At 51.4% G+C, this 68097-nt stretch overlaps 4 protein-coding genes and 1 long non-coding RNA gene across 7 annotated transcripts in view; 4 read left to right on the forward strand and 1 right to left on the reverse strand.

Annotated features, from left to right (window-relative positions):
- Positions 1–1297: 1297 nt before the first annotated feature.
- On the reverse strand, positions 1298–9289 carry EMC8 (ER membrane protein complex subunit 8). The gene is made up of 5 exons (XM_037409120.1): positions 8984–9289; positions 4303–4379; positions 2835–2904; positions 2248–2342; positions 1298–1961 (listed from the first exon to the last, which is right to left on the reverse strand). Exons 1-5 carry the CDS (start codon positions 9191–9193, stop codon positions 1802–1804), a joined length of 612 nt encoding a protein of 203 aa, XP_037265017.1. The 5' UTR covers positions 9194–9289; the 3' UTR covers positions 1298–1801.
- Positions 9290–9330: 41 nt separating this feature from the next.
- On the forward strand, positions 9331–13356 carry LOC119157817. The gene is made up of 5 exons (XM_037409121.1): positions 9331–9445; positions 10294–10373; positions 10937–11104; positions 12209–12340; positions 13090–13356. Exons 2-5 carry the CDS (start codon positions 10295–10297, stop codon positions 13224–13226), a joined length of 516 nt encoding a protein of 171 aa, XP_037265018.1. The 5' UTR covers positions 9331–9445; position 10294; the 3' UTR covers positions 13227–13356.
- Positions 13357–18157: 4801 nt separating this feature from the next.
- LOC119157885 (dual specificity protein phosphatase 22-A-like) lies at positions 18158–30626 on the forward strand. Its single transcript, XM_037409265.1, has 5 exons — positions 18158–18322; positions 20796–20845; positions 23944–24018; positions 24472–24643; positions 29234–30626. Exons 1-5 carry the CDS (start codon positions 18158–18160, stop codon positions 29438–29440), a joined length of 669 nt encoding a protein of 222 aa, XP_037265162.1. The 3' UTR covers positions 29441–30626.
- Positions 30627–34663: 4037 nt separating this feature from the next.
- On the forward strand, positions 34664–42547 carry IRF8 (interferon regulatory factor 8). Its single transcript, XM_037409268.1, has 8 exons — positions 34664–35450; positions 36601–36784; positions 37825–37913; positions 38402–38513; positions 38866–38913; positions 39438–39824; positions 40149–40264; positions 41362–42547. Exons 1-8 carry the CDS (start codon positions 35229–35231, stop codon positions 41536–41538), a joined length of 1335 nt encoding a protein of 444 aa, XP_037265165.1. The 5' UTR covers positions 34664–35228; the 3' UTR covers positions 41539–42547.
- A 15296-nt stretch (positions 42548–57843) lies between these two features.
- LOC119158035 overlaps positions 57844–68097 on the forward strand; it is a 12512-nt gene continuing 2258 nt past the window's right edge. The window contains exons 1-3 of one of the 3 annotated variants that reach the window (XR_005107739.1): positions 57844–58662; positions 59031–59130; positions 65416–68097. The exon at positions 65416–68097 is cut by the window's right edge and continues 114 nt beyond it. This is a non-coding gene — a long non-coding RNA (uncharacterized LOC119158035). The remainder of the gene's footprint in view (positions 58663–59030; positions 59131–65415) is intronic. The other 2 variants (XR_005107740.1, XR_005107738.1) reach the window with 2 other exon arrangements.

Raw genomic sequence — 68097 nt, forward strand, 5'->3', positions numbered from 1 at the left:
AACATCTGCCTCTAGAACAATAGGTGAGATTTCACGAGGTGTTTGTACCAAGCAAGACAACAGCCTTCTTCCTGCAGTGTGGGATTTGCAGGGTCTACTCTGAACACACATTGCCAGAGCACTGCCGTTTCCAGGATATCTTCTCATACAGCCATGGACGTGTAATAAAACAGCCACTGGAATGTGTTTATCTTGCTGTTTGTGAGCTAGACACATGTTTTCATTCAACAAGTGAAAACATTTTCCTTTCCCGGAAGCCTACCTGACTCATGCTTAGGAAAAGCTACCAAGTGCCAATCTCTTCTGTAATGCCTGTCACACCTTACTACTGCATAGCAGGGAGACAAACTCAACTGTCCAAACCTTCATCTCCTCCTCAGACAGGGAGCTGAACCTCAGACCTCACCTCGTGGCTTTGTGGAATCTGAACTGCAGGGAACTCCACAGCAGGACCCAAACAGAGGCATCCTGATTCTACTCACTGCTTCATAAAGGGATTTCAGCCTTACTCCATCTCTTGGCAAGACCAAGAGTAAAACTTGTGCTTATAGAAATAGAAGCAGAGGTAGGCCAAGACGATTTGACAGTCTCATCCTGTGTTTTAAAATTAGAAAACTGAGCAAAAAGCAGGAACTTGGAGAGAGGCAGATTGTTTGGTGGACAAGTGAATCTTCCTTGTAAAAACATTTCTGGGTAGGAAGAAAAGGAAATCTAGAAAAACTGTTGCAGGTTGAGGCTATGTTTAACTACAGTTTGACAAACAACCTGGAGGAGTAAGGCAACAAGACTTCCAAAGAACTGTACTACTCTGATATCAAGCTTCATTGTCCAGTAAACTTAAGTTAAGAATAACTTAAATTTTAATTAGAAAGCTAGAAAGGAGCTGAACTAGACTATATCTAGGCTCCTTCACTCAACATACTCAGATCGCTTGCCTTCAACTTGGAGAGATGCATTTCAGACCTACTTAAATGGACACCGTATGAACCAGCTGAAAATGAGATCGGTTTATAAAACCCCAAAAGGCTGCATAAAATTAATAAGGTATTTCCCTCTTCTTTTGTAGACCCAAACTGCTCTAGAACTGACATTCAGACTCATCACTATACTTCCAGTTCTTTTTACAAATCATTAGTATTTGTTTTTACCTTGGGTTTAACATATTCCATCAATAACTGTGGCTGTATGCCTATGGAGAGCAGGAATCACCGTAGCGTTTGGGAATACTGCTTTAACACATTCTCTGTAGCTGTGTCATGCCAAACCACTGCAAAACAGGTGACACGTGAGTACGGTACATTGTCCTCAGCAGTTTGCATTTTACTGTGCCGACAGATATACATTTCCAGGCCATAAGAAACTGTTAACCTTACATTTTATGTATTTGACCTTAAAATTTCTCATCTGAGGACACGACTGAGGTTTTTTTTAAAGTTATTTCCAGAAATCATTAAAAAGTAACCTCTCTAAAGATTAGAAAAGCTTAGTCAAAACTTTGTGATACCAGCAGTAGGGACAAGCAGAAGTAGTTCTGGTTTCGAAGGAAGAGCAACATTCACTACAACTGGGAGGGCGTCCATGTGGACAGCTGTAACTGACAGTTTGCAGTTCTTCCAATGAATCTCACAAAAAAGATTCAATGGCTTATGGACACATCACTCTGCAATGTGACATGCCACTCCTTTTTAATCAGTCAGATTTCCACACAAGGTACTGAATATTCTGTTTACATTCAAAAATAGCACTTTTCTCTCTTCAGTACATAGTGGGAATGCCCATAAATTAGTCAGTAGAAACCTCTCTAACACAGGTGGAGGACAGCTTTGTTGATCTCTGGGTTTGTCCAGTCATTCCGGATATCATCCAGGTGATTATCAAAATCTACAAGCGACTCGTATGACTTGCTGTCCAAGAGAGATGCAGCGATTCTCTGGGCTTCGGTCCAATCTTCACAAAAATCACTAGGACATAAAATAACCAGGAATAAATAGTAATCACAAAGAAAATATTCACCACCTCCTCCTCTCTGGAAATTAAGCCACACTCTGCAGTGTGGTCATACCACTGCCTGGCTGCAGAAGCCAGCTCTTCTCTCCCACTACAGCAAAAAACAGCTTTAAAAACACTGTCAGCTACACCCACTGCCCGTACAGTGTCACTCAGCTACAATCGAAGTTTTGCCCTTAACCCCGCAACCTGTTTTTCCTTACTACCCCAACACAAGTAAACTCTGTGAAGTTTACTCACATGTGTGGGTCCTTGCACCTCCACTTGTTCTCGTGAAGCTCATACACATGAATGGCAGGCTCTACACACTCCATCGTAAACTTGGTGTTATCAACCTGTGCAACAGAAAAACAGCAGCTTAGTCTCCTCAAGATCCAAAGTAAAGAGATGAAATAAAAAACAAAGTCAGTTTTTACCGACAGGGCACCTTACACTAACTTGTCCACTATTCTACCTTCAAGTGAGCCAAACTTTTCACATTTGAATTGCCAACACCTTTTGTCACTGCAGTAAGGAGGCAAAGCACCATTTGAGTCATAAAAGACAAGAGTTTAAGTCACAGAGGGGGTCTAAAGTCTCGAATAAGCTCAGGCCTCCACTTCCTTTGAGATGACAGAGAGCTAACTGCAGTCTCTCTGCAGACTTACTAAGAACTTCACTGGCTACACGTCATTGCATCTCTTCCCCTGAGCATTTGGAAGGAAAGAGCAAATTAGTTACTTCACTATTATAGGATCCAGAGAACAGCAGTTAAATGGCTAGTCCAACACCACGGTCATAACATTAACAGTTCAGAAAGAGAGGTGGGGGAAAATGAAGTAATTTACCATGATGAGCGCTGTATCGTTAAAGCCCTCTGCAATTCTGGAGGCCACCTTTTCCGCAACCTGGTTTGGACTGCAGCAGAAGGTAAAAGTAACTGTGTTATGCGAACCATGACATTTCAGCTGAAACCAGCAGGAAATATGTTTAAAGAGATGTGAGAATTACACTGCATGCTTACAAACAGGAAAAAGACATCAAGCTGATGCTACATTTGATTGAAGTCAGAAGGCCAAGAAAACCCCAGCTCCTCTCTTCAGCACACGATCTGGATCTCAGCTACGCTTAGGCAATGGGTTTTTGAACAGCAAAACGCTCACTGCAGATTTTATGTGGAATCAACCTTCTCCTACCTTCTTCCACCAGACCAAAGACCACAGCCACCTTTGCCCTGGCAGGCATTTAAAAAAGAAACTGAGTCTCCATTTGAACCCGCTCACTGCCCAGCTTCTCTACCAAAACCAGATAATCTTTTAGAGGAAAACCTTTACCGTGCTTCAAAGATTACAATCTCTATGTGGTGCCAGCTATATTCAGAAATGAAATTGGGAGTTTAAAAAAAAAAAAGACTGTGATATTCTTTCAAACCTCAAATAGAACAGACAAACTGTATCTTCTCCTTAAAAATGTCTCCAGCAGACTTATTTCCCTTAAAAGGAAAGGGCAAATAATGCCCTTATCCCTGCTAGATACCTTAGCAGTCACAGGTTTTACTTAAAAAACATACTTGAGACCAAAGGATATAGATTAACAAGGTAACTGGAACACAGCATAATACTTTAAACAAGCTGTTCATACTTGTTTTAGATGCAAGTAGGATGTACCCTCATTAGTCCTGATACTGGATTTGTCTAATAGATCCAGGGGAAAATATTTGATACACATATCTAAAATTGCCTTGTGGCTCCACAGGAAGGTCCCCTTATTGCTTATTGAGTAATCTGAGTTAGCTAGCAGGGGAAAAGAAAATGACTAATCTTGGGAAAAATAAGTGAAAAGAGATATTGCTGCTTGACTGACATCGTCTTCCATTTCAAGAGCATCCCTTTACCACGTAAGAAAACGCTTCGGTAAAACTCAGGAGACAATTAAGTAGTTTAGTAAGAATTAGGTCACTTCTGAAAGACTTTCCGAAAGATACTCAGAGTCATTTGAGTTTACAAGATATATGCTGCACAAGCAAAGCTGCCTGTGAATTTTTGGCCATTTCCCTGACAACTGTAATTAAACTGGCTGGCAGTCATTCAAAGACTGGCCTTTTATAGTATCCACTAAAGAAGAGTGATTCTGGAAAGACTGGGGTTTCTGCACCTGAACAAAGGCCACATCCACCAGCACCACAAAGACAATGTGAAACCAGATGACAGTTGTCAAAGTTAATCAACACGCATGATTTATGTTGATGATTTTTGTTGGCAGAGTACAAAGTACAACATAAAAGAGCAAACAGAAGGAAATATTGCACCAACACACCTGGCATCTTTCACGCGTTCATTTGCTTGGTAATATCCAGCTATCACGTAGCTATTCTCTTTGCACCAAGAGTCAATCTGAAAAAGCAATTGGAACAATTAAGCCCAGGGAAAAAAAGAAGAAACCCCACAGAACTAAGGAAATCTCATGCCTGCCCTGCAAGTAAAACTGCAATCGAAACATTACAAATTTTTGCCAAGTGCTTCTTTAAATATATATTTATATATATTTATGCCCGCACTCATACACAGCGTTTGGCTAATTTAACTAGAACAGAGAAACCAAATTGAACATTCAGAGAACGGTGGAAAACATTAACCAAATAGAGCAAAAGAGCAAGAAGTTACCTTAGACAAAACCTGGCCTAAACTCAAATGACAGGACTGGGAGAGAGCTTCAGCAGCACTGCCTGGGAGAGGAGCCTAGGCCTTACCTATTGCTGTTTGGCTGCTTTCTGTTAGTGTTCATCTGACAGACTTCAGAAAGTGTTCACCATGTGGATGTGTGACTGTACTGTCATTTCAAAAAGAGCTTGTTGATTTTACTTCTAATGTAACATTGCCAGGTTAAAATGTAAGCATTTTTAACCTTAATTAGAAAATAAAGCTTGAGGTAAAAGGTAAACGTGAGGCAGCAAAAAGCTGTCTCATTTACCGTTTTTTTCAACCCACTCTGTCACAAAAGGATTTTGCAATAAAATTGTTTTTCTTTGAGGGTTCCTCCTTATTTAATATGCTTAAAAGTATGGATTTCTTTGCATATAATCTACACAATGTTTGATTTACACAAGTATAAAACTTTATGTAGCTTTGTTGTTTTTTTGGATATTTTTTTAGTGCAGTTTCAGCATGTGCACACTGCTGTTCTTTCAGCTTTACGCTGGATCTGAATTCCTCCTGCTGAGTCTGTCTTGCTTTGAAAATACATATATATATATATGATGTTTCCCCTTATAATTGAGGATATCAAGTCAGCATAATACAGAGCCCTGTAAGACAGAAATGGAGAAAGCAGCTAGAATTTTCCTTTGCAGTCCCTAGAGAGCATGTATCAAAAAAACCTCAACAGCTATATTAAAATGGAGTCCAAAAATATATTTGATGCTGACCTGTCGCATCCTCTAAATCAAATCAATCTCTGTTTTTTAGCTGTAATTAAAGTATTAGACTGCATAAACGAACAATCAAGCCATGTGAATAATCCCTCTTCTACAAGGGATGACATGGATTTACGTGATATATATATATAACAAAAATAAAAAAAAAAGCTGGGTAGCCCTGCTATAGCTGAGGGTCAACTGCTGTTTCAATTACAAACCCATTTTGAGGGCTTAGGACTATGGTTTTAATTTTTAGTGGCTTGAAAGCTTAGCATTAAAGCCAGAAGCCCAGATACTAAAATTAATAATAATGAAAAAAAAGCCCACCAATTTAAAAATTAAAAACCTTAGATCTAAATCAATTTTTGTTGCGTATCGAAAAAGGTCTTAAAAAAAAGAGTATGATTTTTAAGTTCTCAGTTCCCTAAGTAGTAATTAAAAACTGCTTCCATTAAAAAAAATAAAAAGGGGGGGGGGGAATCTTTTTGGAATTAAAGCTGTATCCACCTGCAATTTCCAAACACTCTCTAGCTGTGGCACTATCACTACAGGTAGCCTTAGCATCAATTAGCCCCTGGTATTTTTAGTCATGCCCAGCCCTGACAAGGGCAAGCCAACAGGGGACAAATTGTATTTTGCTTCCACACAGCGTGTGTCATCCCTGAAAAATCAGAAGTGGCCTGCCCTCTGATGCACTGGAGCCACCAAAGGTGGGCGGCAAGGGGGTTTGGAAGAGTCCTGGGAGGGGCAAGGCTGTCCCCTACTGCCTCTGACCACGGTCCCAGGTGGTGGGGAGCCAGCCATGCGAACAAGGGGGAAGTGCTGCTTGGTTTGTTTTTTTGTTTTTGTTTTGTTTTTTTTTTTTTTTTTTTTAGAAGATGTGGTTGCAAAACCACATCAATTACCTGAGAAATTCAAAGGCACAAAAGAACCCTATGTGAAACTTAATTCACTTTTTCTTTAATGACTCTGTTTTGGAAATGGATTTCAAACTGACAAGCCAAAGTGCAAATTAAATGCACACACTTCTGCTCTGTCCTACAGAGCTACAAACCCTCAAGCACTGTTGCATGTTTAATAAAATCTAATTTTGTTGTTTTCTTGTACCTAGGCTGATGCTAAAGCACTGCTCACAATTTTTAGAAGTTAGCACATGAACAAGCCTGTTTGAAAGTATCCCCTCTATTTTCAAATTAAATCTGGAGCCTATTGCCCCCATTTGACTGGGATATCTGGGATAACTCAGGTCAGAGAACAAGAGGTGAAACTTGTGGGGGTGGTTCTAGAAAACCCTCACACGTACAACCAGGCCACTGCTTGACCAAGAATCAGCAGGAATTGAACTCGAAGTGAAACAGATCCCATCAAAACCTGCCAAAGCTTTGAAATCCTTTAGAAACAGAGGCGCTTCGCTACAAACACTGAGTTCCAACTGTGCTAATTCCACTGATTTATTCAGTAATCACACGTTATGTTGCATGGAATAGGCAAGAGCGCCCTCCTGTTAAACCATAAACCAATAAAATCCAATTTTCATAGCTGCAGTGCCACTATTTATTGACACCTTTGCCTTTGTTTAAACAATGAACAGGAGCAAAAGGCCTCGGGCTCTTGTCAAGTGCTGTGTTTTAAAGCTGCCAAGTATCACAGGAATCACCAAATGTGACCGCAAACCACAATATGTCTTAGCAGGTCCTAATTAATGTGGGAAATGCCAGGGGTTTCTGATCTTTAACTTAACTTTTTGTATCAAAAACCAAGAGCAAAGACGTAAGACTGCCATTTCTTTGGTTCCATAATGATTTGCTTACTGTAGATGTGGCAAGACTATTTCAGATGTTGCAAGAAACAGGATTAACTTCCTAATAATCTGATCCCCGTAGCAAGATCTACACTACAAAACTACACTGAAGGCCTGAAGTTCAGGAAAATTCACTGTCAACAACCCTGTAGAAAGACATCTAACCCTGATTTGAAGTCAAACCCTACGCCTACTTTCAATATACTATTATACATATTATTCTCCACTCCACTATCAACTTCCGGGTACTCATTCCCAGAGGAAAACCAAATTACCATCATTCAAAAAGGTACAGTCAAGCCTTGTCTACATTAAAGCAATTATAAACAGTATTATTAAATTTTCCCAAGCAGTTACATGAGAAAAATCCTAAGCAGAAACAGATTACACTAGCAGCATACATTTCTGTGTTACTCCTGGTGTTGTTACAGCAGCGTAAATATATTTAAGACTGACAAATTTTGTGTGCTCCGCAGCAGTATGGCAAACTTAAATGGCCAGGACTCAGGCTCAGCTGCCATTCCTATGCCTCTGGCTGTATTTCATCATATCCAGGCTTCAGAAAGATCCCAACATTCCCATCACATTATCTCAACTGGAGAAAACCGGAATTTATTTACAAATCAATATTCTTTGATAAAGTGATCTATTAAACTGAGAGGAACATTTAGGCCAAGTAGTCTAGAAGAATCAGAAATTAGTTATTTTTACGGATACCAATAAGAGATGGATTTTCATCTACTAATGACGACAAATCTTAAAATGGATAGTAAAGTCCAGAGCTCACATAACACCTGGATCCCACTTTAGTGGTGGCCACACCTACAGTGAAGGTGCCAAAGTACTACTTTGCCTCTAGATTTGCAGCAGCCCACCCCAACTCCCTGTAACGATAAAATCCAAGCACGTTTCACTCTGTCCACCTAATGATTTTGACAAAGGGACTCTCACCAAATGCCAGGTGGGACGGAGCCGTGGCCCAAAGAATTATGGCTCCCAGTCCTCATGACCAGGGGGACTGAGATTGGAAAGCACTGGCCCTACAGTCCAGAGATCGTCCTCATCCTGCCTATGTGACAACAGGGGGAAATGGATTATCCCACAATGACTTACTGCAAGGCTCTTCCACAGTGGTGGGCGAGGTATGGCGAGGTATAAGGTATCGTAACAAGGAGTGCCTGGCTTCCCCTGGTTATCCCATGGTTACCTAACCAACAGCAAGCGTGCAAGATCCCAACTGAGATTTCAAACCCAAGCCAGCCCTGCAGTATGAATACACTCCATTTTTCCTTCCTATGTAGGCTAACGGCTTCCATAAATGGGGATAGTACATGAAATACACACTTAATGCACACCTATACACTCTTGGAGACAAGCATGCCCTTTTCCAATTAGCTAATATTGCTTTGAAGTATCTTAAAGGTAGGCTGGGAAAAGCTCTTTCTGCTGTAGAATAAGGACATTCCTTCTGGGAGTGATCTGGGGATAATGATACCAATATAAATAGCAGTTTTGCTGCACTGGAAAAGAAATTAGACAAAACTACAAGGCTCTGTAGCAGAAAGTTGTACAGTGGACAAGTCTCGGGTTTTTTTTCCACTCTGGACACACTCCACTCACCCCACAGACCTGCCTGCCGCTAGCACAGGCTGGCAGCGCTACCCCAGCGTCCCCAGCTCCCTCTGCACCAGCCCCTCCTCGCCCCAGCCGCAACCCCCAAGCTCAGCCAGGACCCGGAGCCGACCCCCACCAGCCCACCGCTCCCAGGCCGAGAGCCTTACCAGGGTGAGAGCCACCTCCAGCATGGGCGCCAGGGCCAGGGTGCCGTGGAAAAGCGGGATGCAGTCGACGAAGAGTGAGGGGGGCCCGGCCTGGTCACGGCGCGGGGCACCCGACGGCCGCTCGGCCACCAGCAGCCCGTTCACGGCGCAGTGCGGGTACTTAGCACCGTGCAGCACCATTTTGCAGTAAGCTTGAGTGGTCAATTTCATCCTGCCACGGCAGACAGCCCCACGGCCACCGCGCCCCGGCCCCGCCGCCTCCCCTCAGGCCGCCAATTGCCGCCAAGCGCCGCCGGCGCGGTCGTAAAAGTCGAGGGGAAACGGTCCGCCCGCATCCCGTCAGCCTGTTGGGCGGGGGCCGCTCCTTTGCGGCTTCTCTCTCGCCCGCGCCTCCCGGCGTGCACCGCGCTTCCGCTCGGCAGCTCCTTCCGGTCGCAGCCCGGCGTAGAGGACGGTCGCCAGGTCGTAGGGCCGCGGCGGGCAGCGGGGCTGGGAGGGGGGTACGGGGGCTGCCCTCTCCCCGCCGCTTACAGGGCGAGCCCTCCCCGTCTCCTCCACCCGCCCCGGGGGGCGGCGGGCGGCCAGGGCAGCCCGGGCCGGGGGGGGTGATGAGGGGGGAGAGCTGCGGCCGTCCCCTCCCCTTGAAGGGGCCTCAGCGCTGTGCCGTGTCGCAGCGGCGTCATATCGGCGGTGTTACGTCGTGTCGGACGGGTGGGAGGCGTCACCGCCGTGGGTGACACCGTGGGGGAAGCGCCTCCCTGCGCCAAGGTCAGGCGTCGGCCGTGGGCTCCGCGCTCACCTCGCGTGGAGGTTCGTGGCTGAGATTAGGGGACCATGAGAAACCCGGATCCTGGAGCGGGGGCGCTGCTTCCGGCGAGCCTTGCATGGGCACCCGAGTCTGTGGGAGAAACCGTTAGGTGTCTGCCCTGCCCTCGGAGATGGCAGTGTTGTTTGCTGCTGAGATGTTTCCTTATTGGATGTGAGACGTGTTTGGACTCGGCTTGCTTGGGGCTCCCGGCTTGCACCTGACTTGGACTGACTTGAACAAGGGAATGCCTTTGAGCTCAAACGTAGGAGGCTGTGGGAGAAAGCAGGGAGAGAAAGGCTGATCCAGGTCACTGTAATGGGGGAATGTCCTAGAAAAGCCCAGAGCGGTTTGGTGTGATGTGCTGCCCTTCGAAGAAGGGACCGGAAACCTCTAGACTGGTTTTTCTTTTTTACTGATTAGTGGAAAATAGTATTATTTCACCTTTGTGTGTTTGATGTCTTCACCTGACACTGACTTACCTGCTGCTGTTTTGTGCCGACAGGATGTTGGCTGCCAGGGCATTCAGCCTCATTGGGAAGAGAGCCATTTCCACCTCCATCTGCGTGAGAGCGCATGGACATGGTAGGTGGCAACTGCTTTGGTGTTTTAGTAAGGGTGATAAAAATACCCACTTTAACAGAAGAACACAAAAAGCTGCTGCTGGGGCTTGGGTAAGGAAAGAAATGGGATAGATGGGGGCTGGTGAGGCTGGTGCTTTGCCTGGTGACAGGAGATCTGAGCAGGGCTGTGCCAGCAGATGGCATTGCAGAGATGCAGGCTGGGCTGACTGCTGCTGGGGAGGCAGCAGGAGCCGAGGGCCAGGCAGAAACTAGAGTGGAAAAACAGGGCTTTTCAATATTTGGTAGGGGAGGTGATCAGTGTGACAGCTAGAAATGGAGATGACTGAGACATTAATGAAGTAGTTTTGGATATTACCTTTTATGGCAATCCCCTTTCTGCTTTATTATGCTTTTAAAATAGCACCCATTTTAAATGCTTCATCTGCAAGCCTTTTCCCTCCTGTATTCCTTAACTGTCATCACCGTTTTGACTGAGCTGTTTTATTTTTTGTATTGTAACCAGTGAGACATGTTTGCGCAGGACTCAGAAGCTTGACTGGGTGTCTCTTCTGTTCCCATGTGCAGCTGGTGTTGTCAAAGCAGAGGATTTCAGTCTCCCAGCCTATGTCGACCGTCGTGACGTTCCCCTCCCTGAAGTGGCCTTTGTAAGGGATCTCTCTGCTCAGCAGAAGGCGCTGAAAGAGAAGGAAAAGGCATCTTGGACTGCTCTGTCCGTCGATGAGAAAGTTGAATGTAGGTACCCAGGGCTTTAAGTAACCTTACAGCTAGCAACAACGTGTTCTGATCTGTTGCATGTTCATTATTGACACCTTTTACTAGAGAGACCACCACAGACAGTGCCTGCTAGGGCAGCTGTTAAACCCTGCTCTTTCCAATGGCTCTGCAAGCAGAGCCATGAGCCATGAAGGAGCTTTGTTAATTACGATGGAGCTTCCTGTGCAGAGATCAGTGGTTTGTGTTCCTGGGATCCTTGGTGGGGTTTCAAAAAGTTTGAAGTGCCTGCTGTGGTGTCTGTTATGTACCTGAAGTCAAGTTTGGTAATTTTTCCCTCTTCCAGAAATCAGATAATTATATTTATTTCTTGATTCCCTTCTGCTTTCAACAAGCCAGAAAATAATCTTTATTACAACAATATGCAGTTGTTAGTCTAGCTGAGTAAAATGAACCTTGTGTATTTGAATGTTAATGACTGCTGACCTTATCATTACCAAATTTCAGCTAATTAAAGTGCCAAGCAGGCGTTCTGACTTGCAAATAAAACTGCATCATCTTTTCTAGCTGCCGTTATGGTATGTAAGTGAGAACCTGATATGTGAGCAGTGCTGTGTCCACCTGTGTCAAAGTGAGAAGGTTTAAAAATCTTCTGGGGACTGCTCAAACGTTCATAAGCACGAAATTCAAAAGCTTGTGGACCTTAGTGGCAAAGCTGAGAGAAACCCTTTGAGATGCAGGTGTTCCTGTTGAAATTACTTGTGGTAGGAAGCTTTGTGGTCAATAACTGTACTGGGAATTGGAGGGAGGGAAGTAGAGCTCAGTTTTCACCTTCTGTCAGGCCTCTAAGGCAACTCTTGCACAACTTCACAATAATCTATGAAATGGAGACTAACACTGACCTGGTGGGGGGTGAAATACATGTGGGGATGGTGAAACACAGCTCATTTACTTTGGCACAAGTGCCTTGGTCTTGGCATGGGAGAGGCCACCTAATTCAGAAGCTCTTCTAACACCCTTTCCCCTTTGATCAGCTTTAGGCTTCGGTCATGTCCCTCTGGAGAGAGGTGTGTTGCCTGCAAGTCGCAGGAAAAGTCAAAGAAATTATTTGATGCTTTTTTGCAGTGTATCGTATCAAATTTAACGAGAGCTACGCAGAAATGAACAGAGGAACAAACGAGTGGAAGACCGTCCTCGGTGGAGTACTGTTCTTTCTTGGTGTAACTGGGCTCATCCTCCTTTGGCAGAAACATTTTAGTAAGTAAATGCCGTACAATGCTAACTCTCAAATGGAGAGCAAGATAATTGATACCTGATTGGAAAGGAGAGAATTCTCTGTAAACTGCTCTGTGGGGTCAGTGGTGTATCAAACAGCCATTCCAGTGGCCTTCTGGCAGTTGCTGTTTGTTAGTCTCTGAAAACTCAGTTCTGGAGTTGTAACTTAACGGCAGTCAGCAGGTATATAATGTAAATATTCAGGAAGCTGAGTCATAGAGAGGTGAAGGTGGTGGAGAGAGCTTTGGTGGGAGGAGAGGAAAAGGAGGGGGAAGAGTGGTGATACTACTGATCCCAGAGCCTCCCATTTCTGTGAAACCTGCTGTCGTAAAAGCTTGGTAGTAAACAGTTGGGTTTCTGCCATGTTTGGCTTCCTTCCCAGCTAACGATCCTACCTCGAGGGAGCCCTCCAGCTGCTGTAAGGCAGAGCGTGCAGCTAAATGAGCTGCTCTCCGTCGGGAGGCTTCGTCTACTTGTGGCAAAAGCAGGCAAAGGCTGTTGTTTTGGTATGAGCCTTTGCCGATAAACGAAAGGGCTAGCGGGAACCTGGTGTGAGCTGAACGCTTCAGAAATTGGGTGTAGGGAGCGTAGGTTGGAGCAGATGATGGCATGCACATGATCGGCGCTGGTGGCTTTGGGAGGAAAAGCTTTTCATTGGTGAAACTTGCGCCTCAGTTCCCAAGTTGCTTGTTTTGTATCACGATGTAATTCCGCCTGCTTTTGAATTGCAGTGTATGGCCCTATTCCGCACACCTTTTCTGATGAGTGGCTGTCAGCGCAGACGAAGAGAATGTTGGACATGCGGGTCAATCCTGTGGAGGGCATCAGTTCCCAGTGGGATTTTGAGAAGAATGAATGGAAGAAATGAAGCAACTCAGTGGAACCTGCCCTGCTTGAATATGAAATGATTCCATCACCTGTGTGTGACCTCGTTGCTTATGTACTGGAACAACCTCTCCACCTACATAGATGCTAATAAATGTCTGGTTAACTTGAAAGTTTCCTTTTGTTGGTCTTGGAATGCATTTGTTGTGATGGTAAACTGTATTGCAGGTTGAGGAGCAGGGCTTTCCTTAGATAGTCTTGTCCTGGTTGGTCCATAAGCCATTGGAGGGAGTGTTTCTGGGGCACAGCCAGGAGTCCCACGGTGTAGAGGTCTGAGCTACATGTAACATAAGCAGATCCCAGCTCCTGCAGAGGCTCAGTGGCCTGTAACCACTCCAAAAATAGCATGTCGTGCTCCAAAAGGCAGCGGTGCGAGTCAAACTGAGCAGGTTGTGTGGTGGAAATCCACGCTGCTCGGTCTGTCTGCCCTCATAAAGAGAACATGTTCTCAACTGTGTGGGTGAGCTGCAGACCTCGCTCCAGCATCCTGTGCAGACTGGAGCGAGGAACAGAGAATTACTAGATCTAGTTCAGCCCACAATAGGTTTAGCTGAAACCCCAAAGCTCGTTTCATGCCTTGCCTCTTGGGTGAGGTGATGGTGTCCAGAGGAGATTACTGCAGCTGAGAGAGGGAAAGAAATGCTACATTTAGTGGGAGCATCTCAGAGCTTTTATTAAATGCAGTGGTCTGAGCAAGTTCTGGTTCATGGCTTCATGTTTTCAGGGCTTGAGCTGAGAAAGCTGGTGCCTTTGCTTTGCTTTGCCTGCAGCTGCTGAATTTCTCCCTTCGGCTAATCTGGTATGTGTCCCCTAGGCTTTCTGTAGGCAAACTTCTGTCTGAGGTTTAAAAATGCCCCTCTGAAGATGAAAGCAAGCTTCAACTTCCATTTGCTCTTTTTCCTGGTTACAGGACTGTCGTGGTTTTAAATCCATGCAAGTGTTTAGCAGTGATGGAAAGACTGGAGGCGGGGGGTGGAGTGGGTGCAGGGGTGCATCTTGGCCACTTGTGGCCTGCTGTGCTGGGGCTGGCCAGCCTTTGCCTTCCAGCCAGAGAAATTGGGGGAAGGTTTTTAAGGTGGGAGTTAAGCGATGTCTTGCTCTTCTGGCATCTGAAAGGTCCCTTGGGTAAAGTATTTGTCTCTGAGGTGCTGAGAGGGATCACAGAACAGTTCGGGTTGGAAGGGACCCTAAAGCCCCCCCAGTTCCACCCCCCCGCCAGGGGCAGGGACACCTGCCATAGCCCAGGTTGCCCCCAGCCCCGTCCAGCCTGGCCTGGGACACTGCCAGGGATGGGGCACCCACAGCTGCTCCGGGCAGCCTGGGCCAGCACCTCGCTGCCCTCACGGGGAAGAATTTCTTCCTCATCTCTAATCTAAATCCACCCTCTTCCAGCTCAAAGCCACCCCCCTTGTCCTGTCACCACAGGCCCTTGTACAAAGCCCCTCCCCAGGTTTCCTGGCGGCCCCTGTAGGTGCTGGAAGCTGCTCTAAGGTCTCCCCGGAGCCTCCTCTTCCCCGGGCTGAACCAGCCCAGCTCTCCCAGCCCGTCTCCAGGGGAGCGGTGCTCCAGCCCTCGGATCATCTTCGTGGCCTCCCCTGGGCTCGCTCCAGCAGCTCCATGTCCTTCTGATGTTGGGGGCCCCAGAGCTGGATGCAGCACTGTGTGTGTGTGGGGGTGTCAGCAGAGCAGAGGGGGACAATCCCCTCCCTCGACCCGCTGGCCCTGCTGCTTGGGATGCAGCCCAGGGCACAGCTGGTTTTCTGGGCTGCAAACACCCATTGCCAGGTCGTGTTGAGCTTCTCACCCCCCACCACCCCCCAGCCTTTCTCCTCAGGGCTGCTCTCAGTCCAAGGATGAGCAGAAGCCATTCTCAATCTCAAGGACGTTACAAGGCTGACAGAATTGCAGGCTGGTGATGGCTGCATGGTCTTCCCTGTGCTCAGAGTTTGCTTTTCTCTGCCCTTCGCATAGGTCGTGCCTCTGGCAGGCTGATGGTGCTGATCTGGGAGGGGGCTGGCGAGCCGCTAGGTGTATCTGCTCTGAAAAATGGTGTTTTGAAGTACGTGTTGGAGCTGCAGGACTGCTTTACAGCTCCTCTTATTTCCCTTCCTGGATGGGGGAAGAGATGGGCTTATCCTCAGTGCTCCTTTAGCTGCACAACACTCGTGCCACGCTCTGGTTTTTGAGGTAAAGTGCCTTATTCTGAATTCTGCTCTCATTCCCGTGACTGGGAGGAATTAGCATAAGCAGGAGAGAAATCCTGCTGAGTGCAGGGCTTGTACCAGCCTGTAGCATCCCAGAATGAAGCCCAGTGAATGTCGCTGGGATGAAGGAGTTATTCCTCCCAGGGAAGTGCTCCCTTTCACCCTCCCCAAAAGGCTGGGAAAGCCCCAGGGAGCCCAGGAGAGAAACCTGAGCCTTGCCACAGCCCTGGATCCTTATTTCATCCTCCCCTGCCCAGCACCAGCCACTCTCCTCTATCCCCTTCACCTGTCAGCACAGCAGCAGAGACCTGCTGGAGCAACCTGCAGCCGGTAAGTGAGCTGAGTTTGCCAGGGCTCTGCACGCTCCCCTCTTGGCATGTGTCCCCCTTCCTCCGGCTCTTGGCAGAGGGATGCACTGTTGGGAGGGGGGAAGATCTCACCATCCTGTCTGGGATTTTCGGGTGTTTTTTTGCAGATAGCCTTGGATACCAAGAAGCCACTGGAATCCTGATCCTGGGGAGAGAAAAACCATGGGGAGTGGAATGAGCAAGGTACTGGGGGGCCAGGGGACGCTGGCCAGCACGTCCCCCTTGGGCAGGACCTTTCTGCTGCAGCCCAGGGGATTGCTTGCTCCCAGGCCACCACAATGCCCCACATATTTGTATCTTCTCTTTCTCATTCCCCTTTGAAACTTCAAGCACTCAATAAAGGGAATCAAGAAAGCGAAGAGTGACCACCGGGTTTATATCTGAGGTGATGAGCCAAGTGCCTGCGGGTGTTAGAAAAGTGACAGCTGGCTTTAGATGCTCCCCCCTTGGGTGGTAAAGCTGTGGCAGCAGCAACCTCAGGGCTGCTGGGGGTCCCTGCAGGGAGGTGGCTGTGCCTGGAAGCCATGTGCTGCCAAGGGGGAAGTGGGGTTTTACTGCTGCTTCTTGCTCAGCTGAACTCCGGGGCTGGCAGGAGGGATTGATTTCTGTTGGTACCCTTAAATAACTGCTTGGTATGTGAGTTATCCAGTTTAAAATTAGACTCTGGGACAACAACAGAGAGACCAGATCAGGGCAAACTCTCTCTGCGTGGCTCTGTTGTGATTTAACACCGGGGTTTCATCCCCGCCAGACGCAGCCTGACCTGCAAAGAAGCTTTTACAGCCTTCCTGGTGCCTCCAAACCCCCGTGGGGGCCTGGGCTGCCTTTGCCAGGGGCTGGGCTGATGCAGACACATCTGTGGTGCAGGATCCAGCTTTGACTTGATGAGACACAGGGCACAGACATTTGCTGAATCCAGGTGTTTGCACCTCACTGCTGTGAGCTGGGGTTCAGCCAAATGGTAGAAGTGGGCTGGGTGAGACGCAGGGCTGTTGAAAACCCTTCCTACAGCCTCTCAAACCAGGTATCTTCTGCCAGATGGGTGCAAACACGTCCAGCTGGTAATCAGCTTTTCCTTTCTGTGCCCCTGGAAACCGCTCCAGTGGGCTCTTATGCCTCATAAATACACTGAGCTGTCCCTTTTCTCCTTCATAACCCCGCAGCAGCAAGCTGGAGACCAAATTTGCATACTTGATGGCACTTACTGCAACACCATGGCCAGAAAAGTACTATAAATAGCCTGTGCCTTTGCCTGTCTATCCCCAGCTGGCAGAGGCAACCTTTGAAACTATTTGCAAGAGGTGGTTGCTATAGAATAGCAAAACAAAACGGAGCTGCAGTGGGGCTGGCTTGCCTCCAGGAGATGGAGAGGTGGCAGGGGGTGTGTGGGGTGGGTGTCCATCTTGCTGGAGACCTGTCTTGAAGGAGGCGGCTGTGGTGGGCTGAGCTTTTTGGGGAATCCAGCCCCCAGCACTGCCTTTCCGATAGCAACAGGACCACATGCAAGCCCCCTTCCATTTATGTGCTAAGTTTTCCTGAGCTCTGCACTCCTGGAGGTGCTTGGGCTGGTTGTTTGAGTGGGCTCAGCCTTTGCTGTGCGTTAACGAAGATAGTTCACTGATTAAGAGCTTGGCATATCATTGCCTGGGGAGTTTGGTGCCAGACGCCCTGGTCCTGCTGGTACCGTGCATGCAGCTTGGTGCTCTGGCCATGTCAGATGCACACGGTGCCCGGCACTGTCTGAAATCTTTCTCCTTTTTGTCACCTCTCAGATTGTCAAAGGCCTCTATCTTGGGAACATCCACGGTGAGTGCCTTTCCCTGCTCCACCTCTGTGTTGCTGTGGGATCCCTGGGCAGCCGGCAGAGCTGGAGGAGTCCTTCTCCTTGGGGGCTCTCTGTGCCTGCTCCCAGCTGCGGACCTCAGCATCTTCCACAGATCCAAAGCCCCCCAAAAGCCACATCCCAGATGCAAGTGACCCTGCGCAGGATCACCAGCCATGCCAGATGGGAACCCCTGGCATGACTGAGAACCTCTCCTGTGTTTGCTGAGACAATATTTACAGTGGGCCAACGCCTGGCTTTCTGGCTGGGACCTCTGGCCCCGTGGGGAGCGAAGCTTGGTTCATCTCCCAACAACAAGGACACACCAGCCTTTTCCAAGCTGGCACTATCATTTCTGACCATGGGGATGGCTTTAGGAGCCTGGTGAATACCCAGCGCACCCGAGGGGGATTTTGCTTTGAGGCAGGTGCATCGCCATGCCCGGTCTCCTACCCTGTGTCATGCATGGGGAGAGGCAGTGGGAAGGGCTGGCATGGGGGTCAAGGCGCCGGGGGGGGGGATGGATGTGGGTTGCTGGTGGGTGCTTGGTCCAGCAGCTCTCCCAGGAGGGCAGGTGACTGATGTGCCGCTCCTGCTTCCAGACTCTGAGGACCGTGAAAGCCTCCTGAGGAACGGGGTGACGCACATCCTCTCTGTCCACAGCAGTGCCAGGCCAGTGCTGGAGGTGAGTGGCGCGGTGGGGGGCCTGGGGGACCACCCGGGGGGAGCAGGGGCTGCGAAGGTGCAGACGGGACACACGCAGTCTTCCCCTGGCATGGGGCAGAGAGGGGGGAAGCGATGCTGGGGTCGCACTGATCTGCTGGGTGCAATGCTGCGTTGCGCCCAAAGGGGCTGAGCGCTGGCTTGCGGGGAGGGGGGGAGCGGCGTGCTTCGGGGGGCACGGGCACCCACTGGGTGCTTTCCGGGGGGCAGCGCTGCAGCCGCAGCGCGGGGGGTGCCCGATGCTGCCGCGGGGAGAACCGCGAGAGGGCGGCGGCGGCCCGCGGATGGCAGCACTGGGGCTGCATCCAGCCCCGACCGGCACCGGGGGCACAGGGGGTCCGCAGCACCCCTCCCGCTCCCGGACGGGGGGCCCGGGACACCCTGGCTTTGCCCACCCGGTGCCCCCAGACCCCGGAGCGCTGCGGACCCCTCCCCTGTGGATGGGGAAACTGAGGCAGGAGGGAGCTGCCCAACGGGTTGATGTCAGAGGTACCAGCCAAGGCTTTCGTGCACTAATCCTGCCTGCACCGGGAGCAGGGCCAAAGCCTGCAGCAGGAGGAGCAGCTCCATGCAGGGTCCGTGTGCGGGGACGCTCGGGTCATGCTGCCCATCTCATGGCCACGTGCAACTTGTCATCCCCGTGTCAGACCTGCTGCCAGCTCTCCCATCCTGGGATGCTGCAGAAGGTGAAGGGGCCTGCTGGGACCCCTCATCCTCTGGGGCCACAGTGGGGAAGGAGCCCCAGCGACCCACCAGCTCAAGCCTTTTCCCCGCTAAGGGGTTGGGTAATGTGGAGGGGGGAGAGAGAGAAGGAAGGAGGCCGCATAAAATTGGTGCGGAGAAACGGCTGGTGGCTGGCAAAGGGGCAGCAGCTGAGGCTGGCGGGGCTCGGGGCACGGCCAGACGGGTAGCAAACCACACGGTGAGCTTACAACACGGAGCAAGCCACGGAGCTGGCGAAAAAGGGAACCGGAAAGGCATGGTGGGTTGAGCAATGTGTCAATCACGGCTCTGGGTCAGGAACCGCAAACCCCAGCACAGTTCCCATGCATGGCCCAGCTCCCTGAGGTGGGATGGGGGCATCCAGTCCCGTGGGGAGGGGGAAGCCACTGGGAGCCTGGCTGTTAATGCGGGACTGACATGCGACTCAGCATTTGGGGAGGACGGGGGTCACTTCAGCTGCTCCACTGGTTGGCACGGTGGCTTTGCCAGCACGGTGGCTCTCCTTGCTGCGGGGAGGTTGGGTTGGCACCAGGCATGGTGTGGTGCAGCCAGGTTTTAGGAAGCCGCAGCCCATCACAGCTCATCCCGCTGCCAGTGTTTGCTTGCTGGTCCCTGTGCCCCCGCCTGGTGCGTGGTCCCCTTCCACCCACTGAGCTCCCACCTGCACTCTCCATCCCCTGCGTGCCGGGGAGCTGTGGTTTGGCTGGTCATGTGGATGAGGAACCCGCTGGCTCCGTTTCCACCCGTGCACCCTGGCCTCTCTGGCAGCTTTTCTGGGCGGGGGGCAGCTGCCTGGGACATCATGGAGAGCCAGCAAGTGGCACATTGCTGCAACACCTTGTCCCCATCCTGCAAGAGGCTGTGGGTGGCAGGGGCGAGTGTGGGAGACAGGGCTGGGGAGGATGGATGGGATGAAGAGGTGATGCACGGGAAAGCCTGCCCGTGCTCATCCTTGCAACACAGGTCTTTCCAGTGCAGAAATATCCCTGTGCCCATCTTGCTCTGTCCCTTCTCTCCTTAAATAGTCAGCTTTTTCCAGCCTCCCGATTTGCCCCAGGCTGGAGGGAAGCAAGGTTGGCCTGTGAGGCTGGGTTGCCCAGGGAGGACCTTTGGGCACCGATGCCACAGGGAGCTGATGGAGATGGAGCAATCCCTGGTGCTTCAATGTTTCAGCTCTGGCTGGCAGGATTTCCACCCATTTTTCTAAGAAAGAAAAAAACCCCAAAAAACTCAGATGAAAAGGATCTAATTTTAACTCAGAACAGGGAGGATCGAGGAAGCGGCGTTTTAAAGGAATCTGACCCACGCCAACATGTGGCAGGATGATTTATTGTGTATTAAAAGGACTGGGAGGAAATAAGTCATTAATGAGAGTGACTTCATCAGTGCATGTTCATACATGTCTTCCTGATGGGGCTCGCTGGCTGGGGCCCTGGGAAAGGGGTGGCTCAGTTTTGGGGGGGCTTCTGAGCATCATAGCTGTTTCTCACAGTCTGGCCTCTCCTCCGGGCTGAAATGAGGGCAATAGCCCAGGATGGGATGGATGCAATGCAGCATGGTTCTCCCTACCCACAGGGAATGGGGTGATGGTACCCGAAAGTGGATTGTGCCTTTCCCCTCACCTACGGGTCAGCTGGGCAGAGGGAAAAGAGAAAAACGGATTTTGTGTTTTTCGGAGGTATCTTGTTACTGCAACCATCTTTATATTGCAGGACATGACCTATCTCTGTATCTCGGCCTCAGATTCATCCAGTCAAAACCTGTAAGTTGTTTGCCATCCCTTTGCCTTCCAGCATCGCGTGTTGGTAGTTATCGGTCAATAAAAGCTCAGATTCTGCAGCATGAAAGGTCCATTTGTGCTGCAAAAACTTCGTGTCATTGCTGAGCTTGGCAGAAGCTGATGTTCATTCTCTGACTGCAAATAACATTTGTAGAGCTTAAAATCTGTTTCTGTGTGTGTTTGCAGTCAGTAAATTTAATTTTCCATCAAATTTCAGAATTATTTTGTTCAGCAGGGTTGAAAACTGGAGCATTAGGAAGACAGTGATTTGTGTTGGTCTTTCAGATATTTTCCTTGGAAAGCGAAATAATGTATTTATTTAAATCAGTATTTTTTTCTCCCATACAAAGCATGGATACTCATAAGTCTTAATGATGCTCTCAGGATGGAGCTGGTGAGAGGTGCTGCAAGGGAGTCCCAGGCTTTCATGGCACTTGGTGTTAGGGGGTGCTGGGTGCAGGTGTTACTGGCACCGGGGGGTGACATCACCCTGCTACTGCTTTGGGTGATGGACACCCATAAACCATCCATTGCAACCAGAAAGTGGGCGACTGCAAGGGATTTTTCTCCAGTCAGATCTTAAAAAGGATCAAAGCTTAATGCAAAGTGACTGGACTGAGCCCCATTGGTGAAGGCGCTGGTTTTCCAGCATCCTTGGGAGCAGCCATGCCCAGCGGTGTGATTCTGCTTGCTCATGCTCCGACTGAGCGGAAAGAGAAGCTTTACAAGAAAACCTTGCTTCAGCAAGAACTGGGTTTATTGGCTGTTATTTTTTCTCTTCTCATTTCTTTGCATTTGTGGCATGCCAACCAAAAGGAAAAAAAAAAAGGAAAAAAAAAAAAGACGACTGGCTGTCAGAAGGAAGACTTATTCAAGGAACTACTTTCTGCTTGTCAATTTATGCCTTGAATTTCACAATCCTGGTGGATTTAGTGTCCTGCAAAGGAGGTGCTTGTGACTCAGGAACTCAGTGGCTATCAGCATTACCAGGCTCCATGTCCCAGCCCCCTGCTTCGAGGCTGGAAATGCGTGGGGAGAGCTTTCCTCTGACTGGCTGCCTGGGGTAAAAACGTCCGTGGAGTGGGTGAGGATGGATGGGGTGGCTGAAATACTCACCTCTGTCCCTCTGGGATGGGTTGGGAGAGTGATGCTGCACAGACAGGGAGGGCTGGAGGCTGGCACCAAGTGTGTCAAGGGAGCTGGAGGCAACAGCATCAGGTCCCTGCAAGCAAGGTGATGTATCCCTGCCGGTCCTAGCCAAGGGGCTGAAGTAGAGGACTGGGATCTGGAGAGCTTGGACCTGTGCAGGCTCTGGGGGATGCTGCCTGCTCTGTAAAGATAAGTAGGTTGAGGTGAAATGCCCGGAGACAAGCCGTAGGTAGGGGAAGCCCACCCCCCCCGCCCCCAGCAATGCTCTGTTTGCTACAGTGGTCAGAGGAGGCATATGTGCAGCCCACGAGGAGTGATGGACTGACATCTCCTTTCAGGGCTGAGAAGCTCAATATTTTTAGTATGACCACAGCTTCAGAGACTCCCCCATCCCTCCTCCTCTTCTTGGGCAGCAGAACTCCCTGCTATTTTTGAATAAGCCCTCGGCTGGTTTCTTAGAAGGCTTCTGAGCCCAGCCTTGCAGGGCAGGGTGAAGAGCATCCCCTGTGATGGGCTAGCAGGGAGGGAAGAGGTTTTGGGGGGGTTCTGCCTTACCCCTGCAGGGAAGCCAGCTCTGAGCCCCACTGGGAGTGAGGAACGGGGGGAATAACTCTGTGGTAGCTCATGCCTTGGCTTCTGAGAAATCAGGAAGGCTGTGTGGGCGCTTGCCCACCCCGTCACGTGGAGGCAGAGGAAGTCCGGCACTGACACCAGAGGCACCGATGGCTCCAGCACCGAAGGGACCCTCTTCTCCACCCAAAAAATCTGGGGCTGTGTGCTGGACAGTCAGGGCAGGGAGTCCACCAGCAGCCCAAGTTACCCAGAATCAGGTTTTCTGCCTCAAAACTGTCCCAGGGCTCAGTGTGGCTGCAGGGGGGAGCAGGGGTGTGCAGCGTTTATTGCAAACGTGTGTGGACACGCCAAATACCTGGCCTGGCATGGGCTCCTGGAGATGCCTGCTGTCTTCAGGAGGGATCAGCAGCAGCTCCCAGCATCCCATGCCGTGATAAGCAAGAGGGATGTGTCTCACCGGAGCCTGCATAACCCTCCCACAAACACCCACCTCTCTTCCACCAGTACATATGGAGTAATTTATCCTGTTTTCTACATCTCCATGCCTTCAAAAAGATGGGTGCTGCTCACATTGCTGAGCATCCAGGTCAGAAGCAGAGAAGCACCGTAGCGTGTTGCAGCTGAGCAGCCAGAAAGTCCTGGCTCCCTGACCTGCCCCATTTTGCTGCAGAACTCGCAGGTTTGGGTTAATGTGCTCCCTCCACCTTGCTGGCAGTTGCTGGTTATGCTTTCAGGAATGCAGGCAGCTATCAGGGGACAAGCCTGTGCTGTTGCTGGCATCTCTATCTCTGGGGCATCGCCACCTCTCTTTGCCCTCCCTTGGTGGGAAGGGCCCGCAGGAGCTGCTTGGGGTTAAGAAGGGAAGGAATTTGCACCGTTTTGGGACCTGCAGGCAAAACAGTCACCTTCTTCCTGACTTCTTCCCCACTGGCATCTTTCCCTTGGAGGGAACCGGGTGTTTTTAGCATTGTTTGGGAATTAGAGGTGAGCCAATGGCTCAGGACAGCCTCTGATGTGGGTCCATGCACGTCCTTTGAGTGTGAGGTGACACCTTTCCCTGGAGGCTGCCTCCCTGGGGTCCTCCTTGAGCTGGTTTGGCTGATGGTTTCACCCTGTTCCTGATTCCTTGGGAAGCAAAAAATCCCCTGGAAAGCCTCCCAGGTCATTTCCTTCCTGACAGATCGGTCCCTCTGCCTTTGCCTGGCAGAGGAAGGATCTCTGCTCCCACCCCATGCTGGTGGTCCCAGGGTGGTGGGAAGTCCTTGTGGGGGGACACGACTACTGCTGCCAGGGTGGCCTGGAGCCTTGCAGGGGTGGGCATCCCTTCCATCCTCACCTCCCTGCCTCTCTCCTTGCAGGCTGCAGCATTTTAAGGAGTGCATCAAGTTCATCCATGAATGCCGGCTCAGTGGGGGAGGCTGCCTCGTCCACTGGTGAGAGCTGCCATAACTGCCTCCGCCCCTGGTTTGCACTGGTGCTCTGGGAGGTGGGGATGGGCTTCCCAAAGAGTGGCCTCGATGTCAAACGTCACTTGTGGTGGGAAGGAAGATAAGGAGACAAGCAGGAGGGTGACAGGGGAGGGTCTCCACTGCCAAAACCTATGGGGATGGGTGGTCCATGCATTGGAAACCTGAGCATCCCAAGAGGTGGGACAGGCTACAGGAGGGAACAGGGGTAAGCCACCTGCCCAGAGCCACTAGCAGTGGCTCCCTGTCCATGTGGCTCCTTACCTGCTCCAACACATGGCTGGGGAACCCTGCTAGCACCCCAGCAAGAGGGGGTGCCCATGGGAAGATGCATCCCATGGGTGTCCCTTGCTGTGGGGCTGCACCAGCCTCCATGGAGAGGATACCTCTCCCTGACGCTGCTCCCTCGTGCTATGCCAGCCTGGCTGGGGTCTCCCGCAGCACCACCATCCTGGTGGCTTACCTCATGACAGTGACTGAGCTCGGCTGGGAGGGCTGCCTGGCTGCCACCAAGGCTGTACGGTCCTACGTCAGCCCCAACTTTGGCTTCCAGCAGCAGCTGCAGGAGTATGAGGTGACCTTGCTGCAGGAGGTATGTCCCTTGCAGACGTCCCCTTATATATGTGTTTGCAAGCAGGCACGGCTCTTTTGCATGCAGCTATCTGCAGGGGCCAGCTGCTTGCTCGAGTTGGCCTTTGTGCATGCTATTTATTACCTGGGGATTTTAGGTTTTGCATACAAAAAAATGAAAATTGAAAAAAAAAAAAAAAAAGAAGTGCCTAGACATTATGCTAGTGCACTTAAAAAAGCTCTTTAAAATCCCAGTGCTTCTCTTGAGAGTTCAGTTAGAACACAGGGGGAGGGATGTGTGACCAGCAAGTCTCCTGGGAGTCCCAGGAAGGTGGCTGTGATGGTTCCTGGGAATGCAGCGCAGTGGGAGCTGGAGGTAGAAAGAGGGAGAGGAGAGGGAGGAAGGCTCTTGCAACCGGCTTCAGGATGTCTGGGTATGCTTGGATCTGGCAGGGCTTCCTCTGACAGCAAGTCCTCTGCTTTAAGAGGCAGATGAGAAACAGGAGCAAGTGTTGAAGGAGTAATTCTCCTCTTTCCTCCCCAAAATGATATGAAGTAGCAGGTTTTAGGAGGGCAGAAGCCCTGGCTGGGTGGGTTCTGTCCCGTGCAAGGCAGGGATGATGTTGGAGCTGAGCTGAGCTGGGTGCTGGCAGCTGGGAGTGACAATGGCATGTTTAATCAGGAGAACATTAGCTGCAGAGATCAGAGCTGCACTTTTGACCCGGAAAGCCTTCGAAAGCAAAGGGAAAAGCCTTTAAAAGCACAGCTCCCGCCCAGTTCCCTGGCTGCCCTCCAGCCTCTCACACAGGACCCTGCTCCTCCTGCTCCACAACAAAGGACTGTGGTCCAAAACTGCCCCAGCAGGGCACACGGGCCACAGGTGGACCTCTGCAAGGAAAGAGTAACCCAAAGCTTGACGTGTACAAGGCATCTCACAGCCCATGTCACCCCTAAACTTCATCCCATCCCTGGAGGCGAAGACCCCCATCCGCTGCAGCCATGAGCATCATGCAGCGGCCCCACAGCATACAGCAGTGGAGACCCCGTGGTCCCTCTGGTCACACAGTGGTTCAAGGGGATTTCTCCCCTCCCAGGAGAGAGACAGGGACAGCATGTGACATTGGTCCAAATGTCAGCCTCTTCCCTGCCACTGAGTTCCCTTCCCTGGGTGCTGGTGGGAGTGAGCAGGCGCTGTCACGTGAGGGGTGAGGGATGCAGCCCTGCCCTATTATCACTGACTTGCAAAAACACCCGCAGAGGAGCGCAGAAAATGGTTCAGGGGATTACAAAACACCCATGGTGCTGGAGATTCCCTGCGGGGCTTCCCCTGGCCCAGCCAGCTCTCCCCAGTCCTTCCCACGCTCTGGGTGCATCTCAGCACAGACCATGGTGTGGGGTTTGCTGTGCCTCCCCGCTCCATCCAAGCTATTCCTCCTGCTTCCCCATATCCAGGCTGGGCTCAGCAGATGCTAGTCTTCCCTCACTTTCCTTTAGATGCAGCTTTTTCATCACCTCGAAGTCTTGCTGGCAGCTTTGCAAGCATTTCCCCGAAAATACCAAAGGCAGAGCCAAGGGCAGAGGTGTTTGCATGTTTTTCTGAGCTGCGGGATTTAGCAAGAGCTGTGCTTTACTTGAAACACCCTGCATTCCCTGCAATCGCAGCATCAGGGAGGGAAGCTGCGGATGGCCCTCGTGGGCGGACTGCTGCTAGCACAGCGCTGGGGATGAAGGCTGGGTGCTGGAGCAGGGAGCACTCTGTCATTACTCACCCGCAGCTGCATTTGAAGACGGGGAAGAGCTGGGATGGATGCTCCAACCCAGATGTCAACACGCTGCTCCCAGCTCACCCCTGCACCCTCTACCTTTGCAAGAAGGAGAGGCAGCATGGGCAGCACAGGCAGGTCAGGCAGGCAGATGGCGGGGGGTCCCATGGGGCAGTGGGTGCTGTAGGCATTCACCTGCATGGCCGGGAGCCCATGGGACCCGATGCCGCATGGGTCCTGTGCCTTGCATGCAGCAGTTAGCTTGCTTACCTTGGCTGCGGGAGGTCACACCGTTTGTGGCTTTGGGGTGGTTTTCTATGTGTGTAGGTACAATGCAGGAGCAAGGGTATCATGACCTGAGCTTCAGCTCTTGCTGAGGGCAGAAAAGAGGTTAAATTTCCCCATTAACCCAGCTGTCATCCCAGCAGGCAGCAATCTGGAAATGCAGTGCTTGGGAACAGACATGGATAAGGGCTGGGCAGGCTGCTCAGGAGGAAAAGCCTCTTTTCTTGTTGGTTAAAACCTGCGAGGAGCAGGTCAGTCCTTCTGGGGACTTCCTGGGGACCTCCTGCCTAGGGCTTCGGGCAAGCATCCCTCAGTGCCTCAATTTCCTCGATCCAGAGCAGGGACCTTAGACAGGACCCTGGGAGGTAGAAATGGGGAAGATGCTCTCTGGGACGGGCCAGCCTGCCACTTGCTGCAGGAAGGACGCCTGGAGTGTGCAGCTGTGGTTTTGAGCTGGTAAATGGTGCTTATCGGGGCTAGATGGATAAAGAAGGAAGGAAGGGAACAAAAGCAGCAGCAGGATGATGGGTAAGGTTAGAAAAGGAAGTAAGTGAGCACAGACAAGACAGTGTAGATGTGAGAGAGGACACAGATGGGCATTTGGGTGATGGAGCCACCCCCACCTCCCCAGGGTCCCCCATGATGCTGACACGCTGCGGCCAGGCTCCCTTTCCCCCATCTGATGCTGTCCCAGGTGGGATGGGTGCTCGTGGCCCCAGGAGAGAGGAGGAGGGCAGTGGGTTAGTGGTCAGTGCTGGAGGAAATGAGCTGTAACCACTTCTTGCTCTGGCTTTAAAAGGAAACGCCTGGCAGCAGCAGCAGGGTGCTTCCCCCAGCCTCCTGCCGGCTCCTTCCCTCCTTCACTGGCTGGTGGGAGCCAGCTCAGAGGTTGGGTGGTGGGTGCTGAGCCTCCGTGCCCAGACTGCTGTCCCCATGGAGCTTCATCCCTCTGGATTGTTTGCATGGGAGGGATGCTCCCCCCGTGAGCAGCTGGCACGGATGCTTAACCCAGATCCTGTCCCAAATCCTTTAGGATTCACTTCCCAGGGGTTGTTTTCTAGCAGGGAGACCAGGTGTGGCTCTTGGAGTCCATCCTGAAAAAGTGGTCTTCATGCCTGCAGGCCACAAGTGTGTAGCAGCCCTGGTGAGTCCCACTGTCTGAGAGGGCGGAATTGGGAAATCCAGACATTCCCAGTGGAAATCCCCTCTCTTCCAGCTGACCTTCCGTGGCTGCAGATGTCAGGGATGCTACCAGGGCTAGTCTCAGGCTTTTCTCCTCTTGTGGCTCATGGTCCCTGCACTGACCCTGGCAGGACAGGGCTGAGCTGGCCATCCAGCATCCCGCATCCTGCACCTTTGCCATGAACTTGGTGACTCCTGGCCGCAGGGTGCTGCTGCAGCACCCCTGCAGAAGCACTGCAGGAGCATCTTGTCCTGGGGTGCTGAGGCTGGGCAGCTCGTGGGGGCTGCTGCCCTCTCTCTCTGGTTCTCTGGGTGCCCTCCGTGCCTGTCCCAGGGCTACTCTGTGCCAGGGCTCTGAAGCTCGGTCACTCTCTGGACTCTTTGCCCCCACAGATTTCACATTCCCAATTCCATGCCTTCCATCCTTTTTGTAAGGTGTTTGGTATTGCTGGGCATGCTCCTACCTCTCATCCCAGTAAGTCCTGCTTGCCGGAGCAGCTGGTTCCCAGCTACTTAGGAAGACGGCAAAGCCCTGCCTGCTCCCCGCCAGCAGCTGGCAGCTGGCACAGGAGGTCCTGGCAGAGCTGCCCATCCCTGCCCACGCTCTCAGGCACCGCAGGCTGAGCCTGTCTGGCTGTTTCTCATCCCAGCAGTAGCGGGAAGCATTTCTATGGACCGTATCTTGCTTCCAAGCCACCTCCAGACCACAGCCTGCTGCCAGCTGGCCCCCGGCCACTGCCACACTCCTGCTGCCAGAGCAGCCTTTGCAGCTGGCTGTAGCAATGGAGGGGGGAGACAAGAGGCACCCCCTAACTGCCCAGCAGCGAGCAAAACGCTCTGCAAACAAACCTGCCTCAGCATGCAAGAGCTGACTTGGCCGTGCAGCTTGTGGCAGCAAGTCCAGCCAGTCCCTGCAGTGCCACGGTGGGGGGCAAGCGTGGGGAAGCTTTTCTTCCAGGAATTTGGGCATACAAGGAACAGCAGCAGCTTCTTGGCAATGAAAAGTAAATAAAGCTGCCCGTGCTGGCTGCAGCTGGCGTGAGAAGCTGAGGATGCTGCCAGCTCTCTGGGTCCGTCTGTGCCAGGCTGGGGATGCAGGGAGCACGTGGCCAGGGGGCAACCAGCGCATCTCTGGTACGATGCGGTTGTGTTGCGTGGCATGTGAGTTCCTGCAAAACTGGGACCTTTCTGCTTGCTGGGCTGGGCTTGCTTGTGGCTGGGGATCCCCCAGCCTCGTCTGAGGCTGCGGCTGGGAGGCGGCGGGTATTGCCCCTGCTCGGCTCATTGCTTTCCACCAGAGCTGTTGCAAGCCCCCGCTTTCAAGCTGGGGGTGTCTCAGCCCCCACTGACCCTGACAACCTCTTTTGGCTTTGTCCTGGCAGTACCGTGCCTGGATCCACCACGACTATGGCAGGAACCCGTTCAAGGACCAGGAAGAGCTGCAGCACTTGTTGGCTGGGCAGGAGCAGGGGCAGAAGGAGCAGCAGCTGGGGAGCAGGGATCGCTCCTGGCTCCAGTCTCCAGCTCCCACCTACCCGCTCCCCTACCATGCAGGTGGCACTGGCAGAAGCAGACGGATGAACAGATAAGCAGCTGGCTGCTCGCAGGCAGACATTGGCCCTGGGGCTTGGAAAACTCAGTCTTCCCTTTGCCAAGTGCCTGCGGGGGTTCATGTGTAGGGCAGAAAGCAGCCAGCATCGGCCTCGGCCGTAGGCTTGAGTGTTGGAGTGGAGGGGATCAGGACTTGCAGACCCTTCCCTTGACTGCTGGCTCCGTGTATGCCTCTGGGCAAGGCAGTTAATTGATGCCAGACTCTTGTTCTGTCCTGTTCCCTCATTCCCCAGTGGATGGGACCCACTTTTCTATCACTCAGAGCAGCAGCAAGCCCTGTCCCTCTCCCACAGCACAGTACCCAGGCGCTCCTCCCACAGGGCATGGGGATGCCAGTGCAGACCTTGGAAAGCCGGGGCGGGATGAGATGGGGAGAGGCCACATTGTCTTCTGCTTTGCAGTGAAGCCCGGGGCTGATGCAGCCTGCCCCGAGGAGGGAAGGATGGGTTCCAGGGCATGGGTGTCATGATGCTCGGTTCCTCTCTGGATGCTTTGCACCCGCAGGTTTCACATTCCTGATTCCATGCCTTCCATCCTTTTTGTAAGGTGTTTGGTATTGCTGGGCATGCTCCTACCACTCATCCCAGTAAGTCCTGCTTGCTGGAGCCCCAGCTGTCACCCTGCAGGATGGGGAGAGGGGCTGCAGATGCCCCTTGCTGTGCTTGGACTTTCCTGGTCCTGTCTGTCCTCGGCAGATATCTGTCTGGCATTTTTCTTAATGCACCCCCACCAGGGAGGGGGGAAATCCAGCGGTGCCAGAGGCTGCCTGTCCCCACCACCTCCATCCCCGGAGCTGTTTTGGGTTTCCCCTGCTGCCCAGTCTGAATGTCCCTGATTGCAAAAGAAGCCAATTGCTTGATTGGACTTGGTTGACCCACAGACCAATTTAATGCTGTCCCTCTCCAACAGCCTTTTTAATATCGAAAGACCATGACTGTGCTGCTTTTTTCATCCCAAATTGACATATGTGTTGCCAAAGCATGGGCTTACTTTGCCAGGACTCCCCACATCTGCCCTGCAAGGAGGTCCCCAATACATTGTCACAGCCCTGCTACATTTAAACCTTCACCTCTTCCACGCCAGCTTGGCCTTTTAGTATAAATACCTTGCTTGGCTTCTCAAAAATATCTGTTCTGCAACCTGTTCTAAGAAAAAAAAAAAAAAGAAGGCATTTAAAATGTTTCTAGGAATTCTCTTAATGGAAATTTCTGGGTGCTCCAAGTGTGACAGCGCTGAGGGTGACTCACCCAGCTCCTAATAAAGGGGCAGTGATTAAAACCATGAGGATGGCTGGTCCTGATTTGCTGTGTTCCTGGTGGGAACGGAGGGATGGACTGACATGACCACTTCGCTGCTGTGTCTGTTTCCTATTTTCTTGATGAGAACCACCAGCAAAATTAAGTTTTAAAGACTCGATGTTTAGCCATAATGGATAGGATTCTGGGAAAAAAATTAGGGGGGCTTTTCCCTGTCTTTTTAGGTGAGAAAAGGGTCCCTTTGGCTGTTATTCTACTTGGAGGCATGCCGCGGTTTGTGCCTGCAGCACACTCTGCGTGAGAAAGCACCCTGAGCAATTAATGGTATTGAGGACCACAAATGCTGTTGATGGAGATGACTGGAGGGAAGTAGAGCAGACTGGGTCGATATTGAAATTAATGCCTCTGTTATCATTTTAGGAAGCAGAAAAATGGAACTTGCGCACAGGAAAAAAGAGAAGAAAGTTGGCTTCTGGTGTTAATAGGAAGTCATCAGCGATATGTGATAAGCAGAGATTAGATTGCCAGTAGGTGTGATAACCTCCGCGGAGCGCTGCCATACCGTCCCATGCGCCAGCCTGGATGGCCATGCCCCTTCCCATCCTACGGCTGGCCATCCTGGAATTCTAATGTTCCCCAAGGAACTGCAGCACCAGAGCAGTTGTTACCCCTGGAAAAATCCCCCTGATTTTGGGAGTCACAAGGGATGGTCCTCATAGGCTGCAGCACCACTCACACCTGGCATCACAGCAGCAATTGTTGCCCTAATATCATCTCCTAAGCCCAATTTCCTCTGAATTTATAGGGTGTCCCAGGTGAATATATATATTTTTCTGCTCTGGGATACATCAGTGGGACCTGTAGTGGCTTTAGGACTTCTGGGCACTGGAAGGCAAGCCCTGCAGCAGGTAAAACCGGGCTGATTTCCACTTCTTTCCGCACGGTGAAGAGCACTGCATGCTTCGCTGCTCAGCTCTCCTGCACTGCATCAGCCCTCCCCAAAAGCCCGGTGTGCCTCCAGCGTGGGGAAGCTCGCTCTGCCCAAGTGTGAGTGAGCTTCCCAGGGTGTTGCTTGCACACAGAGAAATAGTTTACAAGAAATTCCCATCCCTGCTGCCTGCCCCAGGGAGTTTTTTGCATTCTCCCTTGCCAGCCACTGGCAGGGCTGCAGGGTATCTCTCTCCCAGCCCACCGTGGCCGGCACCATGAGTGGCCGCAAATACCATTTTACAGGGATTATTATTTTATCCTCCTCCCACTGGGACGCCCCTCACCCCAGGGAATTGAGATTTTGCCTTTCCAGGCTGCCCATGAAGTCGCAGAGTCAAAACAAAGCCGGAGGTGAGGTACTAACCCCACTGGCAGCAAGGTCACAATTAATCTCCAGCTCATTGAGCTACAGAGGGGATGGAGAGGCATGATTATATGAAGCCCCTTTAAAATATCCTGAATTTGCCAGAACTTTAAAAAAAGAAACAAATTTTTAAGGGGGGTGTGTGTGTGTCTCTATCCAGTGTGGGGAGGCAGGACTGGTGTCACAGGGGATGGAAATGCGAACTCCCCCTGCAAGGCTTAACTTGTTTCTTGGCAAAAAAACAGAAATAACCTTCCTGACCATATCTGATTGCAAAAGATGTTTCTGGCTCTCCCCAGATCTCACAGCGGGGGATCTGGTTAGGATCAGTTGGGTGTTTAAAAGCAAGGGTTATTACAGCAGTTATTAGAAATTACAGTAGAGGTTGTGTACCTTAGATCATTATTTTTATTATACCATCTGTGCAGGTCTATACATTTCCCATTTCTCTGTATTACCCACATGGGAGTAATTATGGTTTTCTTCCAAGAAATGTGTGTGTAATCTGGTAATCCCAAAAAAATCCTCTGAAATTGGGCTGCTGATGGTCCTTCACACTTTGCTATGGCCAGCGGCCCTGGCTGGTTATGTCTGGGCTGGGTTGCACTGGCTGGGCACGGCCAGGGCACTGGTCCCAGCTGGGGGGCGGTGGGCTCTGCTGGGGGCAGCAGGCAAGGGACTGATCTGGGACCTGTGGCTGGTCTGGGAGGGAACTGGGAGCTGCATGGGGATGGACTGGTCTAGGACTGGGGAAACTGGTCTGGGACTGGGGATGGGCTGGTCTGGGGGGATGTGGGATGAACTGATCTGGGATGTGAGATGAACCTATCTGGGACGGGGGAGATTGGTCTGGGACAGGCGATGGACTGATCTGGGACCGGGGAGGGACCGATCTCCAACTGGGGATGAACTGATCAGGGAATGGAAAGACTGGTGTTGGACTGGGGAGACTGGTCTGGGACTGGGCATGGATCGATATGGGACTGGGGAGACTCATCTGGGGATGGCCCGATCATGGGGAGGCTGAGCTCAGCCCGGGGATGGCCCGAGAGGGCACCTGGGGCTGCAGACGGACGGGACAGAGGGACACGAGAGCCGGGACACGGGAACAGAGGGACATGGGGCATCACCCGGTGCGCTGGAACAGGGCAGACACGCCCCACGCCCCGCCCCACGCCCCACGCCCCGCCCCCCGTCCCGCCCCACGCCCCGCCCCACGCTCCGCCCCACGCTCCGCTTACTCCGCACCAGCTGATTTCCCGGAAAGGCTCGAGCTTCAGAGAAAGCGCTGCTGGGCGCGCGCGCCCCACTGGGCGACTCTCCATTGGGCAGCCAGAGATTAAGACGGCTCCCCATTGGGCGCGACGGGTATGGGGGAGGAGGACAGTAGAGGACCCGCCCCCGGGCCCTCTATAAAGGGCGGAGCGCGGAGGGCGGCGCGAGTGGCGGCGCGGAGGGCAGGTAGGGGATGTGCTGTCTCTGGCGGTGCGTGACCTGGGGGACGTGGGAGCGGGACGAGCTCACCCCGGGACCCACGGCCCCGTGCGTTGCGGGGGCGAGAGGGCTGAGCCCGCTTCATGCTGAGCAGGGCTGGCGTCGCGGGGGCTGCTGCGCGCCTTGCCGCGGGCAGTAGCCCGGGGTGGGCTCGGCTCGGCTCGGTGGCGGCTCGGAGCTGGGGTGGGGAGGGTACGGCACGGCCTGTATGGTGATGGGGCGGTGCTGCCTCGGCCGGCCCGGGGCTCTGCCCTCTTGTCCTTCCTGGTGCAGGGTCAGGGCGTAGCTGGCTGTGTGGCGAGGGCTCCTTGGCCCTGTGCTGCATCGTGCTGTCAGCTGGAGGGGCTGCTTAGCCCTGCCTGGAGGTGGGACGGAGCCCTGGCCTCTGGCAGTGGTGGGGAGGGGACAAGCCTTCTAGAAAATGGGCTGGGTTAGGAGGGAGGCCCATTTCAGCGAGCCTCTCTGAGGTTCTTCATCTTGGTGTGACTGGTGCAAGCCAGCAGAGGCTGGGTGTGCCCTGTCCCTCCGGGGGTGGGCTGTGGCATCCTGCTCTGGAGGGGCAACTGGGATGTGCAGCTGTGCCCTTGGCATCGCTTTGGCTGGCGGTGGTGGCTACCGCCGTCCGAAGGCCGGAGGCTGTGCTGCGGGTGGCCGGGGAGTCAGTGTGCCCTACTGCACAGCAACAGAGAAGGGACAGAAGTTGGTGGCACTGAGCTGGTGTGAGCCTGTGACAGCAAGGACTGCCAGGTCTCTGGCTGTGTTGGGAGCATCCTTGTTTTCTTCCCCAGGCATGGCCTAAAGCCAGAGGTCTGGGGACAGTAAATAAAAAAGCAGAATGAGGGAGAGGCAGTCCTGTAAAATTTGGAGGAGAGCCATGAGCCCAAAAGGCCCGGAGGGCTGATCCTGGGGCTGCTGCTCACTTCTGCCAGGCCACCAACTCCTGAAGTCCCTGGGAGTGGAGCTGCCGGGGGATGCTGCAAGGGTTGAGCCTGGCATCTGGCCTCCAGGAGGCCGAAGCTCTCTCATGGGTCCTCCATGAAATCACCTTGTAGTTCTGGCTAAACATGACCTGCTGTCCCCAGGAAGGGTGGCTAGACTTTACCTTGCTCTGTCCTGACATCTGTTCAGGAGGGCTGGTTGTGAGGCCCTATCCTGCGGGGATGCTGGGTGCTGCCCTGAACTGACACCTGCTCCCTGGGCTAGGCAGTGCCTGGTGAGAGGGGCTGCTGTCTCCTCCGGGGCTGAGCCTTGGGCCAAAACCAGCTGGGGCATCTGGCTCCCACGGATCCTAATGGGTGTCTGGTCAGGGATGACCTGTCTGGTGTCACTTGCTCAGGTGACAGCACAACCAGGAGCTTTATTTCCTGTCTCTCTGCTTCCGATGTGACTTATCCTGCAGCAAAAAAGGGAGTAAGCAGCACACCAAGTCAGCCTGTTTCTATGAGCAGAGCTTTGATAGAGCTGGGGGAAGAACTTGCAGTAGTTCAGATGAAATTGCCTGATTTTTTTTCATTCTAAAAGAAGCAGGGGGTTATTTTAACATACAGATGTTGGCACATTTGCAGAGCTGCCAAAACTTGTCTCTGCAGGTGGTGCCACTGCTGGCTGTGTGCGTGGCAAACCAGGGCACAGCACAATCCATTGTACCCCAGTTGTGCTGGGATGGTGCTGGGGGAGCTAATGGGACTTGGACCTCTTGCTCCATCCAGGATGTGTGACCGCAACGGCGGGCGGCGGCTCCGGCAGTGGCTGATTGAGCAGATTGACAGTGAGCTGTACCCTGGGCTCATCTGGGAGAATGAGGAGAAAACAATGTTCCGCATCCCATGGAAACATGCTGGGAAGCAGGATTACAACCAGGAGGTGGATGCTTCTATTTTCAAGGTAGGGACAGATACTAATGTCTCTTCTTGATGGTTCCTGGGCTCTGTGATGCTGTGTTTTACCATGCTGACAGTCCTGCTGGCGGGAGATGTCTGTGCTGTCTGTGGGCTTTGCATCTCCAACTCTGCACACTGAAGCATCTCCTGCAAATCGGCCTCTCGGGCTCTTCTGAGGGTATTTGTTCCTTTATGCCAAATGTTGGTACCGGTTTTAGGTTAGTTTTCAGCGTATTTGAATCCTGGTCTGACATGAGAAGGAGCTGGATGTGTTCCTTTTGAGCTGCTCTCAACTTCTTATCAGACTGTTCTTCATAAGAGGCTGGATTTAGCAAAGAACCAAAAAGACTTTGCAGGAGGGAAGGAAGTTTTGGATTTCACTGAAGGGGGTGGGGGATTTCCAGTTTTGGGGAAAAAGTGGAAAATTCCATCCTGAACCAGAAAGGTCAGGCTCTTCCCCAGGAATTCCCTTCCCTCTGCCCCCACTTCCAAATATTTGTCCTGGTGAGTGAGTTTGCTTTCAGGGCAGTGACAACTGGTTAGCAGCTGGCTCAGGAGCACTGATATGTGAGGATGGCACTAAATTCAGCCATCTGAAAATATATGAATATCTATAAAATAGTGTCTCCATTCAGTGGTAAAATGTATTCTCCCACCAAAAGCACAAATGAGGTTCTGATCTTAAAAAGAAACCAGCTTTCCTTTATTAGTCAGGAGCTGAAAAATAGGTTTATTTTCATTTTTTTGAGTCGTTGCCAGGTCATTGGTAACACCGTTGCTTCAGTAGTGATTCCTCCCATCCCCAGCAGCTCTTAACCTGTTGGTGCAGGAGTGAAGCCATGTATTATAATCTTGACTTCTGCTTTTTAAAACCTAGGTGCTGCAGCCCTTCCTGCACCTGGGTGCATCGCTGGGGCAGGTGCTGCTGCTACACCCAAATCCCTGTCCCTGTGTGCGGTGGCTGTGCATGTGTCTGCAGTCTAGGAGCAAAACAGCACATACGCAGGGGATGGTTGACAGGGTGCAGAGGGCAGAGAGGTGGGGGGAGCAAGATGCCAAATGTTCTCTGCAGCCCCAGCTCCTTTGCCCCTGGGGCTGAGAGGGTTTGCAGAGCTCATGTGGAGGTGATTTTTTTTTTTTTAATTTTGTTCTAGGCCTGGGCTGTTTTCAAAGGCAAGTTCAAAGAGGGTGACAAAGCGGAGCCGGCCACGTGGAAGACACGGCTGCGCTGTGCTTTGAACAAGAGTCCTGATTTTGAGGAGGTGACAGACAGGTCCCAGCTGGACATCTCTGAGCCCTACAAGGTCTACAGGATTGTGCCAGAGGAGGAACAGAAATGTAAGTGCCCTGATAGCAGGCTGACCCCTGGTGTGGGTCAGTCCCTTGGGTAACCATAGACTTGCGCTGCTGACCTACATCTGAGCGGAGCTTCCTGGCCAGTCTTGTGCTGTGAGGCTTTGCTTGTCCAGCTTTGCAAATGATGTCCCCAGTGTCCCTGTGCTGGCAGGGAGGGGAGGAGGAAGGACAGGCTTTTTTTCTGCCCTCTTAACAGTTGCTTAGTAAATAGGGGATAACTCTGGCATTGTGTAAGCATCCATCCTGTAAGGATGTTGTAGGGGCAGATCCAAAATTCTTCCCCCCCTTGTGGGTGTGTGTGTTTGCTTGAGCCCCAGCCCCTTGTCTTCCTAATGCCTGCCCTGGGTGTGTGGCAGGGAGCTGCAATAAATCCCTTCTTTCTTGCCAGTAGTGATTAGAGTGGCAGCAATTTCACAGAGAGCAGTTGCTGCTGTGATGTCCGGTGTGGTGCAGGTTGTGCTAAGTATATCTCTATTTGTGGTTAGGAGTATGTGTGCTTTTTCCTTTTTAAAAAAGTAAAAAACTTGTGAAAAAAATAATCTTACTGTCAGGAAATCTGCCTTTAGCATCTTGGTCTCCTCCAGCCACATTCACACGGAGGGGCTTGCTGCTATGCAAATGGCACTGCAGGTTCCCACCGACAGCATGACTGTGCTTGGGGTGGCTGGTGGAAAAAAGAGAAGCAGCAGCAGCCCTGGTCTCTGGGGTGCTCAGAAAAAACCCCAACTCTATCCTCTGCTCTAGCTCTGTCTCTGCTACCAGCCAGATATTTGATCAGCCTTGTTGCTGGTCACCATGCACTGGGCCAATGGGTTGTAAACTGGTTTTGGTCCCAAAAAGCAGCTCTGGGTGGAGCTGGAGGGGGCTGTGAGCCTCCCGGAGGTGCTGTTATGTGGCTCTGCTGTGCTGGGGTTCTCAGTTTCATAACTGTCATGGGGTGAAGGCTTTCCTAAACCCAGTGGTGAGGTGAGCTGTGGCTGGGGTGTGTGTGTTCCTCACTGCATCCCAACCTCTCTTTCCAGGCAAAGCCGGCGTTGCCAATGGGAACAGCCTGAATGAAGTCACGGAGATGGACTGCAGTTCCTCTGCCATAGATGACCTCATTAAAGAGGTAAGCCCTCACTGTGGCTGCAGGTCACCTTGGCCGGAGGTGGACTGATGGCATCAAGTTGCCTGATAAAGTTTTGCCTTCCTAAAATTCAATCTGCAAAGCTCTGGGGATCAGCCTGGTGAGCAGTGCTGAGTTTTGCCGCTCATTTATGTGAGCCAGTGCTGGGAGGTGGCTGGGATGAATGGCTAATGCACTCAATTTGCATCTGGGTGGGTGAGACTTTTGCTGGGAGACAGAAGCTGTTTCACAGCCCTGTTCCCGTTCTCGGCTATGTTCCATCGGGCTGCTTCTGCTTAGTTATTTGGTATTATTTGAGTGTATGGCCTGGGGAATGCCAAATTTGATCTTTCTAACAATAGAAAAAAACCCACCTGTCATCCCGCTGGCAATCTGTTTGGACCCTCTGAGTGCTGCAGGTGTCTTGGTGCAGGACAGCGGCTGCCCAAGGCATCAAACCTGTTCTGATCTCAGTGTCTGGTCTCGCACAGCCTCCCTGTGTAGATGAATACCTGGGCATCATCAAGAGAAGCCCCTCGCCCCCCCAGGAGACTTGCAGAAACCCCCCAATACCTGACTGGTGGGTGCAGCAGCCCAGCCCAGGTAAGTAGCTGACTGTGGTGTTTGATGGGACTAAGACTTCTGTCTGAGGCAGAAAAACTTCTTGTGCCATGATGATGGTTGGACTTGATCTTAAAGGTCTTTTCCAACCTAAATGATTCTATGATGCATAATGGAAAACAGTTGTGTTCTGTCTTCCTAATTAAGGGTGCTTAAAGTATTAATTATGAACACTGAGCTTGGTACTAGGCACCCAACGGTGTACCTTGCACAAGATTAGATCCCAGCCTGATGTGCCTGGGACAGAGAACCAGGGGGTAGTGAAGTGGGGGGTGGGGATTGGGATTTGGGAGCTGGGCACATAGGCTCAGCTCTGCTTTCTTTCCACTCACAGCATTGCCCCTGATGAACGGATACTCCAGCTATGAGCAGCATCGTTCGGGTAAGGCAGCTTCCCTGCTTGGCTGTGGGCTGGGGCCATCAAATGCCTCTCTGGGGTGTGACCTTGTGTGTGCAGTGGCAGAAGGTGGCTGTGATGCTGCTCCCTGCCTTGGTAGGAGGCTTTGTTCTGCATTTGGGTGGTGCTGCATCCCCCTGAGTATCCACAGGGTTTGCATGCTGAGCAGGGATGCATCCTGCCTGGAGTCCTGTGGCCATGGCCCTGGCATGGGGGGCTGCCCTGGGATGCTGGAGTCAGCTGTGCCTTTGGTGTAGGGAGATCTGCTCCACCTCTGTGGAGCAAAGGTGGGAGGAAGGGGTTCAGTATTGGGAGCTCTCGCTTGCTGATCAGCGCTGCTACCAGGCTGAGTGCTGGAGGAGATGTCCTCTAGCAAGCAGGGCTCCTTCGTCAAGTGAAACTTGCTCCCAGGAAATTTTGCTGCTCTCATGGGGTTTGGGCACTGCAGTGAAGAGCAGGCAGGATTTGTCCCCTCCTGATGGGTGATGTATATGCCCATCATCTCCCAGGTTACTCCCAGATGGTGATCAGCTTCTACTACGGCGGGAGGCTGGTGGGCCACATCACCACCTCGTGCACCGAGGGCTGCCGCATCTCGCTCAGCCAGCCCTCCAGCCACGGAGAGAAGCTCTACGCCCCAGATGCCTTGGAGCATGTACGGTTCCCCTCAGCTGATGCCATTCAGAATGACCGCCAGAAGCAGATCACCAAGAAGCTCTTTGGGCACCTGGAGAGGGGTGTCCTGCTGCACAGCAGCAAGGAGGGCATCTTCATCAAGAGGCTGTGCCAGGGCAGGGTCTTCTGGAGTGGGAACACCATGATCTACAAGGACAGGCCCAACAAACTGGACCGGGATGAGGTGGTGAAGATATTTGACACAGACTTATTCTTCAAAGGTTTGTAGAAGCATTCCTGTCTTTCTCCTCATCCACTTGGTGAGACTGAAAGGGTAGAGCCCTCTTTGGAGTCATCACTGCCCGTCCCTGCTGGGTTACTCAAGTGCTCTGGATGAGTAGCTGATCCTACCAGATGTAGGAAGGAGTAACCTGATGTTATGTGTCACTTAGCAAATGCCTCCCAGTTGGAGGCTCTGCACAGCAAAGCTGGCTTCTCCTGAGCCCAGAGCTTTCTTCCATGGCAGGGTGCTTCATCCCAAAGCTGTGTAGCAAAGGCTGGCAGCTGGTGGCATGCACCTTCCAACTGTTCCCCTCTCCTTGTAGAGCTGCAGCAGTACTACAACAACCAGGGCCGCTTCCCAGACAGCAGAGTCATACTGTGCTTCGGAGAGGAGTTCCCGGATGCAGTGCCGCTGCGGTGTAAGCTCATCCTTGTCCAGGTACGGAGGGCTGCCCTTTGGAGCTCTGCTGCTGAATTTCCAACCTTCTCTGGACCATATTGCCTTCCCTGCCCGCCCCCCCCCCCCCCCCCCCCCCCCCCAACCTTTACAAGTAGACCTCTAGCTTCAAGCCCCAGAGCTGCAGGTCATTTGGGGGCCTGACCTGGTGCGGTGGCAGGTGTGGCATGAGTACTGGCTTATCTGCAGCCTCCAAGGGGTGCTTGGGCTATCACTTGTCAGACTCCTTGATCTGGGTGGATCGTGCTTGTGAACAAAGCTCCCAAATGGCAAAAGTTTTTCTAAATTGGTGGGAAATCTGTTCTCTTCCCGTTCTGCCTCTTGGCACTGGGACCTCTGCCCTCCCCTGGGAGAAATGGGGGAATAAATCCCTGAGATAGTTAAGGGACAGCCTCAAGCTGAACAGCCAACAAATGTGGTGAAAAACCGTGGTGGACAGCAGTGGGGTTGGGGAAACCTTCAGGACTGTGAAGGAGGGCATGGGATGAGAGGGGCAGTCCCCATGGCTCTGGCCAGAAACTTTTCCCTGGAGAAGCCAAAGGAATTCTGGAGTCTCAGAGCCTTGGGGGAGTGCATAAGGTGTTCCTGGAGCCTGCACCTCGTGGACCTCCGTGGGCCAGCAAGGCAGCAGGGGCATGGCATGGAGAGCACAGGGAGTGTGTTGCATCCACCCTTGTGCAAGCAGAGACCCACCAAGTCTGTGAGGTCCTGGAGGGGATTTTACAAGTTCTGTGCCTCCCTGCACAACTCTGACCTGGTCACCTCTTCTTGCCTTGGCGATCACTCTGCGTGTGCTGGGATGTCCCCCAGCCTGACCTCACCTCCCTGTAGCTCTGCTGGGAGAAGGAGAAAAGAAGTAGTCACAAGAGCTCCTAGAGTTGCTTGTGGCAAGGTGGCATGTGGATTTGGACCTGTTGGGCTGGCTGGACCTGGCCACCTGGGTCTGGACCCAGCTGCTCTGCTATGTCTCCCACCCCATGCCCTGATGCCTGGGCTGGTGGGTGTGGATGGCAGCAGTGGGAGATTCCCAAGGAGGTTCCTGTTCATTCAGTGTCTTCATGACTTCTCTTTTCATGTAGGTGGAGCAGCTGTGTGTCAGGCAGGTGGTGGAGGAGGCTGGCAAGACCTGCAGCAGCAGCCCCATGCTCCCCATAGCTGATGAGACACAGCATGACCAGGTGTACAGGATCTTCCAGGAGATCTGTGCAACGCATCAGCGGCCGCTCTTCAGAGAAAACCAACAGATTGCTGTCTGAGCCTCCCTCTGTGCAGACATAGTGTGGTGGTTTGGGTTGATCTAGACCCAGTTTGGTCCCGTTAGTGCCTAAATGCCCCTTTTGGAAAGATGGGTTTTGTTCTTTGCTGTTTGTGGTCCAGAGTATGTGTAAATACAGCAGTAAAAATTGTGAATAGAAAGTAGGTTGGATGCTCAGCATCCACAGTGCAAACACTTCACTGATAAAAATGACATTTTGTACCAAGCAGGGTGGTCCCAGTACTGTTGTCTGTTGCTAATGGCAGGGGGAGGAGGGAGCATCTGAGCTGTGTGGGAAGGTCAGGGCTGGCTTTGCTTTGTGTTGTCTGTGTTAATGGCCAGTCAAGCAGAATCAAAAATAAATAGCTGTAATGACCTGCCTCAGCAGCCTGCAACTTGGACCTTGCTGAGAATAGCAATTTGGTAGGAGGTGACTCTTGGAAAAGCCTTAAAATGTTCAAATGTAGGAAATTCTTTCCAAAAATTGACTTTCCTGCCAGAGTCCTGCTGCTGGAAGATAAAGTTCTCCTTGGAAGGCATACTCTCTCAAATTCCTCTTTATTTTTGCTAGGAGGTTTATGTGTTTATCTGTAATAAAGTATTTTGAGATTTGGAAACCAATGCAGAGATGATATGTATAAATATTGACTATAAGGATGTAGGAATCTTAATTTTTCCTAACCAGAGACAGAGTTTATATAAATATATCTTTAAAATTAAAGATTGTAGCACAGTGAATAGTTTGGCTTCACCCTTCTAAACGCATGTGTTGATCTTGCCCAAGCGTGACCAGGCAGTGGCATCCATGTGTAAATCCTCATTAATATGCTTTGTGTGTGCACGCAGCACTGGGGTGCTGCTTGGGCATGGGGTTTATGCCTTGCAGCTGATGCAAACCAGGACCACAAATCTCTGTGTGCTACTAAGCTGCCTATTTATTTTATGCCTGAGGTTTATTAATTTTTTTGGTAATTTTTTATCTTCCTGCAATTAAAATGCTATATTTTGTATTTCTCTTGCAATGTGGGTTTTGGTTGCAGTGAGCTGGGGAGAGCCAGGCATCTCTGAATTGCTCCTGCCCTGATCTTCCTTGTGGTGGGTGGTTCTGTGTTAAGCCTCTGCTGTCACCTCTCTCCTGCTCTGTTAACTGCCTGGCTTCATCTCTGAGGCAGGGCAGGAGTGAGCCAAAATGCTGTAATGCAATGGAGGGAGGAAAAGGGCATCACTTGTAGAGCCTTCATTCCAGGGAGCCCTGCTCATCTGCCACAGCGCTGACCTGGTGCCTTTAGCTCTCTGACCTGGGCTGTGATGCTCCAAGGTCATGGGATGGGGGGCAGTTATTTAAGGCCCTGCTCAAAGGCATACTCTTGTCCTTCTCCCATTATTGCCTGGTGGAGCATTTCCCCACTGGCTTTGCTATCCAGCTTTCTCGTGGGGGTGGGTGGTGTTGGGGAGAACCAGGACGAAAAAAGGAGCATCTGTCTTGGTCAAATGAGGTCAATATTGCAGCAGGGGAGGCTGAGCATCTGCGCCCTCACCTGCCTTCACTTTGAGTTTGTGTTTGGGACAGCACCTCAGAGGCTGTGGAAGTGTGTGAGGGCCGTGATTGATTTGTTCACCTTGCCCCCTGTGAAGGGTGAACATTAACTCCCATCTTCTTCCCTGCAGCAGGCTGTGCTCTGGCTCAGCCTTGCCAAGGGGTGCAGGCAGGGAGGCACCAGTCTTCACGGGGTGTCTGTGGTACCCAAAGTACCAGAGGATGTAGGTACTTACGAAGGGGATGCCTGGAGATCCAGGCAGCTGAAGGCCGAGTCTCCCTAGGAGGTGGGTGCAAAGCTGTCCTCCCTGCAGGGGTATCAAAGCAGATCAACCTTTTTTTTTTTTTTTTTTTTTTTTTGTGGCTCTGCCTTTTTCTGGTAATGATGAGACCTTCCCAAGCATGAGTGCAGTCAGGGCACAGTTAAGATGTGAGGCCCTGAGCTGGGGTGAGTTGACGGCAGCTCCCTTCTGCCAGGAGGTTGTTCTGTCTGCAGGATTACTAGCTGTTTTGGTGTGAGCAACTCTGCCTTTCCAAGGAAGCTTCCCTAAAGAAATTAAGTGTCCAGCTCTTGTGGGACTTGGAGCTGCCCCCCGCGTCCCTCCAGGGTAAGCAGTTACAGCCTTTGTCCCAAAGAGCAGTAGGTGCACAGCAAACATGCAACTTCCAGCACCCAAAAGGTGCTCTGAGGTGGGAGACCCAGCTGAAACTTTGTGGTTATATGTTGGGATTAAGGGAGGCCCTGCATTCCGAGCTGTTTAAGCTGTGAGCGTCCACTCTATGGCTGTGCTCTGTGCCCCAACCGTGTTGGCGGGATGCTTGTCCTGCCTGCGCCCTTCTGCATGTCCTTTGCAGGCATCAAAGCACGTGGCTGTGGTTTGAGCAGAGGTGGCTGTAGACTGAGGTTTTTGAGGTTGCATCAGGATCCGAAGTGCAATGAAGTCCCCAACTCCTGTAAGCTCTTCACGGATGCTTGGTCACATGGAGGTAGGGATGGTGCCTTGTGGGTGCATCACCAGCGTTCACCCCCAGCCTTTGCCTGCTTCTGCTGAGGACCATCATGGTGTCCCCCATAGGGTTTAATCCTGTTCCAGTCATTGGTGCTCCCTTGGAGCATGAGGAAGACTCACTCCCTGTGGGTGAGGTGCCTGGTGGGGGGGAGGTGGGTGTAAGGCACCCACTGCGGTCTGTGCTGGAATAACACGTGCCCACTTGTGAAACATAAGATGGGCTGTAGGCTGGGACACCGTAAACACCACTTGCGGTTTCCCCAGATGTGCTGGTGCAAGTCCTTCCTCAGAAACCATCATCTTGTGCTCGCCTGGAGCCACCTGTTACGTATTCAGGGCTCTTTCAATTTCCACCTCAAGACCGCGGAAGAGCGGTGGGGAGCAGTGGTACCTTTTGTTGGACCCAGCTGCACTGTACACTTCTAGTGCTACCATTGTGTCTTGGAGCCCAGAGCTTGGTTTGGGACTGTACTATGCCTTGCTCCGCAAGTCCAGCAGCATGGCTCCCATCCCAAACAGCTTCTAAGCCATGTCCAAGAAGAGACAATTGGTGGGTGGGCGTGGAGGGACTGGGAAGGAAACTGGGTGGCAGCATCATGTAGCAGAGGTGGGATGCAAGAAGGATAACGTGCTGGGGTGCATGACTGCGGGCAGGGGTCCCCTGCTTTTGCTCCGGGCTCAGGTAGGACTTGCAGTAGTGTTGGGCTTGCGCTCGATGCCTGGCCCAAGCCAATTTCCCCATCGCAAAATCCAACACGAGGGAAGCCTCTGAGGCTGATGCTCGCTCACGAAGGGCTAGATGCTCTGGCAGACCAGAGCAGGTTTTGAGGTAACTGTGCCAGATTGCACAAAGGGATGCTCTGGCCAAGACTCATGGTGGCCTTTGTAAAAGTCGGGAGGAATTTCTGCACAGCTTGTACTTCTCTTGCAAGCCTCTCGGCCAGGCAGGCATGGCACTGCTGCCCCCATCATCCTGGCTGGGAGCTGGTGCCAGTGGTGTCCCAGAGCATCCTGGCGCAGAGGCAGTGCCTGTATCCCGGGACACCCATCTCTGCACCTTGCCTGACCCCGGCAGCTCTGGTGAGCTCCTTGGTGCAGCTGTGCCGAGTCTTAGTGGTTTGGGGCAACCAGGGACTCAAATACTTTCATTGGTTTCTGTTCACTTGGGTTCTTCTCTATCGCCTCACTGAAGTGAAACCTCAGTGCCTGGTGTTGGCTCTTCTTCATCAATGGCTTCTCTGTTGGCAAGTCCGAACAGTGACTTGTGTCTTCAGCTGAGGGTCCCACCCCCAAATCCTGGGGGCACGGTACCCACTGCATACAGCGTCTGTGGCACAAGCTGCATCCTCTCCACTGAACGATCCTCGCTAGTGTAGCAGGATTGTGGGTAGCATGGATGAGGAGCCCAAAGGCTGTCCTCCCCAAAATGCTTGCTGCTTGTCCAAATGTGGTTTCCTACACTTTAAGCATGTGTTTGAGTTGGAGCAGCGACACCATCAAACTCCTGCCTGACGTGGAGATACTGCCTTGCTTCCTGGGAAGGCCAACCCAGGTCCAGGTCCTGCTGCTCCCTCTGGAGAGGGCTGCAATCCCTGTGGACACAGGAAGGTACTTTCTGGGAGATGCCCATGCTAAACTGCCTTCAGGAGCAGAAGGGCAGAGCAAAAGTTTCACAAGGGAAGGAGAGAGGAGCTTGATTTCCACAGGGAAAACTGACCGTTACTTGCAGGAGATACACAGTTCTCCTCAAGCATGTTTGGGAAGGGGAAATGTGCTCATCCAGTCCTCCTATCAGCCAGCAGAGAAGGGTGGACCAGGGCAGGCAATGTTGGGTAATTTTCTATCAACCCCTTCTCTAAGGTCTTCCAACACAAAGACCTCAACTTCATGGTGTACACTTTGATTTCTGGGTGCTGCAGAGGACTTGATATAGACTGCAGCCTGCACCTGGTGTTCTGCTCACTGACTTGGGGTGTTATTTGGGTTCAAAGCCAACCTTACTTCTGAGATTTGTCATGGCTGGAAGGCAGCTGTGCTGCTGGGAAGCATTTGCTTTGGGAGAAAATGACCCTGGTTATATCCTGTGGCGTTATCAGTCTTGTTCATAATGTGTTTCAGTAGTTTCCCATGACATGCCCTTCAACAAATGCAAAAAGGAGCACTGCATGAGGCTTCAGGAGCAGAATTCAGTGTCTATGTGGACAACCATCCCTTCTACATGCTTAAAATACAGTGTGAGGAGTTACCTGGTGACAAATCTCCTGCATGGAGAACAGGCTTGCTGGACTGGGGAGAAGGTGAGGTCTGCTCCAGCTAAAACTCCTGAGATTTAGCCCATCTCAACCTGGAGGAAGAGCATAAGCTCTGCAGGCATCTCCATCCAGCTCTGGAGGCCAAGTGCTCTGCGCAGAGACAACCACAATTCAATTGCAGGTCTCAGCTCACAGTTGAACTGCTCAGGAATACAACATAAACCAGCTACAGCTGCTTCCTCCAACCTGCTGCTGCTTGGCCTGGGCCCCCGCTGGCCCCTATAGGCGTTAGAAAACAAACAGTCACTTTTTATTTCTAGACACCAGGATTTCCAACTGGTTTGATTGCTCAATGCCCCATTTCAGCACAGCAGCCTGTCCACGACGAGCATCTCTGGGCTCTTCCCGCGAGCGTGTTGTAATATGGGAAGCACCCTCCTTTGCATGGTCACCAGCAGCTGGACATCTCCTCCCTGCCCTCAGAAAGGCCACTCATACCTCCCTCTCCAAGGGGTTTGTACCTCCTTGGATGGTCTTATCACCAAGGACACCTCAGTGATGCCTTGTGAAGGAAGACAGGCAGGACACCCCAACATCAAACAACAAACCACCACCTTTTGTGTTTCTGTTGTCTTTGGAGAACCTCAAAGGACTTGCACTGCTGTGGGACTGCTCAGTGCCCTAACTGGCATTATGTGGCACTTCATGTTGCTTTGGATGGTCACCCAGCGTGGCTGGTGGGACTTGACTCATGTCAAACCACAGCTCTCATGAAGTCAGACCTGTGCAGGTGATGGGAGGGGAGAGATGGTCTGAAGGCACCTCATCAGCTCCAGGCATCTCAGCTCCGTCAGGGCTGGCCAAGGAGATGGGAGAAGAGGCAGTGGGAAGAGCTGAGGGTGTGCAGACTGAAGTTGCAGGATCTGAGCCTGGAGAGGCAGTCAGCCTGCTGATTTCCTCCGGCTAGACTTGGCTGCAGAAAGGTCTCACGCAGAGGAAAAGAGATCCCAAACTCGAGCAAGCATGACAGCCACTTATTCTTCTGAATGCATTTTTGACAGATGACCTCTTCCTCCTGCAAGCCTTTGTCGTAACACCCAGATACAAGGTCAGGAAAACAGGCTCCACCCAAGTCACAGCTGCAAAAATACACAGGGACGAGAAGAAATGCAGTGATACTTATTTTCTCAGACATTTGGGTTTATTATGAGCCGAAATCTGTGAAGCTGAGGTCCAGGCTGAAATCCCCTCCCTTCCCCCGGAGTTTGCATGTGCCTAGATGTCGTGTCCTGCTCTGAGCCTATTTTCAGTGCATGCGATTTGCTTGAAATAACGCAAACACCCTGATGCACTGAAGTGGCTGGAACCACGAGATGCAGTCAGATTGCTTTTTGTGCAGGTCACAACCCGCCCAGACACCAGGTAACCTGGGCCTCTGCTGTTCTTCGGAAGAGTAAGGTGGAAGAACTTTGATGCCACCATAAAATGCTCATGAAAATGAGAAGAAGCAAAAGGGCATCTCAGGCTGTTGCACAAAGAGGTGTTTGTAATGTGGCAATTGAAAAAATACTCCAAGCTGGAGAAACATTCCTTTTACTTCTTCCCCGCCCCACCCCCACCCCCCCCCCTTCCAAATGTGTGACAGGATCTGGGTGTTCAGGAGAGTTGCTCCAGCTCTCCCTGCGAGTATAATTCACATGGCTTATGTAAAGCTTCCTTACTTGTGCTGGATATTTAACAGAACCACAATGATAACATCATTTTGAATTTTGGAGCAAGCAGGCTGCAGATTTCAATAATATCAGTCCCCAGTGTGCTGCGGTTCCTGGTTCTTCTTCTGATGAGATTCAAAGGGAGTTTTGCCCCAATTCATCTCCTGTATCTCCACTGCGGTAAGCCAAGAAAAGAAGTTCTGGAGATGGTGCATGGGTGTGGGAGCTGCTGCCGTGAATCCTGCACTGCTTTCCCAGATCCACTGTGTTCTGCTGCAAGAGTGGGTGTTGCTGAGCCAAACCGTGAGCTCAGCTGCCTTAAATAAAATGCCCTAGCCTGTATCTTGTAAGTCGAGGCTGAAGGAGAGCAGATGGCAGTGACCGTCTCCATCGCACTGGAGAGCAAAGCGTGTGGATGGGACCTTTCCTGTTTGCACTCACCTGCAAGCTGAGCGCTGTGACAGGCAGCTGTGCCCTGCAGACACCTGCAGGGCTGCTGTGTTTGGACAGGGAGAGGTGTGCCGAGCACACCTGGAGGGTTGGGTCAGCCATGTCCCATAAACAGCAGTCACCAGGAAGCCTCCAGCTGATCTGAACGTGGTGCTTGGAGCTGGCTGTGATCAAGGGTTGCATCTACCTCTTAGCTTGGTGCTGAGCTTCAGCTCAGAAACTGGAGTTGTAATTGAGTAACAACCTGTTTGCCCACCGAGGCCATAAAGGAAACACACATTTCCTTCACATCATATGCCTTGGTGCACCAGCGCTAGGTCCTCATCCACGCCACACTGCAGAGGTCATGTCCAGAGGCCACCAAACATCACCTTGGTCTCTCCATGCCAGCACCTCCACTGGTTAATCCAAGGATGCCTTCCTCCAACCCTGGTCTCCTCCCACATCCAGCAGCCCCATTCCCTGCCTAGCCTTGTAGCTTAGGAAAACACCATGCAAATCCACCCTGGAACCCGAAACTTCTTGAGGCTCCCAGCAAGGTTCCTATCAAAATCAGCGTTTCCCCATTTTTTGCACAGTGATGGCAGAGCAGCTCCCCATCAGCTGGGTGCTGCAGCCCCCAGGGGGAGGCGGGGGGGGAGGGGGGGGGGGAGCTGAGGTATGTGGAAGCAGCACGGTGGTTCGAAACAAGTGATTCCCTTGTCTGGATCTTTCTGTTCTGTATTTCTCTTGAGAAGTAACCACTTCTCCCCAGAGATAAATCTGGCTCATGGACACATCCGCAGGGCACAAAAGGCAAAAGGCATCTGCAGGTTGGTCTTTCCAGTGAACACAGCTAGAAAATAGCAAGAGGGATCAACCTGGGGAATATTTTTACACCTCTGCCCCAGAAAAGCTACTCTGGTTTTATTTTGGAGGAGTTTCTGGACACCTTTTTTGTAAAAATCCCAAATATTTAGTATTTGCCAGTTTGCTTTGCTGCTTCTACCCAAGTTCTTGGTCTGGGATTTTCTCTGTTTGCTCCTATTCAGGAGCTCACCACCCCTGCAACCTCCTGTCCTTCCCTGGGGTGCCACTGAGGTCTGGAGGAGACCTGCTCCACGAAGAGATGGGCAAAGCCTTGCAGCTCTGTCTCCTAGGGCAGCGTGCTTTCAGGTGGAGAAGGGAAGGGACCGCTTGATTGTACTTAAGGCAACGCAGAAGAAAGCAGTGGGAAATGTTTCCTTGTGGTGTCACCATCATTGAGGGCAAGGAGAGCCTGGAGGAAGAAGTCTCGTGGTTGGGAAGATGGGGAAGGTGGGCTGTGGTGTTCACCACCAAGCAGGAGATTGAAAAAGTGGAGGAAAGTGAGAGATGAGGATGGATGGAGGGAAAGGTTCATTACTGATGCAGTGAAGAATCAGTTCACCAGTGAACCTGGTGGAAGAATGTCAACAGGGAAGGGTGAAAATCTGCCATACCAAGGCTTGTCAAATGTCCATCCCAAGCCCAGGTCCTACACCCAACATCAGGCAATAGATTGCTGGGAGAGGAAGGAACAAGCCTGGCAGATGAATCTTGCTTTGATGAATCTGAAAATCAGTGGCTGAGGGACAGCCTGGACAGCAGGATGAGCCTGCAACGTGGTGGGTTGTAGCTCCCACCATGGACGCCTTTAATGCCCTCAACCTGCTCATGGCTGTGGTGGCCATCCCCTATGAAGGGATGGCCAAGAGGAGGACTGTTCAGAAAGGGGAAGGGAGAGGAGAGGGGGGTTATCCCCGTCGGGCAGGATACAGCACCCCATCACTCGTGGAAAAGGGGGAATCTCTTGGGTTCCTCCTGATGAGCCTACGAGCATCTCCATCGCACGGCACTGCCTCAGTTCCTCTTTCCTGGCCACAAGCAAACGACGGTGCTGAGTCTCCTTTCATGGGGCTGAGACTAGGCAGGAGGGCAGCGTCAGGCCAAGCATGGTGGGGAAAGCGAACCTGTTGTGCCCAGCCTGTATGGCTCTGCCCTTGGGGTGGATGTGGGAAACTCTCGGTCTTTACAAGAGACTGGAAATTCTGGTATAATTATAGCCCCGCCGTGGGTTGTGAGAAACCAAGGGGCTTTACAGGTTGCTGCGCCAGGCAGTCAAAGTCACGGTATGCAACTCCCCCAGGAGAAACACGGAGCCCCAGCTGAGCCATGGCGTGGAGCAGGGCAGGATCAGTGCGAGCCCTCTGGGACTGCTATTAGCCACCCCCTGGAAACCCCTTCCTCTGGCTCTGCAGCCCTTCTGCCTGGGAGCTGTGTGTGTTCTCTGATGAAATGTAGAGTACCGATGGCTCCGGGGAAATCGGTTTTCAAGGAGGGCAATGGTTTGGGGTGTTACAAAAAGCACTGGAACGTGTGCTCCGGGGTGGCTGTGAATGGAGGAGACCATCTTCTTAATTTTTCCTCTATCAGCCTTTCTGGGTGAAGCTTCTTCTTACCCCAAGGATGAGCCACAGAGCTGAGAGATGTCATTGCAGGAGGGTTTTGAGCAGCAGGCAGGCAAGCAGGTGTCTGTCCGGGCTGGTTTGCTAGCACCCGTCTTAGCTTGGAGCTTTTATTGCTGTGAGTCTAAAACTGCCTTCCAATGCAGAGGTCTAAGGCGGCAGGTTTGCAGCCCTTGGTGTGAAAGCAGGAGCGTGAAAGCAAAACCTTGCCTCAGTTTTGCCACATTCAGAAATTCTTTTGTATTTCTAGTAAAGTGACAACATCAGTTAGAGCTGCTGGAGGAAAAGGGGGTGCTGTACTTGTCGCTGCATGGGCTGCTGTGTCTTTTCTGGTCCTCCCTCCCAGCTCTGGCTCTCGAGTAGTTTAAACACGTAAGCACGATGTGGGAAAACTGAGGATTTCACCCTAACTTTTATGAAACTAATATAGTTCATAGCAGCCTCTTTGTAAAGTAAGAAATGACAGAAATGCTAGAAATGATGACTGAAGCCTATGGAGCATTTTTTTGCACAACAGCTTCAACCCCTAGTGCAAGGCCAACAAAGACCTTGCCTGTGCGTGAAGGTTTATTTGCTGAAGGCTGAATTATCTGGGGCTGCTCACATCTGTTACTGCCTTGCACCACGATGATTTCACTCATCTCTGAACAACCAGGAGTTATTCAGCGGGGCCTGATGCGTCACAACCCGGTCCGTGAGATATCACATGCCTCACCATCCCCAGATGACGATCAGTGCAGGTAAGGTTGGATATGAGCCCAGAGAATTTTAATAATTCACTTTCACTTTGTGTGGCCATCACTGATGAACGCTGAGGGCTTACCAGAGTGGTGACCTGATGTTCAGGGCAGGACCAGATCTTAAAATAGGAAGACGGGAATGAATCGTAATGTTTGTTTTCCCTTTTATTGCCATATTGTAAATGTTCACATCCAGCCTGAGCCATCAGCTAGGTGTGACATGGTAATCCTGGCTTTCCGGGAATCGTGCCCTTGGTGACCCACAGACCCATCGCTCTACCCATGACCCCAGTCTGAGCTGACTTTAGCACACCTCTGTTTTGTCTTGAGATGAGAAATATTTTTGAGTCCATCATACCCCTCCTATTCCTTATGTTTCTGCAATTTTAGCCATTTTATTGGGTTTTTGGCCAGAAGAGGAGGCTGGCAGAGTCAGAGCTATTTTCAGCTGGCCCTGCTGCCTTGCACACTCAATCAGTTTTTCTCCAGGTGGATTTGGGACAGACCCAATTCTCCCCAAAACCAGCATCTTTCCATCACCCACTTCAGCTTCTGAGGCTGTAGGTGCCACTATTTCAGCTGGCTCTGAAATAGTCCAGCTGCCTTCAAAAGATGAGTGCTTAAGCTTTGAAAATCCACAAACCTGAAAAAAAAAAAAAATCCCCAGCCCCTTCCCCCTGATGCTAAGAGCTACTCTCAGTTTTATATGCAGGCAAAACCTGGAGTTTCACTGAAACAAGCTGTGAGAAAACCTCCCTGTCCTGCAACCCTTGCCCTTTTTGCAGCTATTTATTGTGTGCTTTTGTTACAGCCTCCTCCTGTATTTAGACCTGAAGAAGGATCCTGGCTTAAGACCAAACTTTGAAAAGCAAATAGATAAAAATTAAACAAATGAGCTCCGGTGCACAAAAACCCACATGCACAGAAAAGCAAAATTCACAAAATAAATATTTATTTTGCTTGTCTGAAGCTCCCTAAAGAGGCAGGGAGGACTTTTCCTGCTGGGATGAGCCACATTCCTGGGATGAGAGCCATTTGACGACAAAATGGGCCTTGGGTCTGAATGTGGACTTTGGCCTCTGCCAGGAATTAATTAATCTGCATCGTGCTGCTCTTACCGAGATTGCAGCTCTTTGGTTTCCCACTTCAGGATGCTGAGCCTGGGGGTGTCCCTGCTTCAAAAATTTCCTCCCAGAAATTCTGGCACAAAAAGTGACTCGGTGAGACCTGGTGACTGATGTGACGGGGTTGGCGCGGGGCTGGGTGACGGGGCTCATTTACATCTCGTCGAGAGAGAAGCTGGGTGTGAGCTGCTTTCCTGTCAGTGCTCTGCTCGACCCAAACCCACCCCCCCCCCGTTTGCTTTGTCTTTCTCAGGGATGGCAGCGAGACCTCGGAGGTCAAAAAGCCCTGCGAGCTTGTCAAACCTCTTTTCCTCATGTGTGGATTCACTGGTGTCTAGTCTTGGGGTTGAGCATGTGCTTTGGCCTCTCCTTTGTCGCTGCTATTGTTACATTTGCTATTTCAAAGAGGTTTGCAGGAATTTTTGAGGCTGCTGAAATCAGGTAGAGCTGAGGCGCAGAGGCAGAGGCACAGATGCCATCACCTGCATCCCATGCCTTAGCAAACAGAGCTGCAAACCCCCAGGGCTCGCTGTGCAGACATCTCTCCTCCTCCTTTCCCCAGGCTGTCACCCAGCCTGATGCTGTTGCTATGCTCCATGCTGATGCTATGCTTGCAACTCGTACCTGCCCTGCTGTTATTTCTGGCCCCTGAGCTCCCGTGGGCTTCGAGGGGCTCCCGGTGAGGAAGCACCTGCAAGCTCTTTGCTCAGAAAGCCAAGAGCATCCTGTGGCCTCGGTGTGTGCCGGGCTCCCGCATGTGCTGCCCCCTCCCCGAGGCTGTATGGACCCCAAAGGGACCCTCGTCTTGCTTGTTCAGCCCTGCATGCTGCCTGGAGATCTCCATTCTCCTGGGAGGCTGCCTGGCTTTGGGGCACTTCCAGCAGCAGCTCACCCTCTCCCCGGTGGTAACCTCAAAAGAATTTAGCAGCGATCAAGTATTCAATGACTATTTCCAATGGTAAGGGCACCCCCGGCACCCCCAGGGGCTCTGGGGACCTCACCATGACCAGCTGGCTAAATTGTCCCTGCTCAGTTGGGTTGGTGCAACACGTCAGCTGGGCCAAGCTGCACCTGTGGCAGTGTCCCACTGCCAGTCCCTCTGCTCCCAGGGAACTTAGAGAAGCTCGGAGAAGAGAGGTCAGCCTGGGCTTTGGAATTGCAATGCATCGGCTTGCTGCAGAACTCCTTAGCAGGTGGCTCCGGGGGTCCCCAGTTTGGAGGGAGCGCTGAAGCTCGCCCTGTGCCATTGCATACAGCAGGGACACCTGCAAAATAATTGCACAGCACCCCAAGCAGGCTGGGGTCTCCACCCCAAGACTGGTCACGCAGAGCTGCCCGGGCAGAGCCCTGGTGTTTGCCCTGTCTCTGCCAGCCATTATGGCATGGACATCACTCCATGCTGTATCACACAGCCTCCCACCTGCCCTGACCTCACCCCGCACACCGGAGCTGGGTTTCATACCGCGCCGCACCGCCTGCTCTTCCCCTTGCCCCCTTCTGTACACTTCCTAGCCCCACAAGAGCGTGTGCTTGTCTTCAAAGTGCAAGGCTCATGATTTATAAATAAAAGAAATAAATAAGGTCTTTTTATGTTCAAAATTAGCCCCAGGCAGACAATGTGTACGCGCAGTGAAAGACTCGGTTTCCTGTCTGTTTGTCGAGGCTCCTAACAAGCTTCCTCTGTATAACAAACCCGGCCGGAGGGCGGAAAGGGTAAGGACCGAACTGAAACGTGTGCAGTGGGATTGCACAACATCCCTGGCCACTGGCGGTCTCTGGGGTTCGTAATCCGGGGGGATCTGGGGGCCTGGGGGTGCAACATCCCTCCTGCACCCACCTACCCCAGGGTAGTGTAAGATCCCCAGCAAGCCCTCGGCTGCAAACATCGGCATGGGACCACACCGGGGAGGCGCATGCTCTGTCCTGAAATAGTTCTTCGGATCCACAAATGAGTCATTTGATGTCTTGACCAAAAATATCTTTCTTCTTGATGCACGGGTCTTCAAGGAAGAGCCGGACGCCGTCTGCGCTGGGTGCTGTTCAGCAGTGCTACCCTGGGAGCTGCAGCCAGCGCCAGTGGAACCATAGCCCGGAGGATGTTTGGGAGGATAATCCCTGCCAGGAGTGTGGGAAGAGCAAAGCCAGCGCTGAGAATGATGATGCAGCGTTGTTCTTGCGGTATTTCTGGCCCAGCCAGAAGTGGGAAGTATCAGAAATCTCATGAGACACAGCTTGGCCTTGTGAGATTTCCAGCTATTTTGCAAACCCCCTGAGGCATGGATTCATCTCTGACCTGGTTTTCTCCCTCCTTTATAATGTTTATCTCTGTAAAATGCCCTTTTGCCCTAAGGGGTTACCCGGCTCTGCCTCACTACCCCGCTGCAGGTACAAGGATGAGGCAGGAGCACAGGGGTTAATGCACCATCCCACCCTGCAGCCTCCTGTACCAAAAAATAGTGAGGGGGAAAAAATGGATGAGAAGTCTAATGGTGTTAATAACAGCAGTCAAAAGGAAATACATCTCTCGTCCACTGGCGTACTCAGTATGGCAGAAAAATCCCTTCTCCCCAGCCCTGCAGCTTGTCTGGCACAGTATTTATGGAATAAGCAAAGTGTGGAATGCAAGGGGAGCTCCTTCATTAATGACTAACTCTATTAAACATGTCCCTCTGCACATGGATGGGTCCTGCTGTCCCCAAGCTTGTCTCCCGCACCTGTGCCCAGCAAGCTGGGGCTGCAGGTACATGGGACACGGCCACCTGCAGCATCCCAGGGTCAGGCTGAGGGAACCCACACTCCCAGCAGGCAGCATCACAGCTGGAATGCCAGCTCCCTTCCATCAAAGCACTTTTATCTCCTTCAGGCCCAAAGAGTTTGGGAAAACTGCCTTTTTGAGTTTTGTTGGGGACGGGCAGAGTTTGAAACTTGCAGAATTGAAGAGAAATCAAATCAAAGTTGCCTTTACTTTTCATGCTGAATTTCAAAAGGACAAAGGTACACGAACACTTTGATCATTCTTAGCATGCATCTGATGAGAGCGTACGTCCTGGAGCTGATACCCAGTTTCCCTTTTTAATATCTCCTCTGCCTCCCATCTCACTCATGCAAACAGGGGTGCTATGCACGCAGGCGGACGGAGGAGGCTGCAAACACTCGATTTCCTCTCCAGCTATATTTTTGCCACTAGTGAGCAATCCAGCCCTTGGTGGGAGAGAGGCAATGACAAAAATGCAGCCCTAATCCCCACAGTGTTAAGCAACCAGCTTAACATGGTTAACCAGGTGAAGCAACCAGCTTAACCAGGTTAAGCATGCACCAAGGACCTCATGGGCATCGCTGGGTCAATGATGGTGAAGGTAATGCCAGGCTGCAACCCACATCACCCAGCTGGGGCTAAAGTCCCGAGCAGCTCCATGTCCCCCTGGAGGTTTGGGTGATGATGGGGAAGCGGCGTCGCGAGGTCAGGTGGCTACTGCTCAGGTCCACACCTGGAGGCATCACTGCTGGCCTTGGCCACCACCCCTGGCGAAGTGCTTCAGGTCCCTGCCAGCATCAGAGGAGGGTGAGGGCTGCCTTGCACCCACCCCACGGGCTCCCAGCCCCCACTGGCCCCCAGGGACTCTGGTAAGGCCTTCAGGGAAATCAGAGACTCCTCTGGAGATGGTTTTTTTTATTTTCCATGTACTGGTGGGTATTTCCAAGGCAAGGTAGTGTGATACAGGCAGGCAGATATTAGTCACCGCTGCAGACTTTAAAAAGTGAAAACATGAAGTTGAAAGCTACCAAACCTACTTCCCAAATCCTACCTGAAAAGTAGTAAAACTCACTTAAAAAGGCACAAAAAAAGTAAAAGTTCCAGCTTTGCTTCCTTGGGTCTGTTTTTTGTTGTTGGTGGTGGTGTTTTTGGAGAAACATCATGCTTTATTCTGAGAAAGAGGAAGCGCTGGGGCCATTGGCTCTGCGGGGCTGTGCATCTCCCATGGGTGCCCCTTGGGAGAGCAAAGATAGGGGGTGAGCCCCAGCACCCCTGGTGGCATTGGGCAATGCAACAGTGATGCTGAGGTTTCTGTGGCAGGGCCAGGAGGTGCAGGAGGAGACACATGGGTGATACAGGAGAGGAGAAGCCTCCCCTTATCCTCACCCTCCGCCCTGTTAGGGCTTTGCACGGATGGGTTTGGGCACAGGGCTGATCCCCACTTCTGCACAGCCACATCCCGCCGGTGAGCTTGGTCTCAGCTGCACCCAAAAAGACACACCGGCCATAGCGGCTCTTTTCTTTATTTAACCCTCCCCGACCCCAGGATGGAGGAGCCACTTCCACATTTTCTGCCGGCCATGGCCAAAAAGCACTGGAGCCGTTTCTGCTCTCCCTGCCCAGCCGGTCTCACTTGCAGATGCTCAAACCACACGCACCTTTGCCCAGCCCGGCCCAACACAGATGGACACGGCTAAAAATACCTACAAACACCGCCTGGCCCCAGGCGTCTTGTGAGGGTCTCACAGCCAGAGCAGCTGGGACCGAGAGGACAGGCTAAAAATAGGGGTGCGGTGTGCGTTTCAGAAGATCCCGAAACATAAGGTGAAACTCGGTCCGGGTTAGCGGAAGAGCTGAGTGTGTCGAAGGGCTTATTTCTGCTCAGAAGGGCTCAGCAGGAGAAACGTGGGAGCCTGGTAGATCTTGTGCATGGACTTAGTGGGCTATCACCATCACCTCCGTGCATCACCCGTGCTTGCTGTCTGGAGTCACCACCCATGCAAGGGGCTGCCTTCTTGGGGACCAGAGGTGCTAAACCTTTGTCGTACACACAAATTTTCTTTGGGGGATGAAAAACTGGAGGTTTGGCTCCCTTGCTTCGTCCAGCTGGTGTAGGCTTGCATGCAGCCCAGAATCCCCCTGTAGCTGCACGCATGCCTGACAGAGTCTGTGCAAATCAGCTGAGCCCCATCCTGCCCCAGAGGATGCTCAAGCCCTTCACCCTTTTATAAGGACGGCAGCTGGAGCAGGGGCAAATCTTTCTCTGATGTTTCCAGCCATGGGCCACGAGTGGCATTCCTGAAGGTGTGTGGTCCTGTCCAGGTCCCCTCAACCCACCACCGAGCTCAGGGGAGACCATCGCAGCCCAGTCCCCACCAGCCTTGCACAAACCGCTGGTCCTTCTCCTTCCTTGCACTGGGTGAAATCAGAGCTGTTATTTCAAAGAGCAGCTTGTGATTTATCACTGTAATCTCAACCACAAGTTGAGCTGGAGTAGTTAGGGGAGCCACGAGGAATGAGAGAGAAGGGTTAGCTATTAATTTCTGCATCCTCTATGCTCTTGAGGTTTTTATTTCTTCTGTGCAAGAGCAAGGAAATATGGGTTTCTGCTGAGTAAAGAGGAGAAAATGAAAAGGAAAAAAAATTGCCCAGGATTTGTGCTGAAGTAGCTCATGTTGGGCCGTTTCTTTGCATAATATTAAAAAAACACCCAGCTTTCTGAACTTTGAAAGCTGAGGTCATTGCAGAAACTGGAGGCACCAGTCCTTTCTCAGCAAGGGTAACAACCTGGGAAGGGGAGCGGGGTTGTGCTGGTGGGTCCATGGGCAGAGCTGGGTGCGGTTTCTTCTCTCTTTCTGCCTTTCCCCCTTGTCCATAAGTCACTTTTACAGCTCTCAGCAGTCAGGCTGGAAAGCGCAGCTTTGCGCCGATGTTAATGAGTCTTTAAATCAAAGGGGCAGCGCAAGGGTTGTTTTGGCCAAATGAAGCCTTGCATCTCTTTGCAGAAAGGGCCAGGCTGGGGATGCACAGCTCGGGGTGTCAGAGGTACAGAAAACTCCCAAACACTGACTGGCTGTGAGGTAACAGCTTTTTCATCTTTATTTGTTTTGTTCTTATTTTGATCTTTATTTATATATTATTCTACAGTTTATTTAAGGTCGTAAATTCTATTTTCCCCTGCTTTGCTTTGCTGTGAGGGGACCTGGAAGCATATTTTTTAACTAAATATCAGTGAGATACACATGTAGTTTCAGACTCTGGAGATTTTTAACTAAATATCAGTGAGATACACATGTAATTTCAGACTCTGGAGATCTAATAAAGACCCCAAATTTACAAAATTTCCCAACACTGGAGCCTGGTAGAGCCCTTTGCATGCAGTAGTCTGAGCTCCTGATATGCTCAGAAGAAACTCATCAGTTTTTTACTTCTTTTCCTTGTCTTACAGAAGAAAAGGCTGTTTTCCAGGCTTGCTGCAGACTGCGGAGGAGTCAGACAGCATTTTAACTCGGTCTGAGGAAATGACAAAGCATTAACTCCCCTGGAAGGTACTGGAATAGTTTTCATTAAATACAATCTTTGCGAGAATCCCACAGTTATTTTCCAAAGAAAAAAAAAAAAAAAAAAAGTTGTTCTTTCTTGGCCTTTCTGGTTTGCTAATCTATTTTGACATTTATTAGCAATTATTTATTTCCTTCCCTGTTGGCTGTTTATGGTGCAATTTTTCAACAAAATAGGCATTACTCAATAATAACCTCTGCAAAAAGGCAATTAGGAAATGTGAAGTATGTTGCAGGGATGGCTTACAGAGATTGTGGGCCTTTTCCCATGTACAAAATCTCATTTTCTGGCCCAGAGGACGCTCAGAGATGCTGCTCTGGGCAGCAGACCCTGGAGCATCACAGCCTTTACCACATCTTTTCTGCAAAGGACCCAGGGGCTTGTCCTTGCTGCTTACAGCCTGTGCAAGGAGCAGCAAGCTGAGAACCTTGTGTTTAGGAAGACCTGCTTTTACTGTCTCCTGGGTAATAATTTTCTTGCTTCCCTTTGGGTTTGGGTGATGAGGAAGATCTGTAAGAAAACAGGATTCTTGTTCCTTAATGAAAATGCTCCGCACTAAAATACTCCCATGAGTTCCCATAAAATCCACAAGGTAGTGTGAAACCAAAAAAAACCCCCAATAATAATAATAATAAAAAAATTAAAAACAGCTCAACCTTTCAGTGCAGCATCTCAGGAGCATTTCCCCATTCCCTGCCTCTGCAGGGAGAGCCTTGTGCCGGCTGCCTGCTCTGCAAAATCCCCCCAGAGCCACAGCTTTCCCAAGAAAGGGCTTCACCATGGCTTCTTGCACGCGAGATGCCACAGCGGGGGAAAGAAAGAGCTTTCCATTGAAATAATGGAGCTTGTACAGAAGTAAAGCCCTTTTCTAGCTACGCTTGCATGCAACACCTTGTACTGATCTGCTGCATCCTTCCTAGTGGACCCTGATGGGGAGCTGGGGCATGACGTGGGGTGCTGGCATGGGGTTTGGGCACAACGTTGGCCCCTCTCTCATCTCACCCAGCTGGGGATTAATTGCAAAATCCATCCCAGAAATCACCGGGGCTGGGTGATGGCAGGAAACACGCTAGAGAAGGGTGAGAGAACAGCGGGTGCTGCTCAAAGGCGGGGGACAGCCCAGTCCTGGTTCTGCTTGGCTGGAGCTATCACCTAAAATAATCAGCCTCACCGCAGTATTTTTGTTGGTTAGGGAAACTTATTTTTCATTTTCCGACCGGTTTCCCGGCCAGGACAAAGGCGAGGGCTGCTCACGGCAGTGGTGCTGGTTCAGCGGGCAGGCGGTGGGGTAATTTGGCACCACGTGCCGCTGAGCTGCGGTTCCAGGTTTGCTTTGCTGTGTCTTTTCGCCTCACCCATGGCACTGGGGAGGGCTGCATGTGGGCACAGCAGAGGGGAGATGCAGCCAGAGGAGCACGGGGAGCTGTGCTGCTCCCTGACGTGGGATGCAGGGCTGGGATAGAATGCAAATCCCATGGATGGTGTGGGGTCCCTGCCAGGGTGTCTGTTTGTCTGCACAGAGCAGCTCTCCGCACTGGTCCCAGCAAAGCCAGCCTGGGGCTGAAGCTGGACGCTCTTGTGTCATCCCTGCCCATGGCTCTGGCAGACCCATAAAGATCAGAGCTGGAACATCGCCCTGTGCGCTTGGCGATGGTCATTTGGCACCATCACAATCTGTCTGCTGGTCTTGCCGTGGGACCCGCACCGTGGGGCCATATATCCAGCTATAGCACAGTATCAATTCTATAACAACCCCCCTCTAGGTTATGATAAGCTTGTTAAATCACCCGTGCTCTAATAAGCAATATACATAAACCTTCTGTAGACACCAAACACTCCTTGAGACAAGATTAAGCTCACCAATAACAAAGCCAGTGAAGTTTCATCTATTTATATGAACCATTAAGGCATATGGACAATCCAGCATGGATTTCTTTATGTTTGCCATGAACTGTGCATTCCCTAGTGCTGTGCACTTACCCAGCCAAACCGCTCCCTCTGCTTATATTCAATATTTCCTCTGTACTTCAAGGGGCTGAAAACATTTCTCTTTGTGGATTTTTTGAAATTCCACCCCCAAAACAACTCTCTGGATCATTTAAAGTGTGATTGTTTGTACCAAGAATCCTATAGGGAGTCTGGGAATTATTTTACTGCTACAAACTTTTCTCATGTATTATCAAAATTCAAATACACTAATCCCAATGTTACTAAAATACAGGGCTAGATAAGAGTGGCTTGTTCAGTGTATGGATTTCTTTTTAGCTGCTTATTCTTAGTAGCTGGCATTGAAGAAGATGCTTTTCTGTTTGCAATAAATCTAACAGCATGTCTCGCAAAAAGAAAAAGATGACTTTTAAGCAAACAAAGGCAATCTCTGAAATTAGGAGTTTCAAATCCTTCTGGAAAATGTGTATGAGGATCACAGGGGAAAATATCTCGCTAGAAATAACAACCACAGCCTGGAAAGTGAACAGTGGAAATATCCTTACGTATGAACAGGAAGAATCCACAGCCATTGAAAATCATTACAGTCAGCGTTAATTAGGGCTGATTGACTAAAAACAGAGTCTGACATGAACTTGGCTTTGCTCGCAGGGCTGCTCAGAGTCACTGTGAAAACCACATGCTAAGTTGTTAAAGAAAAAAAAAGAAAAAGAGCAGGTGGGATTTTCCGTGGCCCTGAGTGATGGAGGAGCCCAGTATTGGGCATCAGCCCCAGTTAATGGAGATGGTGCCACCTGCTCCCCAGCACCAGCCCTGTTTTGCAGCCTGGGAGAGCGATGATGGATGCTCTCCAGGATGGGAGCAAGTGAGACCTCATGTCCCTGCCAGGGTTGTGCACCTCAGGAAATGTGAAGGCAGGAACATGGATGGAGAAGCTGTGCTCCCTGTGAGCCTGTGTCCTCAAAAGGTGGAAAACAGGGAATTTAGAAGCCCTTCTGCTTCATCCTGCTGCAGGCAGAGCTGCCGTGGCCACATCCAACCTCACCGGCGGTGCACGGTGATAGCCAGGAGCCCTGCCTCAGGGTGCTCCTCTCTCCAGAGAAAGTTTTAGGGCTCTGAAAAACCACTTCCCCAAAATCATCACTGCTCTTTCACCGTTGGAAGGGCTGAAGGGCCTGCAAAAACTAGACAGGCATACCAAGTGTCACTGGAGGGGGAACGTAGAGAAAGTGGAGCCAAAGCCTGGTGAAGGAGGGCTCTCACCAGCCGGGGATGCAGCTCTGCTCTTTCTGCAAAGGCTCAGTGCAACCCCCGCTCTGCAAGGAGTCCCGTAGGACCCATCTCCCTGACCCTTGCTCTGAACCTGGAAACCTATGATTTCATGATTTTCCGTGAGGTTTTTTGCTGTCATAAATTCATACAGCTTTAACAACCTTGCTGTTGACATAAGTGCCTGATCCTGGCTGGGGCTCACAGTGCCTGCTGCCTTCTGCAGCCACAGAAGCAGAGCTGGGGCATGCACTGGGCAAGAGCATTTTCATCACCAGCTCTTTTGGCTCAGTTTGGGAGATGGAGAAAACAAGCTCCCCCACCTCTTGCTGCAGATTTTTCTGCACGTTTCAGGGCTGGTTTGGCTCTGTCCCCACTCTCTCCGTGCTCCCTGCACACCTTGATCCCCTTCCCCATGTGTTCCAGCCATAAATGTGATGGTCAGAGTCTCGCTATTATTCACCATCCTGTTTCTTATACAACTGTGCAAGCTGTTTGCTCGTTTGACTCACTGGCTGCTCCCTCCACAGAGGGTTTGCAGCAGAGACTGTGCTGTGAATCAATACAGTTAATTCAGGAACGAGTCACTGGCACAAATAATTTAAAATACTCTCTGGAGTGGGCTGGTTTGCACCTATGTTTGTAGGACACAGACTCGGGTCAACTCTCTGGGGAAGCTGAGGGCTTCCATTGCGTCGCCAAGTGGATGCTTCCCTCTTTGGGTTTTTTCCCTTTGAAAAAATAGATTTTTGTACTAAAATCCACCCCTTGCTCCTGGGAGCTGGCAGGACAGGTGAGGGGAACAGGACCCACCACTGCCCACAGGTACTGGCAGCCTTGGAGAAAGCACCTGAGTGCGCATTGGAGCTCAGCAGCTCCGAAAAGAACAGAGCATCGTGGGGAGCTGCTGCCGCAGGCCCATCCCAACGAGCTGCCTAATTGACTGTTTAACAGCCTGCTTCACAGCGATGCCTCCAACTGTCCTGGCACTGGGTTTTAAAGCTCTTCAGTGCCAGCCTGGCTCTGGGTGTGTTCCTGGGAGCAAGGAGGAGGGGACGCGGGTGCCATCCCTGTCTGCCCCCAACTTGGTGTCCGCTGCAGCAGCTGCGTGGCCAAGAGTGGATGAATTTGGCTGGGTGGTTGTGTCCAGGCACACGATAAAGCAGGGCTGCAGCTTGCTTTCCTGGCCGAGCCCTCGAGCAAACCCAGTCTCACGTATAATTGATGGTTTATTCCATCCAAACAACAGGGAGTTTGAACTCAGCCAGGACGCAGTGCGTAAAAGCTGAAGGAAACCCAGCAGCTGGGTGGGAAAGCTTCACCTTTATACATGACCCTGCCCTTCATGCCAAACATGTTCCAGGGATGCCCCCTTGAAAGGAGATCTCTTTTCTCTGCCTGCACACAGCTGTTTGGGGTCCTGGAGCCAGTGTCGCTCCCTGGCATGGCTGCCAAGGTAGCTGGCAGAGGAACAGAGAGCACTCCATATTTAGAAAGTTAAAGGGGGACCGAGTTCCCTAAAGGGATGGACCGAGAGTGAGAAGGATGGCAACTAGGCAAAAGCACCCAGCTGCTGGAGCTAGAGGGACCTCTGTCCCCGCCATCCCCGCCATCCCCCAGCATCAGGGCGGGGGGGCACCCTGAGCTCCCGGCGCCCAGCTCTGCTGCGTCCAGGTCACACCAAGCCACATGATCTGCAGGGTCAGAGCAGCAACAACAGGAACAATCTGTGGGAGAGGAACTTAGGATGAGCCCAACTTCTCTAAAAGTATAAAAAGACCCCGGGGGCCGCAAAAGGCTTCAGCTTGCACGTCCTCTCCTCCCACCGCTGCTGCTTCGCAGCCCTGACGGTTGGAAGCGGCGTTGTCCCGGTGTTGTGCAATACCATTGCTTTGCACTTGGCATCGGCTCGCCTGCCCTCCCAGGAAAGGAAACACAACCCCACTGATGCGTGAAGGTCCTTCACAAGAGAGCAAACGGCTCTGCTCAGCCTCTGTCCTGCTTGGGGGTGATGCTTCACCCGGGTGATGCTCCCATGAAAGAAGTGAGCAAGCCTGTCGAAAAAACTCACCCCAAATTCCATTAAAGAGCATCAGGGGAGGGAACTATAAGCAGTATCTCTGCTTCTTATCAAAGGATGCTCGTGCAGGTCAAAACAGGAGCAGGGCCAATTAATTCCAAGTCACACAGAATTTCAGCATCTTGCTGGATGTTCCCTCACTAAGCACAGCTACACCAAGGTGCATGACACTTTTTGGGCTTCCCATTGATTTCTTTTTTCCCTCTGCATGTTTTGGCATTTCCACTTGTTGACCCAAGCCAGCTGTGGAGACAATGTGTCCCTGGTGCACCACAGCTTTCGCAGCAGTTCTCTGCATGTGCCCTGAAGTGAGGAGTTTAGACAAGGACATTTTAAAGCTTGTTTTTTGGCTTGAGGAAACACTAGCTCTGTCTGAAACCTTCCAAATGGCAGAAAAAGACCCACTGAAAATGCAGGTGAAGCTTGTCAGGTGGCCCCGCTCTGGACCAGCTGATAGAAAGGCACATCTTGCACACAAGCCTATCTCCAAGCCAGACCTGGTGGCACCCTCCAGGAGGTGGGTCAGATGCTGTGACTACCACCAGGCACCTCTATAGATGCTTGTGGGGTTTTTTCATGAGCTAAGAAAAAAATATTATCCTATACAGAAAACCTTGCTTCAGCCATACCCTTTGGCCACCGTGCCTGCAAGGCTGTGATAGAAACCATGCTTGGTGTGACATTTTCTCCTAGCCTAGAGGAAAACATTGCTGATTGGAGAGAGGGGAGGAACAGAGGGGAAAATCTGATCTTGAATTCTAGGTACTTCTGGCTGCCAGAAAATTGATCTTTATTATTAAGGCAAACGGTGAGATCAGTGAGGAAGAAAACTCAAAAAATGATGAGATTTAAAACTGTGGGCCATGGCCACTTGCAAGGCAGCTGTGGCTTATGTGTTTCACCATTTTTTCTAGCGAGTCACTTAAATGAATCAGGACCTGAGATTCCAGGAATTCTGTTTTTCTTTAACTTATAGGAAAGGAGGAAGAAACAGATGGAGACGCTGCTTCTGAGCTAAAAATACTGTTTAGAGAAGGACATCTGCAGTGCGGCTTTGAATGCCAAGGTCCTCAGTGTTTGGGCTGTTCTACTTCAGATGTCACCTCCTGACGTTGGGAGAGGTAGGAAGACTGGAAATGAAAGTGAAAGATTGTAGCCATTCCCTTTTCCCTGGAAATACTTCATTCAGCTTCATGGGTTGCAACGAAATGGAAAGGAAATCTCATTTTCAACTTGTGATGCAGGGCAGGGGACACCCCCGAGCTGGCCCTCCCAGTCTGGGATCCCCGTGCGGTGGATCTGGACTGGCACCAGCTGCTGGAGGCCTTATGGGGATGTGGGAGTTGCCAAGAAGTCTGATGAGCCATTCATAAAACTTCTGGGAGAGTATTTGTGAAAGCCAAGCATTCCGCCCCCACCCAGCATCGAATAAGTGACCTTTGTCTTGTCTTTTATTTTCACTTTCGAGCTCTTGCCTTCCAGAGGTCAAGCAGTTTATAAAACTTGGCAGCATTAAAGAGGCAGGATTAATCCTCCCAGTTATTTTATCTTGCTGGCCACCATGTTATCTTGCTTTTGCCAGGGTTAGTAATTACGCAAAAAAAAATAAAAATGTTCCAAAATGCCGCAAGTCAGACCCCAGAGAACCCAGGAAATTTGTGTTAAAAAGCACAATCTTTGCAAAAATACCCTTTTTCATCTTTGCCTCTCCATTTGGAGAGTCTTTGCAGTTCTTGTTTTTCAAAAAAAGGAACAATTCTGATGTAACGACAGGAGTCCAGGAGCTGGAGATTTATGGGGGAAAAAAATAACAAGTATTGTACAGCTCATCGTAAAGCGGTAAGAAACCACCTGTGCTTCCCTCAGGCCTTGTTAAATCAGCTCTGCAAGAAGGCACTGTCGCTTTGCTTCTTGAATATGGTTTGTTTTATAAGATTATATCCATCTGGGGCAAAGGAGTGGGCGAGCTGGGCCATAAACCTCCATCAACTATAACACGTCCCTGTTATTTAACCCCTAATTATTTAACCCCTATAGTAGGATGCGGTATCTCTTATCAGGGGTGAGTGGGAACACCACCTCCCCCGTGCACTGATAGCAGCAACACCCCCTCGTCCGGAGTTAAACATTAATGAGCTGTCACAATGCTGGATTACCAGGAATCTGTTGAGCTAAGGTCATCCTTAGGGATGAATGATGAAGTTTATTTTAAATATCTGTGGGATATGGTGGGTCAGGGCTTGGAGGGAAGACTCACGCGAGTGTCAGCAGTCCCTACCACGGCTGAGGTCTCTCTTGGCTAATGTCAAGGCTTCATCAGACTTCTTGCTTTGGTCTTGTGGTCCAGCGGCTGCTTCCTTCCAGATGTTTAAAGGAAAAAAGCCAGAGAGGCAGGGGGAAGGCTTGGTTTCTGAAAGCCCTTTCAGCGCTGCCTTTATTGCTGCTAATGGTGTGGCACATGGTATTCTTGTTGTTCACGTGAACCTCTTCAGATGGTGGCTCCATCTGAAAGGGTGTGTGGCAGTGAGCTCCCCCGTCTAATTACCTCTGCCAAGCAAAAGTGCTGCCCTTTGGGGGTGGGGGTTAATTTCCCATCTATTCCTTTCACCTAATGGCTCCTTGTGCTTAGAGTACAAGCCATGAAAACAACTCTTAATCTACCTCCTGCCTCCCACCAATTATTGAATACCTGGATTTTATTCCTTCTCATTTGTCTTTCTAACTACCCTAATTTTTCCAGTTTCTCTCATCAGCGTTTTCCCAAGCTCTTTATTGTTTTCTGATTGCTGTAATTCTGCAATATCTTTTGGCACTAAAGCACGGCTCCCCAGAGGAAGAGGCTCATGAATTTATACAGCGACATTATGCAGGCTTTTCAGATGAGTCTTGGGGCTGATTTGGATGCCCAGAAAGGCTCCTTCTGTTCCTGCCTCTCCTGTCGCTTCATCCCTTTAATGAGCGGATGCGCAGAAATTAGAAAGTAGAAATTGCTCAAGCGGTTTGCTATAAAGAGTCATGAAAGTCTGGGTCAAGAATTTTGGAGACTAAATGCTTGGTCTCCTCCATCCTTCCTCACTCTCTACACCTCTGACTCGGCAGGGCACTTCTCTCTTCATTTGTCAAGACAAGAGTTTCAGCCTGGGAGGAAATTTTCCCCGTGGTACTAATTTTTTCTTCTTCTTGCAACTGAAGCACATTTGAGAATTTGTTCCTGAAACTTCCCATGTTCTAATTTTACATGACGGGGCTGTCAGAAGCAGCGCACGAGAGAAACAAGATCTCCTCCACAGCTTTGGGGTGACTGTGCCGCCTTAGGAGGGATGAAACTCAGAGGCTTTTCCCCTGCTCATTAATGCCAAATTTCCTACCTTGGCTCCAGGGATTTTATGTGACAAAGACTCAGCCTGAGCCCAACACGACATTCGACATCGGTTAAATCCTCTTTAAGTGATACTACCTCTTTTTTCTCACCTGGCAGAGGAATCTGCCTTCTGAGCAAACACTTGAATGAAATACGTTGGGGTGCTGAGAATAAACACATTCCCTGGGAACTTATTTATCTTACAGGGCTGCCCCAGATTAAGGATCAGGTGAGACAGGAGCCAAACATTGCTCTAGGGCTGCTTCAGGCAACCTTTTCTTTCCTCTTCCAGTAATT

This window comes from Falco rusticolus, chromosome 15, assembly GCF_015220075.1.
Source record: "Falco rusticolus isolate bFalRus1 chromosome 15, bFalRus1.pri, whole genome shotgun sequence".
Classification (NCBI taxonomy): Eukaryota; Metazoa; Chordata; class Aves; order Falconiformes; family Falconidae; genus Falco; species Falco rusticolus.

Bases quoted from the DNA above. Each gene is read 5' to 3' on its own strand.
- LOC119157885 (XM_037409265.1), top strand. From the start codon at position 18,158: ATGGATGTGGGTTGCTGGTGGGTGCTTGGTCCAGCAGCTCTCCCAGGA. The intron at 20,846-23,943 runs GTAAGTTGTTTG...CTCTCCTTGCAG, and splicing joins GATTCATCCAGTCAAAACCT to GCTGCAGCATTTTAAGGAGT. The intron at 24,019-24,471 runs GTGAGAGCTGCC...GTGCTATGCCAG, and splicing joins GGAGGCTGCCTCGTCCACTG to CCTGGCTGGGGTCTCCCGCA.
- IRF8 (XM_037409268.1), top strand. From the start codon at position 35,229: ATGGTGCTGGGGGAGCTAATGGGACTTGGACCTCTTGCTCCATCCAGG. The intron at 38,514-38,865 runs GTAAGTAGCTGA...TTCCACTCACAG, and splicing joins GGTGCAGCAGCCCAGCCCAG to CATTGCCCCTGATGAACGGA. The intron at 39,825-40,148 runs GTTTGTAGAAGC...CTCTCCTTGTAG, and splicing joins CACAGACTTATTCTTCAAAG to AGCTGCAGCAGTACTACAAC.
- LOC119157817 (XM_037409121.1), top strand. From the start codon at position 10,295: ATGTTGGCTGCCAGGGCATTCAGCCTCATTGGGAAGAGAGCCATTTCC. The intron at 10,374-10,936 runs GTAGGTGGCAAC...TCCCATGTGCAG, and splicing joins CGTGAGAGCGCATGGACATG to CTGGTGTTGTCAAAGCAGAG. The intron at 11,105-12,208 runs GTAGGTACCCAG...GCTTTTTTGCAG, and splicing joins CGTCGATGAGAAAGTTGAAT to TGTATCGTATCAAATTTAAC.
- EMC8 (XM_037409120.1), bottom strand. From the start codon at position 9,193: ATGAAATTGACCACTCAAGCTTACTGCAAAATGGTGCTGCACGGTGCT. The intron at 2,905-4,302 runs GTGTGTTGGTGC...CTTCTGCTGCAG, and splicing joins GAACGCGTGAAAGATGCCAG to TCCAAACCAGGTTGCGGAAA. The intron at 1,962-2,247 runs GTGAGTAAACTT...TTTATGTCCTAG, and splicing joins AGGTGCAAGGACCCACACAT to TGATTTTTGTGAAGATTGGA.